Raw genomic sequence first — 60,313 nt, forward strand, 5'->3', positions numbered from 1 at the left:
TTATGTAATGTTCTAATTATTTATAAAAGTAGTAATGCCATATATTATTCACATAACTTATTTATATTATTAACTACTGTGCACCATGGTAAATTTAACACCATAAGCTAAGATATTAAAACCAAATTAAAGATGTTTTTTAATTAACATACTCTCTCTCTTTCTCTCTAATAATTAAAAAAATTTAATTTAAAAATATCCATTCATTCATGACTAATAATTGACAATGTGAATATAATACATCAATCTTATGTGTATATAGAAAATCAATTATTAAATTAACTATTCGTATATAATATATATTAAAATATAAAATTATTTTAAAATATTATTACTCTTTTAAATTTAGAAATTATCTGAACAAAATTGTACAAAATAACTTAGAGACATGATATTGTTATTATCTTTCTATTTTAAATTTTAATGTCCCAAATTCATCATTTTTAATGGTAAAAAGTGTATATGCAAAAATTTCCGTGTTTAAATTAGTAAGGAGTGCAAGAGACATTAAATTAGAAATTATATATAAGTGCACATATTTGGATAGTGCATATGTCACAAAGTTGTGATATTATGAGTTATTTATCTTCATAAAAAAATGAGTTGCTTTTTTTATAAATTATTTGATGTTTTATTATAATACCATCTTTTGAGTTACATTTAGAGTATATATATAATCAATGTTATAACTTTTTTTTAAAAGGATAATAATAGTTATAATGTAATCATTAAATTTATAAAATGAGTTGTTATTAGATATTATATCAATTGATGAGGAATTACTATTATCTTTGTAATATTTTGTATAAAAAAATTTTAAAATTCGAGATTACATATACTTAAACTTGGTTCTTAATAATAATAAATTTTAAAAAAAAAATCAGAATAAAAATATATATTAAAAATAAATTAAATATTATATATATTTCTATATAAAAATATAATAATTAATTTAGTAATTAAATATTAATATTTACCTATCATTTTTATCATCCATACATATGTAGGTACTGCCGTAGGGCTATGTATGTCACTAAAACGTGTTGAAACTTGAAAGAAAGCAACTTTCACTATCATATTTATTATGGAAGTAGGCTTAATTTTAATAAATTAATAATATAAAAATCTTTATGTCATCATCTAGCTGTATAAATCACTTCATCAAAATAATTAGTTGAATTTTATTAGAATAACCTTAAACGTCACATATACAAATAAAGAAGTTGCACTAAAATTATATTAAAACAAAAAATTATGTGATACATTTAAATTTATTCGACAATTAAATTCAATTAAATTAGTCAAAATTCAATAAAAATTAATTTAATTAGTGAGTCCGACTACGAGAACATTTTTATATTTCTCTTCTCCTCCTCTTTTTCTTTCTCTTTTTTTTTTTCGTATTTTTTTTCTTTTTTGCGTTCGTTCTTCTTCTTCGCGTATTTCTTTCTCATCGTTTTTTATTGCTATTGTTGTTGCTGCGTGTTTTTTTCTTTCTTTTTTGCGTTCTTTCTTTTTTTTTGTGTATTTTCTTTTCATCGTCTTTTATTGCTGTTGTTGTTGCTGTATTTTTTTCTTTTCCTCCTTATCTTTCTAGTAATTTTGTAATTTTGCAGCATCATGCATTTTTTATTTGATCTTTTTATTCTTATTAATAGAATAAAACTAGAAGAACAATGAAAAGGTAAAACACAAAAAGAAGATGATGAACAAGAAAAGAAAAAGAAGACGATGATAATGATAAAGAAGAAGAAGAAGGAGGAGAAAGAGTTTTGAGTTTGGTGCATTTTGGATTTGAATTTTGGTACATTCTGAATTTAATTTCGGTACATTCTGGTTTTAACTTGTTTTAAACTGAGTTTGTTTATGTGTTTTCATTATTAAGAAATTTTGGTGTATTCTGGATTGAACTATTGTACATATATAAAGAAGATATATAATAATAATGACAATAACGATAACGATAACGATGATGATAATAATGATGACGGAGGAGGAGGAGGAGGAGGAGATCGAAAAAATTCAAATGAAAAAAAGAAGAAAGAGGATGAGAAGAATGAAGAGATGGAGGTGGTGGTGTGGTGGTGGTGATGACGATAACGAATGAGAAAGATAAGAAAAAAAGAGGAGGAGGAGGCGGAGGAGAAAAAGATGATAATGAAGAAGAAGGAGGAGAAGGAGTTTTGAGTTATCATTTAGTAATTTCGTTCCATTTTGGAACTGAGTTTGTTTGTATACCGTCATCTGTTGGGAATAATACACCATTCCCCATTGAGAAAACACCTTTGACAGAGAAATAAAATAGACACAATCACAACACAAGAATTTAACGTGGAAACTCCAATTACCGGAGAAAAAACCACGGCCGTTGTCAAATGACAACCAGAGAATATCACTATGTGAAAATTGTTACAACACATAGACTTCTTTCTCTCACCGGCACCCCAGTACACCCACACTCTCTCAAAGCAAATATCTAACTACACCTCACAACACTCTCTAATAAAGAGTACAGAGGAAAAGAAAAATCAGATACAAGCTTAAAGTGTTTCTGACTGGTGCAAAAACAAATGGAGAACTTAGCCTCATATTTATAGCCTAGGCCACCCACTCCATTTGCTATCCTGAGCAATGTGGGACTAATTCAACCAAATCCTAACAATCTCCACCTTGATTGAAATAGTCACACATCTTCAGCTTCCATTGTCAACACCGACAATTCTTTGCTGCCATTGTCTATACCGACAATCATAGTTCAGAGAACTATCATACTCCACCATGAAAGTATACTCACTTGGAATTAGACCACTCCAAGCATTTCACCTTGGTACAGATCGAAACCTTGCTGAAATTCATGGTGCAACTTCCAAATTGGCTTTTCCTGGAAGTTCTTCAGCCATCGACCTAACTCCGCCACACACCTTGCATCTCAACGCCAACCAATGCCCGTGTGCAATTGTGGACCCGATTGCCACAATTCATCCTTATCCATGGCAGTGCGGTAATACCATGAGGATACTTCTTGTCTTCTAGAGAACATCATCTTCTCCCATAGAGAGAGCAACTAGAGATCTTCTCCTTCAACGCCTTGTGCAAACCTGATTGTATCAACACATCATTGACTTGTATTTGCCACAAGCCAAAATTGATTCTTCCATCAAATTTCTCTATTTCAAGCTTCACAGCACTTGAATATCCTGACATTGTTGCAACCGTATACTGGAATAGTATAACTCAACCGTGCACTAGGAAGGGTCCCCAGGAAAGAGAGGTGGGTCACAATGGACACACTTAAATACCAAGTCTTTCCTTAGCCAGAACCTTTCCAAACAGCACTCTCACAGTGTCACACTGCCTTCCAGCAACAACAACAGCAACCAAAGATCAACCTCAAGCCACAGGACAAAATTCTTTTCTGATGTGGAAGGTCAGACTAGGCTGCAACCACAGAGCATACTAAGAATAAATCCCACCGAACCGAAGCTCTTGATACCACTTGTTTGGAATAATACACCATTCCCCCTTGAGAAAACACCTTTGACAGAGAAATAAAATAGACACAATCACAACACAAGAATTTAACGTGGAAACTCCAATTACCGGAGAAAAAACCACGGCCGTTGTCAAATGACAACCAGAGAATATCACTATGTGAAAATTGTTACAACACATAGACTTCTTTCTCTCACCGGCACCCCAGTACACCCACACTCTCTCAAAGCAAATATCTAACTACACCTCACAACACTCTCTAATAAAGAGTACAGAGGAAAAGAAAAATCAGATACAAGCTTAAAGTGTTTCTGACTGGTGCAAAAACAAATGGAGAACTTAGCCTCATATTTATAGCCTAGGCCACCCACTCCATTTGCTATCCTGAGCAATGTGGGACTAATTCAACCAAATCCTAACATCATCATTAAGAAATTTTGGTGCATTCTAAATTTGAACTGTTATACATAGATGATGATGATAAATGTAACACCCTAACTTTTAGTAATTAGTACCTCATGATCGCACTAAAAGCTTAGGTGTTACTTACCTAATTCCTTTTATTATCTATTTAATATTGAGCCTTTACGCGTAAATCTATCGATGGTTTTACTAAAAATATAATTTTTCTAACAAGTACAAACAACACATATTCACATACTTAATATTAATAATACGTTGTAGTGTTATGTACAAAAGCAATTACAGAACCTACCCCTCTGAATAAATCTCTAACTAACAATGCGTGGGGAAAACAAATTCTAACAACTCAACTCGTAAACATATTCCTCTGTGCTCTCACCGCTTCGCAATAAGCCTTCACACCTGTAGCTGAAAGGGGTGGAGATAGGGGGTAAGAACTGGGGAGTTCTTAGTAGGATCGGGGTTAGGAGTAAAATTCATTCTATATATACCTGGTCAGCAATAACAGTCAACAAGGTACCATCTAATTCAACAATTAAAGAACACAGAATTCAAACACAAGCACACACAATCATAGAAAACACAATCACAAACAAGTATGCGCAAATAAGTATGATGCATGTCTATCCCTAGTGCAGGTAATGAGCTCATCTGTCGATTTCGACCCGCTCCCGACGTAACTCAGTAACCTTTGTTTGAGTTTGGTTTCCAGTGTCATAACCTCTGTAAGCAACCTCTAACTTACAGGTGCGACTCTCTTGAGCCGATGTATGCAAACATAACCTCTGTCTTACAGATGAGGCTCTCTCTAGCTAATGTATGTAGCGATAACCTCTATAAGCAACCTTTGTCTTACAGGTGCGACCATCCCCTGGATTGGCCGATGTATCTCTGGAAAGCGAATCTCGGTGGACTCACCACCATATCTTTGCTTGTTTTCAGCAGGTAAACAATCATCTCTGCTTCTCTCCTTTTCTTTTCGTTCTTTCTTTCTTTTTTTTTCTGTTCTCTGCTCTCCTGTGGCAGAGGTTCTTTAGATTCTTTTAATTTTTTGCTCTCTGCTCTCCTGTGGAGGATGTTCTTTAATATTTTTCTTTCATTTTCTTTCCTTTCTTCTTCTTTTCTTTCCTATTATTCCATAATATAAATTATCTTCGCATTATTCCCTCGCCTCTCCTTAAGTGTCTTATGAAAAAGAATTGTAAAGTTCTTTAATTAAGTCTACGTTCTCTAAAACTTTTAAGATTACTCTGCTTGCTTGCTTTCTCATTAATATTACATATTATAATATTCTTACAAAATAACATCTTTGATAAATACTAATTTTAATAATAATTTATTTTAATATAAATGAATAATTTTAAAGAAGTATTTAAAATAATATTTATAATCTTCTTTTAAGACTTAATTTATAAAATCTTATTTTTAAACTTTTATTAATTACTTTCTAAATCACAAACTTTTTAATATTCTATTTTCAACCTCAATACTTTAAAAAATCATATTTGAAACCCTCACTTATTTTTATATTTATAAAAATAACCCTAAACTTTTATAAAATACCCATTTTTACTCCGTACTTTATTTATTACCCAAAATTCCCGGAAACTTATATAATTACAAATTGTATTTCGATTTTTATATATAAATACAATGTTACCCTTTAGAAATAAAGTTTAAACATTAATCTTCCTCTTATAACCAAAACCGAAACCTTCAGCCCTTCCCTTTCAAAATATTATTATTTGTATTTTAATCCGTCTTCGAGTCTTTCGATTACCGATTTTTCGTAACTTTTAATCTTTTCTCTCGGCCATCAAACCTCACGAACTTTATCTCAAAATACCACATCACAATAGTCCCCAAAACCATTAAAATAACCACAGCTGAGCTATTTGTCATAGCCAAACTAACAAATCACAAGCAACAACAATAATTCAACGTAAACTCATTCAAATTCAAACAATAATCAACCAAATCAAGATTCACTTATCAAATTCATATTTAATTATTATAAAGTTACCAAAATCCTTTCTCTGTGCATAAATCACAACAGAATTTTCAGAGAAATTTTTTGACCGAACTACTGAAGAGAAAAACGTCAGAAAAATCTGTGTTTCCTAAAACTCCAATTGGCCAAATTCAAGGAGAATGGAAGCTATGTCACCATTAATTTCTACCCAACAAAAGTAATACCAATACATAGAGGAGGAAGATATAAACACTTTTACTAGATTATATTTTTTATTGGAGTTACGAATCTCAAAAAATCGAAGTTGGAAGGATTGAGGTTCCATGGCTTTCTTTCTCTTTTCCTCACGGCATTCTCTTTCTTTTTCAAAGAAAAAGGTTCGGTCATGCAAGAGAAAGAATGATTAACGGTGGTTAATTAGTGTTAAAGTAACAGATGGAGGTTTATGTGTCAAGATTATATATATGTATATATGCATATGCGGCTTGTTTCATTTCTTTCTTTTATTCTTTAGTGGCTTCGGCCAAATAATAATAATAATAATAATAATAATAATAATAATAATAATAATAATAATAATAATAATAAAAAGGGAAATAGCGCATATAAACCAACTAGAGCTGGTTTTACATAATTCCATCAAAGATAAAAACGTTACAAGGTTCTACCAAGAGCACTTTTTTATATAGTTCGAATTAGAGCCACTCGAATTACATAATTCATAGTAATTCGAATAACTATAATTCAAATTATGCCTGCATCTACGCATGATAGTAATTCGAATCACACTGATTCGAATTACACACATACACTAACACACACTAATTCAAATCATCTTGATTTGAATTACACACACACTAACACATATTAGTTCAAATTAGCATCATCCGAACTAGCTCACAATTTCGTGCACATAGTAATTCAAAACAGGCTGTTTCGAATTACCCCCTGTTTTGGCTACCGTTGGTAATTCGAATCCTACTCATTCGAATTACATAGCCCTTGCCTATATAAAGAGTTCGAAGTAACCTCATTCGAACCACTATTCTAAATCCATGCCCCACTAAATTCCAGAGAAAAGGACCCCGTACGACTCCAACAAAGGCTTGAGCAGAATATTTAGTCGATGGGGGATAATTCGGACCGACTTTATCGTTTGGATGGAGTAGCCCATATAGCTGGTGTTATCAATGAAGAGGTTATTGCGAACTTGTTCTTTTAAAATAGGAGTGAATCAGTTATTTTTTTTTTATATTTTTACGTTTGGTGTGTTAGAATGGTAGTCATTATGTATCGTTGCTAAGTTAGATAGGATTGCAATAGAAGTGGTTTTGTTAGTGGTTTTGTTAGTGAATGATGTTAGTGATTTTTATATTCTGGTACATTCTGTATGCAGCCCCAGCGATATATTTCGAGTATGCGACGGTAGCAGGGTATGCGTCTGGACGAGAGGTACGTTTCGTACTTGCAGATGGCCGGCTTATACCATATTGCTAGACTGAATTGAATGAGAGATGGTTCAGACTGGATGAGTCCCTAGTCAGTGCATTCGTTGAGCGCTGGTGTCCGGAGACGCCATTCGGGAAGTGCACTATTACACTGCAGGACGTGGCGTACCAGTTAGGACTGCCGATCGATGGACATTATGTTAGCGGTTGCCTGACAGATTTTCAGACGTACATAGAGGGTGGTCGGCCAGCTTAGGTGTGGTTCCAGAAGTTGCTGGATGTGTTACCTCCTGCAAACCAAATTCAGAAGTTTGTAGTGAACTACAGCTGGTTCCAAGAGACATTTGGAGAGCTTCATGAGGGAACCGATGAGCCCACTGTTAGAAGGTATGCCTGGGCCTATATCATGATGCTGTTAGGGACTCAGCTATTTACGGATAAGTCCGGCAACCGCATTCACATTAGGTGGCTCCCATACGTAGCTAGGCTTGAGGACATGGGTGGGTACAGCTAAGGATCAACTGCTCTCTCGTGGTTATACCGGTGCATGTGCCGCGTGGCGAATAGACATATGGTGAAGTTAGCCGGACCGTTACAGCTACTTCAGTCATGGATCTTCTGGCGGTTTCTTGGATTTAGACCCACTGGATATGATACGTTCAGCTGGCCCTTGACCTCGAGGTACTATTAATTTATTCTATCGTCTGCTATTATTTTATTATACCTACGTTTATACTGTTATATTACTTGGTGTTATTTTCATTTCGTGATAACATGGGTGTGGGTTGCAGGTGGTCAGGTCACAATCCTACAGCGAGCGAGAAGGGACCTCGAATTGCAATGTGGAGGCTCAGGATAGACCTTTTACAGGCTGGGGATGTAAGTATTTGAACCACTCCTTTTTATTATAATCTCTTTTAGATTAGCAAGTGTGCATGGCTAAATGATGACGGTTTGTATTCACAGTTTATTTGGATGCCGTACAACTCTCCTGACATTCTTCAGGTTGTGCATCCGGAGATATTGGAGCCTCGGCATACGGCGTTATGGAGGTGTGTGACGGCGCTGATATATTTTGCCGTCATAGAGTGGCACCAGATAGATCGGGTGCTACCGCAGTTTGGTGGAGTACAGTCTCGACCCCAGCCTGCCCTCGACATCGACTTCTTGATGTCGAAGGACGGTAGATGTGGTGATAGTTGGTTTTCGTACAACTTGCAGTTCTGGCACCTTCATTGGGAGAGCCAGGCGGATCATGTGCTTCGGTTTGATATTGTGCCAGACCCAGGTCTGTCACATGATTTTCTGGATTGGTGGGTCCAGCATGGTAAGAGATTCATGTCACCTGAGCTGTATCTCGGTGACCCCAGAGTTGTGCCTATTTCGATCGAGGTGACACAGCGAGGTGTTGGACGAGTGCCTGACATGGATCAGGTGGATGATGTTCTGGATAGGCGTCGTGTTGAGCAGAGAGCTCGTGCTGGGACATGTAGGAGCCAGTGTGAGTGGAGGCGGCTCGATCAGGCCATGGCGGAGGGAGACGCCAGGGGGAGGGGTGGTGGCAAACGCAGGGGACGTAGTGAACAACGCAGGGTCCGTGGTGGACAGGACAACGACGGCCGTCATGACGAGGATGACGACGCATCATGATGGGGCTGGTGGGGGAGACGACGGAGGGAATGATGGTGGAGGGGGCGGTGGGATGCGGGGTGGACTAGAAGGCGGTACCCCTGGTAGAGGTGGTCGAGGAGCTCATGGTGGAGATTGGTATGGTTCTGGTGTTGGCGACGACTTGGGTGATGGTGGCGGAGGAGATGGAGGAGGGCCTTTTGGCGATTATTTTGTTGGTGTCCCCAGTAACTACCAGGCAGTTCATGATAGCCAGACATGGGTTAGTCCAGGGCAGCTTCTGTCAAACTTGTTGACTAGTGATGGTCTTGATGCAGACTTCGGAGGATCACACTTTTTGGAGGAGATCAGCGCCATCATGCAGGAGGATGATGCATCACGTCGGAGGACACATGCCTCTGCCTCCCTCCCCTTGCGAACGAATAGCTCTGCCAACCTCCCATAAGTGGCCTTCACTAGTGAGCACACCAGAAGGTTCCTGACCCCCTTCAGGATGGAATTAACGCACTCGGAGATATTCGTCGTCATGTGTCTGAATCTCCTACCCTCATCCCCATGCTGAGTCCACAACGAATAGTCAATCCTGTTAGCCCAGTCACACATGGCAGGGTCTTCAGACCGCAGAATATCAAACCAGTAATCAAATTCCACCTCAGTCTTGGCATACGCTGCATTCACAAGAAGCCTCCTTGCATCCTTACCCTTAAAGGTGAGGGCAAAATTTGCGGCCACATGTCAAATACAGAATGCACGGTATGCAGCAGGTGGTAGCCAACCTTCGTTGGGATCCTCAAGCGCAGCCTTGATACCGTTGTGCCTATCTGATATCACCAGGATACCCGGTTGTGGGGTCACGTGCTGGTGGAGATGGGATAGAAAAAACGACCAGGACTCCGCATTCTCACTCTCCACGAGTTCAAATGCAACAGGTAGGATGTTGGAGTTCCCGTCTTGTACAATCGCAACGAGCAATGTACCTCCATATTTACTGTATAAGTGGGTCCCGTCATTACTCACCAACAGCTTGCGATGCCGGAATGCCTCAATACATAGTGGGAACATCCAGAAAAGTCGGTGAAAATAGGCTTGCGAGCCGTCCACCTACTCCCCACTAGAACAGGACTCATCCTCAGCACTGCAACACTACCAAGCATCGTCAGCTGCACACCTAAGACCCATCGCGGCAGCTCGTTGTATGACTCATCCCAATCTCTGTAAATATGGGCAACGGCCTTCTGCTTTTCCAACCAAACCCTCCTATAAGTCGGCCGGAACCCAAAGTGTGCCTCCGTCGCATTCAGCAGTACCTTGATGCAGACGGATGCATCAGCTTTAACCATTGGCATGATGAAGGCCGAGATCACATGATAATCAAGACTCCTGTGATTGCTCGAGATTGACGTCGCGAGATAAGTATGAGGTCCATTGTACCGTTTTACCTCCCAAATACCCTTGCGCTGCCGGAAACTTAGCCTAATCAACTATGTGCACCCGTTTCCAAATTCGGTACTCTTCCCAACATACCTGCGATGATCGGACTCCACCAGTTTGTACTGTACCTCGCGTCGGATGATATACGTCTTCACGCTTAATACAGCCTCCTCTTTATCCTGAAATTACTGACCAACCTGAAACTATGTAAGACCTCCCGTACCCTAGGTATCTCTAGCACTAAATCCAGTGGGTTCCCCAGGAACCCTCTCCTGTCTCATGGCATCCAAGTCCAAAGATGAAAAGTGCAGATGGTACTGCTGAGTCCCAGAGCTAGAACCACCGCCAGTCCCAGCTGGATTACTCGTTGCAATGTCATCGCCACTATTATCAGCAATGAGGTCAGGCTCCACATCATCATCGTCATCATCATCGAACAATGCATCACCCATACTAGCCGGTGCCCCACATTGTAAAGAAATCGGCAACCTATCCACGATACCAACCTCTCCGCCACCACTGCAGTTGAGATCAACGGCGAACGACGGGAAGGCGACAGGCTCGTCCCGAGGTGCATTCCCAGGCATTGACGGATGTATGTGTGTGATTGTGGGGGTAAGCGCCCCCACTACAATTTGAAATATTTTTGAGTAGTATATGATAATAATATTTATTTGCCCCACTAAATTATTGAATTTGACCCCACAATCATTTTTTATTTAATTTTTAGTACTTCATAGTCAATTTAAGAATTTCATATTAGATGTTATTAGAATGATCAATTCTCAATTTAAATTAAATTTGTATTTTTCTTAAAAATCGACTCGAAAGAATATTATTTATCTTTTTTTTATGTTAGTTTTAATTTTTTTTGTAACAACTGCATTAATTGAAAGAGCTTTTACTATGAATCTCAATAAGAATTGGTTTCTAATTATATGAGAAATAAATTTCTAAATACGTATTTACTTGTATATATATAAGAATAATACTACACATCCAAGTCTTTTTATGAACTAAGTCTAACCAAGTTAAACAACAAGATTTAGAATAATGCTAGTCATAACTGATTTTTGTTATCTTAGACTAACTTGGTTGGATTTGGTTAACAAAAAAAATATGAATATGTTGTATCATTCTATATAAAAAGAGAGATATTTCGATTGTTATTGTTAAGAAAAAGATTACTTAAATTTTTTAAAATATAAAACCTAAATAATAAAATTCTAAATTACATATTATTATTTAAATTACTATTTTAGTGTTTTAATTTATAAATTAGATATTTTAAAAACTAATAATATTATATGTACATAGAAAATAACCATCTGTATATATATTGAAATAAAAAATATACATTAAAAATAAATTAAATAATATATGTATTTATATATAAATATGTAATAATTAATGAATAATTTGATAACTGATTTTTATGTACACATAATATTTTTATTATATATATATATATATATATATATATATATATATATATATATATATATATATTTTGCCCCCACTATCAAAATTTTCTGGATCCGTCACTGTTCATAGGCATAGATGAAGATGCACCAGCAGGTCTCGGGCTAGAACCGGCTACCGCGCCTAGAGTTTGGGTATTCCAGTTTGAATCTCCCGAGTTAGATACCACATCAACCAACTTTGTCAACAGCTCAGGTGTCCTGACCTCGGGAAACTACCGACGACAATAGAACAGGACCTGCAAATCCTCATCACTCCCTATGATGAAAGAATCGTACTTCACGTCATCTCTCAGCACTAAAATCGGTATGCGATAGAATAACTTATGAACCCGTTTCACGCCTTGCAACCTAAGTTTTTGTATTATAGAATTCAAGAAGTCATCGAATCTTGTCGCATGTCTCATAAAAATACTCAGAGAATTTTTATCAGTGAACTTCACACCAGAGCGTGTTTTTCTCTTAATGGACCCTCTATAATGCACCAACACTACAAAACTCTCCTCACTAGCCATTTTGTCTTACTCTAATGAGAGGAATTCACGTTCACACCATATTTATACACGTCTGGGGCTTCATTATTCGAAAGAGCCAATTTCAAATTATATATTAGCTAGATTCGAACTGCATATCGAATAGCTCACCATATAATTCGAATCAGTTCGGTTCGAACTACCTAGCATGTATAGTCCCTCATAATTCGAACAGCCTTGATTCGAATTACTCATGTTTTTAGTTCGAGTTAGATTGATTCGAATTACATAGAGACATGCTTTTGGTTGATCCATGTCTCATTTTTGGGTTTTGTTGAATCATGTAATTTCTCCTCCCAACTGGCTTAATACTGCGATTTGCCCTTAATTTAAATTTTGTCTAATCAAAATAATTTTTGATAAATAATTTAAATTTAATAAAATAAGTAATAATTAAATTAAACTTTAATAATCATAAAATTCTATTTAATTATTTTGGTTGAAAATAATTTTCTTAAAAACTACATCTTAATATAATATAATAACTTGTAAATAGTCAATTATTTAATTTTAAAAAATTCGGAGTCTTACAATGACAATAACAATAACGATAACGATGATGATAATAATGATATTGGAGGAGGAAGAGGAAAAGAAAGGAGGAAATCGAAAAAATTTAAATAAAAAAAAAAAAGAGGAGGAGGAGGAGATAGAGGTGGTGGCATGGTGGTGATGATAACAACGATAATGAAAGAGAAAAATAATGAAAAAGGAAGAGGAAGAGAAGAAGAAACACCAGCAATTAAGAATGGGAAAAAGAAAAAAAAATGCAAAGAAATTTAAAAAAAAATGAAATCCGCAAAAAAGGAAACCATCAAAAGATAGTTACATAGAATGACGTGTTTAATAACATGTAACTATCAATTAGGTTATATCAATTTGATTGGATTTGGTTGATAATTAACTTAGTTATAAAACATTATTCTAAAATAAATTTCTATTTAATAAATTTCACAAATTAAATTTAATTAGTATCTTTCAATTTGACAAACTAAAAATTAACTCGCGACGAATTTAAATGAATTAATCACTCGACTAGTTTAATTTAGTTTAACGATAACCGCGTGTAATAATATAATAATATGATTCTTAATTCTAATATTAAATATTTTACATAAGCTTATTTTCCTCAATAATAATAATAATAATAATAATAATAATAATAATTATTATTATTATTATTATTATTATTATTATTATTATTATTATTATTATTATCTGTAAAGATATGTCAGTGTGTATATCTTCAAAAATTGATGAGCAAATCATATAAAAATTAGTTAATTATATATCACGACACTACAGAAGGAGTTGGTGGGCCTGCGAGTGACAATAGAAGTTGTTCTGATCTGGCAGCCCAGCTGATGCCAGCCTGGCATTTTCCCAAATTATTGTTGCGGGTCCCTTTTTCTCCATTCCTCAATTTCAAGTTTTAGTATTAAATAAAAATATTTTTTTTTCTAATTATGTATAATAATTAAATAGTTTTTTTTTTTGTTGAACAATAATTAAATAGGCTTAATTTAGTAAGTTTTTTTTTCTTTTGAATTTTTATTGATTGATAGTGTAAGTAAAAAGAATACAATAAAGATACTTTTAAAATAGTGTTAACCTCTTTTATTTAACAAACAATAACAACATTATAAAAGAAAGTTTAATGTTCGATTATTCATGTAACCTTTATTTTAGCTACTCTGCTGGGTAGATATTTGTCTATATAGTATTGTTATTTTTCCAAAAAATGTACTTATTTATTTTTAATATTTTGATATTATTATATTTTAGTGCACACATAAAGGAAAATGAAATTTTAATTTAGGGCAGACAAAAATCATACGTTGATATTTTTTTTGAAAGTTTTAAATAGAAAACAAATAGGCCTATATATTTAATTTCCATTTAAACCAAAGATACAATCAAATGTTTACTATATTGAGCAACTTCATATGATAGAATCAAAATTATTTGACAGACAAAAGATTTTTCCATAGAAAATAAATGACGTCAATTTCATTTTATCATAGTGTATCTTTTCTATCCGTTTTTTCTTTCTTTTGTTTAACAATTAATAAAGAAGAAAAAAAACCTCAATCATGAATAAATCTAATGATGATATTTACAATAATTTGAAAAAATTACACCAGATACAATTTTAATAACAAATATATACATTTTACAATTTCAAAAAACAAATTTATCCTTTTTCAACAATTATACTTATAAGTTATTTTGACAATGATAAAATGTAAAAATATTTTATTAAAATTTATTTCAACATTTAAAGTGACTACCGTAATTAGAAACTATTGACAATATATATTCTTCTTCTTTCCTTTTTTTTTGTGGTATATATTCTTCTTGTTGTAAAGTATGAAAACTTTACTCTATCAAATAAAATGAGTTTAGTTTGTGGTACTAATGTTTTAAAGTATTTTTATATATTCAACAATTTTTTTTATATTATATGCACATTAAAATAAAGGGTATACGAGACTAAATTATTTTTATAGATGTGATAAAATCTAACCTAAAATAAAGAGTTTTTTATTATAAAAACGTACAAATTATATTCAAAAGAATATGAGATATGAAATGGGTCAATTGAGTACCAAAAGTAACAATATCTTAAACAATGGCATAATACAAGTTACAATATCTTAATTAAATTAATATGTTTTAGTTGCCACAAGTGATCAAAGTCTTACAAATAATTTTTAAATCAATCATGTGATATTTTAATAACGCAATAGCAACTAAGCAATTATTTTTCAATATTTTGTATGCAATTCAATTATATAATATTAATAGCCTAATTTATGTTTGAAAATTTAAATGAAAAATGTTTTAAAATGGTCTATTTTACTTGCTTTATATGAAAATGATAATTGCTTTTATATGACATATAATATAATTACCAAGACAAAATATGACGTGATTTATATATTATTTAATAGTAAAATTATATTGACCACTCTTAATTTAGGCAATATCACAAAAAAAATGTTTAATTACTCTGTTGGTCTCTATAGTTTCGCAAAATTTTCAATTAGGTTCCTATATTTTTTTTCTTTTAATTGGGTCTCTGCACTAATTATTTTTTCAATTAGGTCCCTCTTAATAGTAATTTGACTTAATTGTCTAGGGACTCAACTAAAAAAAGAACTTGGTACAAAGATTCAAATAAAAGGAAAAAAAAGTGTAAGGACTCAACTAAAAAAAAATTTGGTGCAGAGACCCAATTAAAAAGAAAAAAAGTATAGGGATTTAATTAAAAATTTCGCGAAACTATAGTGACCAATAGAGTAATTAAAAAAAAAACATATTCATTTATAAAAATATGCCTTAACTTATTTTATAAGATGTGATTGTGACACAACTTTTTGTTATAAACATGGCATTGAGCGCAATCCTTTCTAATAATACATGTGTAGATTAAGAGATGAAGGTTGAATTCAAAGGAGGATGGTGAGTTCTTTAATTGTCAAAAACTAATATACAATCATTATTATTATTTATTTATTTATATATGAAATACAATACTAGTATACAAGAGCAATGATTAGGTGAAGACAAGAAAAACTTGTCCGACCAGCCAGTTGCTCACACCTCACATGTGACTTAAGTAGACATTACGTAGTTAATTGCTTAATTAGTTCCCCCAATTAATCAAATCAAATCAACTCACAATCGCATAATAAGTTATTAAACCCCCTTGGCCCCTTCCCTCCCCAATGGCAATCAGTGTCGGCAAGCGGCAGGTCCTTAATTCTTTCTATTTTTTCCATGGCAAATGAAGTTAGTAGATAATTTGAATAGTAGCAATTATAATTTAATTTAGTTGGTAATATTATTATTATGATTAGAGTTTTCCTTGTTGGATGCGTAGAAATTTGATTAAATGAATAAGTGTGAGAGAGAATCAGAGCTGGCATTTCCTTTTTAGCTGTCGCTTTCTCTTACCACCCTCGTTTGTTTTCTTGTTTTGAGTACTTAACTCGCTCCATTATATACGATATACCGCTACCACTCTTTCTCTTGTTCTTCTTCTTCTTCTTCTTCCTCTTTCTTTCTTTCTCTTCTTCATGCAACTGTTCCTCAACTGCTTGCAGAGGTTTCTTGCAACTGCTTCTCAAGAACACCGGAGGAACACACACATGAAAGGTCTAGTAAGTACGTTGCTTCTCAAACTTATTTTACTTTTTATTGGTTTGATTTTTGAATCATCTATCTATCTATATATCTATCTGCCGTGTATGTATGTGTTTGTGGTTGAACAGTGACTGTGTTCCAAGTTTTTGTCTTACTGTTATTACTCTCATAATTACGAATCACGTCAATATCTTGCTGTTAAGATCATTGTTTTCTTCTAAGTGAAATCTGAGGGGAGACAAAAATTTATGAGATTGGTGACCACGCTAAGGTTGGTTGGTTGAGATATCCTTTTCTTGTCTCTGAAACCAAGCCTAGATAGATGAGATCTTTGTAGTTAGCATTAATTGCTTTACTGTTTTACACTGTTCTTTTCATGGTAGTTGCCATACTGGAAGATTCACTATTCTAGACTTTCCTAGCTTACATTCATTCATGTTGGTCCTCATCAGTCATCACCTTTTGTTTTTTCTTTTCCCTCCTTGCAATAATTATATCTTTGTGGAATAAGCTATTATAACGTTTCAGAAGCACTTTTCTGGTTACCTGGCTTTTGAGAATTATGAAGGGGGTTGGCATGTTTAATAATAACAACTGCATTCCTGTTCCAAGCGGAAGCTGAAATGGAATATTTTGTTTTGCTGTTGAAGATACTCTCTCTTTTCAAAAGTTGTGCAATGATTCAATACTGTTTGTGAATTTGTCAATTTGGTAGTGTGTTCTCTGTTTTAGGGGACATATTGCCCCTTCTAGTTCCAGCATTCTAGTGAAGTTAAGAGTGCACTTTAAAACTCTACTCTCCTTTTTTTTATGGCTCTCTTCTTTTTAGGTGGCTGTGCTTTTGCTTGTAGCATTGAGCACTGCACTGGAAAGCAATGGAGAAGAATATAGTCTTGGGCCATGTGAGCAGAAAGCATGGAACAATGCTAGGCCTCACAGTGTTTCCATCTTGGAATTTGGGGCAGTTGGAGATGGGAAAACTTTGAACACAGTTGCATTCCAAAATGCTATATTCTATCTCAAGTCATTCACTGATAAGGGTGGTGCTCAACTATATGTTCCTTCTGGCAAATGGCTAACTGGAAGTTTAAACCTTATTAGCCACCTCACTCTCTTCCTTGAAAGAGGAGCTACCATCATTGCATCTCAGGTACTTTTCTTTTCTTACTTGAATTTTAGTTCCTTTTTCTTGTTAATTTGTTTGATTGAAAAAGCTATGATTTATAACAAACATATTGAACCCTCAAACCGTCATAAAGAAAGTTAAACAAGGATGATAAATTCATGTGTGATCAATCTAATTGGCAGCTTAATGACCTATTTTCAATCACATAAAATGGTTTTTCTGTATCTCAAGCATAATACTATTTGTTGAGCACCAATTTTGCCCACTCTTAAAATTTTTGTATACATAATTTCACTCAGGACTTTGATCATTGGGATGTTTTGGATTCTCTCCCATCTTATGGTCGGGGAATTAATGTTCCAAGTGGGAGATATCGCAGCTTGATTTATGGACAGAATTTGACTGATGTGGTGATTACAGGTTATTATTGCATTAGCATCTTGTCTTTTGAAGTTTACACTCTTATAGGATTATTGGCAATGCAGTTCCTCCTTACTAAAACTTTGATACATGTTGATTAATTTCCCCAGGTGATAATGGAATTATTGATGGTCAGGGTTCTATCTGGTGGGAACTTTTCAAATCACATTCCTTAAATCACAGTCGACCGCATCTTGTAGAGTTTGTTGATTCTGTTGATGTCACAATTTCCAACTTGACATTTCTAAACTCTCCTGCATGGGACATTCATCCAGTATATTGCAGGTACAAATTGGACCATATTTATTCTCCCTGAATGAATCAAACTGTTAAGTTGTTTCGATCTTTCTCGTTTCTGTAATGCAGCAATGTCCAAATTCTGAACATAACAGCTACTGCACCTGCTGAATCTCCATTCACAAGTGGTATAGTTCCAGGTAAATTACTAAAATTAGAGTTGTTACCTACCTGATAAATGATATATTGTACAAGCAACACACCTTTGGGTAGCTAAAACCTTAGTTTTGCAAGAAATACAACTTTTATTTATGATTGTATATGTTTTTGTTTGGTTCATCAGTCCCTTCAACATTAGCCTTTGCTGCTTGCAGATTCTTCTCAGAAAGTTTGTATTGAAAGCAGCAACATTAGCACCGGTCATGATGCAATTGTGCTAAAGAGTGGATGGGATCGGTATGGTGTTGCCTTTGGAAAACCAACCTCAAGTGTCCACATCAGGGGTGCTTACCTACAATCATCATCGGGCGCCGGCCTAGCATTCGGGAGTGAGATGTCCGGAGGTATATCTGATGTAACTGCAGAGCAGCTTCATATACTCAACTCCCGCATTGGCATTGAACTGAAGACAACTAAGGGAAGAGGTGGCTATATGAAAGGCATCTTAATTTCTGATGCAGATTTGGTAAATATTGATTTGGGTATCAGCATGAGTGGAAACACTGGTCTCCATCCAGATGAAGAGTATGATCCAAGTGCACTTCCTGTTGTTGATGGCATTACTTTTAAGAACATGATTGGTTCAAATATCACTGTTGCTGGAAACTTTTCAGGATTAATTGATTCACCATTCACAACAATTTGTCTTTCAAACTTGAATTTCTCTGTCAGTTCTTCATGGTCTTGTTCTAATGTGATCGGTTTCTCCAGCGAGGTGTTTCCTGAGCCATGTCCTGAGCTTCATAACTCAGATTCAAAGTCTTCCTCTTGCTTTTCTTCTCTATACTCACCCTCTAGTTATATCTCGAGCTTATTCAATCAACATCCACAAGAATCATAGTCATTCATTTTCATTCAATCTGTACATGAGATACACAGTTCAAGTTCCTATCAAGATCTTTTCAATCTCCCTTACAATTTTCCAATAAAAGAGAATCACAGATGCAAATATGTTCCTTCTCTTAAAACTTTCTGTCAACATTCCATTGTTAGTGTCAAATCTAAACAGTGTATATTTATGTACAGCCTCAATTTCTTCATTGATGTAACAAAAATTTTGATGGTGATGTACAGCCCTAAGATGCATATTTCTTTGTTGAATGCTACCTTTTGATTTATTGTCCATGGCTGGACATTGTGATGGTAAAAATATTGCAATCCCTTTACTTGTTGGTAAGTGAGATCATTGCTTTGTTAACTTGCTTGATATTGCAATGCAAAACTGATCTTGTTGGTGAATGAATGATATTGTTTTATAGCTTCTAGGACATTGTATTTTTTTTTCTTGTCAAGTCAAACACAACCAACCAACCAACCTTAAACTAATATGCAAAATGGTTAAAAATTTGAGGATAACAATTATAGGAGTGTGTGATGTACAATTGAACACGGTTGAAAGGTTACTGTCCAAAATGTTATGTCAGTTCAGTGATCTTTCACTCTTTTTTTATATGCTTTTTTCTCCATTGCTAGACAGCTATATATTCTTAATTCTTAACTAAATCTAATGTATAGCGAGTGGCCACCACACCAATTTCCATCAATGGTAGTTCATTGTCCCACTCCACCCTGGAACTGGGGATCCCCAAGTAGCTAACTCACAAAAATTCAACCTTCTCAATGGGACCACCACTTAAACCAGCACTAAGCATGCAAAAACATAGTAGTGACCAATGATCATCATTGAATCTACAAGCCATCCGTTCTATCATCATTCACATTCACATCTGACATAGTACTATGATTTCTTCATGGCTTGCTTAATTGTAAGATTAAGAATTCTTGAGTACATTAAGCCAATAACCTCTCCACCAATTTATCTATAGTTAGATATAAAAGTGAGCTACTTATCACCCCAAAGAGTAAGCTATTTTGGACACCAACTTGAAAAACACATACTGTGACAATTAGTCTAATCGGAAGAACCTTTTATTTATTCAGCAGACATGAATGATTGATTCATGTCATGGGGGTTCGGCTATATTTTTATGTTGGTTGCCGAAGACCTAACACAACCCTCCTCCTTTATCCGGGCTTGGGACCGGCTATGTACCGCAAGTGTAACATAGGCGGAGTTACATGAATGATTGATTCACTGACCAATTTATGCCTGTAACCACTCTAATGCCCTACCCTCATAATATTATTCCATAATAACTAAACTAGCTTTTCCTAAGGAAAAGACATACATGCAGAGAATGTAGCAAAGGGCAACTAAACCACAAACATCATCTAATAATGAAGATTGAGATTGGAGCTAATGAAAAGAAGAGTATATATCCAAATATATCCTAAGAAATTTCGTTGAGGACGTTTTCATCTCCAAAATAAATTATTACATAAAAGTTTCTGAACTTTATAAAAAGTAAAACATATATATCCAAATAAAAACAACAGATCTGAACTTTATATATCTTATTTTTATAAAGTTTAAATACCTAATGTAATAAAATTTTCTTAGAGTTAAAAACATCCGACTTAAAATTTTTTAGAAACATTTGAATATATACTCAAAAGAAAAATCATTTTGAGTCACTTTATGGGTAGACAACGAAGATTTTAATACCATTATTAAATACTTAAAAAAAATATAGAAAAGTAAAAAATAACAATACAAATATTACCTGATGTGAAATTTTAGATACCCTGTAATACCCAACTCCTTAACAATATCGTGATTCATCCAATACCGTTTATGAATAAGTTGATATCTATTTTAAGAAAGTTGGTGTACTTAATTTTACTCTCTATATTTGGTCACCTCCTGGCTCCTGCTGTCATTTTGTATCTTAAGTATAACTGTTACAACTGGGTTCAATTCTTGCATTGTTTGAGTAAGGAAAGTATTTGCCATAAATTAAAAGACAGAGAGAATTTGGTTTTGCAATAAGATCACATGGTTTTGTCCCTTCCTAATCGATCATGTGGATAATAATTCAGGCGGGAATCATAATTACATGACACTGCTAACACTTCCCGTTTTCGAGCCAGCACCCCATATTGTCAATTGGCAAAGATGCCATTATGGTGCTAATATAGTGATATATACACTTTTTTTTTTTTTACCAAAGATATGAAGACTCGAACCCGCATCCTCTTAAATGAGTATGGAAAGATTATGCCATTTGAGCTATTACTCATTGGCATAGTGATATATACACTTAGAAGATATATTTGCTCTGAATTAATAATTATAGCTTTTAAGTCTTGTAAAAAATTCAAAAATTGAACACCCCTTAATACAGTATAATAATATATACTACACATTTAATTTTTTTTGTGAACTAAATTTAACAAGGATAGTTTAACATAATAAAAATCAGTTATAACTAACATTATTTTAAATTTTACTGTTTAATTTAATTAGACTTAATTTATAAAAAAAATTAAAGGTGTAATATTATTCAATATAATAATGCTAAAGACAAAAATTAAAATTTATTTTATTTAATATTTATTAATTTTATAAAAATTAATAAATATTAAATAAAATAAATTTTAACTATTTTCAACTAATTATTTTTATCGTCAAATATTTCCGCCTTGAAGAATAAAAATAGAAATATTCCGTGAGATGATTGAATAATTGTAAGCCCCTTAAAATATGTAATTGTAGATTGCTGAAGGTGATGATGATCAAAATAATTGATTATTTAATTCTAATTACAGAGTTGTTCTAAACTTATAATTACTATAAGATACGTGTCTTTTTCTTAGGACTATTAGAGGAGCTCCAACATAACCCGGATTTGCCCCTCCCTTCATCACTTTCTGCTATCATATCCATTAGCATTCCCTGAAAATCCTCCATCATGCATTTCTCACCCTAAAAAGTAAAAATAATTAGGAAAGAGTTCATAACTTGAGATATGCATATCATGAATTAAGGAAATTCATAACTGTTCGCAGTTGATACATGTAATTGCGATTATACTAAGTGTACACTAAAATTAGTTACCAAAATCAACTATAAATATAAAATACATGTTAGAATATAAATACAAGTTGAAAATAAATTAAATCACATGTATATTTATATATAACATTATAACTACATTTTTTTTTTTTACCAAAGATATGAAGACTCGAACCCGCAACCTCTTAAATGAGTATGGGGAGTTTATGCCATTTGAGCTATTACTCATTGGCTATCTATATAACTACATTGATGGTTGATTTTAGTAACAATAACATTTTTGCATGAATTGAGGGACTACCTGGTGTTTCACTTTCTGCATTGTCAAGACCATTTCTTGCATGAAATCAACAAATCCCTGTAATATGATAACCACAAATGATTAAAGTTAAACAAGGAAAAAAATGGTTCTCAACTCTCCAATGGAAGAAAAAGAGACACACATACATAACAAACCTCATCATCGTCTTCTCCAATAAAACCAAACATTCCCGCGTCATATATCATTCTCTTCCCTTTATTAGACAAAACTGGACTCGGAAGTAAAGAAAAGCGAAAAGTTACTAACAGAGAAATTGCAATGCATGTATAAAAATATTTTCATGTGAATATATAGTTGAGAACGTGAAATTGTTTGACACATTTGACTATAATTCGTTCTCGTAATAATAAAATAAAAGCACACCTGAATATGCCTCTTGAATATGCTGAAACTGTTTCTTTGCTTCCACCGCAAGCTTTGGTTCTTTGATCCACCGATCAGGGTGCCATTTCTGTTATACAAGACTCATAATTTAGAGCAATATATACTAACTTAATAACAGCAATTATGAAAATAAACCGAAATTCCTATGCATGAAATTGGAATACCGTACCAGGGCCATCTTACGATAAGCGCAACGAATTTCGTGATCGGTTGAGTGCTTGCGAACCCCAAGCACCGAATAATAACAACCATCACTCTTAGACTCCACCACACTAGACATCTTCCTTCCTCTGATCTTCAACAATTGAATAGCATGTATTGTATATACAGTTGGATCTGTTATTTCAGTTATTATTAGTCAGCAACGTGGCGGAAAAAATAACATGTTATTACTTAATATTACTGATATATATTAAGTCACGGTTTGTGTTTGTGATGAAAGTTAGGAAAGTTCCAGATGTTTCTGCAGGGTCTTCTACCACCACAACTTGCGTGACTTTCTTCTATTCCTTACTTTTCAGCCACATAAAATTCTATTTTATTTATTTATTTCTTAGGTTCTGTCCATGGAAAAGCCGAAGGAGAGAGAGAAAAAAAGTGGTGGTCGGTGTATGGTTACTCACTTATGTGGCTTGCATTCACCGATCTAAGGCTTACACATACATAGACAAGTCTGTTTTAATTTAGTTAACTACTTGTCACCGTAAGATTGTGCATGTATTCAGAAAGAAGCTCTGGAATAATGTTAGTTTTGCTTTTGCATTTTGCATAATTTTCTTTTTTATTATTTTATCTTAGATGTATAAAAACAAATTAATGAAATTTTTTTCTCATATCTCTTCACACGACACATTAAAGATTAATCTATCCCAGATTAAAATTTCAACTAAGGGTTTATCATTGGCATTATAACATCACAAACCTACATACTCAGAGATACAACATTTAAGAGTTCCATTCATTATTTAGCCTTAACAAAATTTCGAACTTAGATACAGGTCTTCTAAGTTCTAAGAGACACCAAGATATGCTATAGTTGCATCTTCCACTTTTTTTTTTTTTGAACGTCATCTTCCACTATTATTGGAAACATGATAGCTCCCAAATATTTTCAACTTTAATGTCAAAGCCCAATAATTTTTGGTCTTTGGGCTACATTGTAACATATTATAAAAGAAAACGCCAACACATAATACACTGCTGCCTTCCAGCCCAAAAAATAAAACCTTAAAAATAATACACTGGTGTGTGGTGTAGACTGTGGAGAATTAAGCCGTTTACTCCCAGACCAAAAACAAAAAAACCCGTTAACTCCATGTCCAAAAACGCATAACCATTCAGTCATTCAACTGGAGAGCAATTTTCTCTCAACTGGAGAGAGATTGTACATGCAGGAATTCTCTGTAAGAGAGATTACCTATCACAAAACACAAAATAGCCATTAGAAGTTAAAATCTTCTATTCATTAACACAAAACAACACATATCTATTCGGTAGAATCCACACACATAACAATACATCTTTATTTCGTAGCATCCTCACACAAAACCATCATTTTAGCACTACATTGAAGGTAAGAGCTTTGGCGGAGTTTATTGCAGCAAGGATGGCATTGTTTCTTAGTGACCCTATAGAAGGAAAAACAATAATAATCAGACAGGAGGAGCAACATGTTTTCAAGTCAGAATGCATCAAGTTGGAAAAATCATAGCAGATAAAGAGATTAATTTTAAGACAATCAATAATGTTCTAATGGGGATATGGAAAAATCTGAAAGGATTATCAATCTCTGAAGTGGGAAGAAACAAGGTGTTAATAAGCATTGAAGACAAAAGAAGAAGGCAACAGATCTTAAAAGGGGGCCATGGAGTGTAAGGGGCTATCTAATCTATCTAAAACTGTAGCCACAAAATGAGTCAATACATGAAGTTGATCACAGCTTTTTAGAATTTTGGGTACAGATTCATGGCCTGTCTTTGGAATACATGAATGTTAGAACAGCCAAATTTATAGATGAAAGAATGGGAATAGTGGAGGAAGTGGAGGACCCATTCAAAAACAATATTTTGGTAAGATCTTTTCTCAGAGTAAGAGTGGCCATGGAAGTTACAAAGGCACTACCTACTGGATTTTGGATGAGCAGGGACAATCTTCCTGATACTAGGATTCACTTCAAATACGAAAGACTGCAAGATGCATATTGCTTGAACTGTGGAGTCTTAGGACATGGGAGGAAGGAGTGCAACAAAGAAAGGGTGATGACCTCATGGAACTGGGATATGCCTAAATACACAGCAGGAATGGGGTCAATCAAGCAAAAGCAATTCATGTTGCAACGGAGAAGGAGGAGGAGCAGTGCAACAAAGAAAAAATAGAGAAAGGAGGGGAGGCGCGTGGAAGAACAGAATACAACATGCGTGGCAGAGCTACAGGAGTCTGCAGCTAGTGGAGTAGGTATTGATTAGGCAAAAAATACAGAGAAGAAGGGAGAAAAAAGATTCTGGAAGTTAGGAAAGTAGAGAAAAAGTAAGAATGGAAGTAGCAGAGCAGGTGGGAGAAATCCCAAAAAATCAGCTGACTAATGGAGAAAATCAAGGGAAAGAAAATCAGAAACTGATGGGGATATTGGATAAGGTTACACAACAAGAAAGAAGTAAAGAGGCCAACTGGAATATAGATAAAAATGGGCCTGGCCCAATAGAGAAGGTAGAACAAGACTTAGGAGGCATAAGAAGATTTCAAAAAGGAGAGCCCAACAAAAGGTGCCAAAGGAATGCAAATTATAAAGAAGAAAAAAGTTACTCATGCACCAACGGTCCAGGTAAAGATAATACAAGGCTGCCAACACATACTAGACATGGAAGTAGAGAACAGATGCAGTAGGAAAAAGCTACTGAAAAAGAAAGGACCAAGACAATAAAGGAGCTATTAAGGGAGAAATTTTGAAAGAGAAATGAAGCCAATACAGAACAGAGGATGATTGAGCATAGGAAAGTCATAGTAACGGGAACTAGGGAGGAGGCGCCAAGTGAAAGCTTATGGAATTTTAGAAAACAAAACATGGAGGAAGTGGGGAAGAAGAAAGCCAGGAAAACACAAGTCCATAGAGATGGTAAGGGAAGCTTTTACTTGGTGGAGCTGGCTAGTGAAGATGATGAAGAGCAAGAATAACAACATGATAGGAAAAGTCCAGAAAATTGGGAAACTGAATTGGCAAACAAGATGCAATGCAAACTTAATATTAAAAGAAAAAGGGATGCGATAGAAAGCCTCATAATGCTGGATTCAGATGAGACAGAGATGGAACAACAGACCATGATGATGAGAAGCAAAAGGGGCAGAGTTGAGAACAAGACCAAAGGGAGAAGCACAGAAAGACTGACTATCACAGGTGATCATAGTAACTTTTCTTTTGATATGGCTGAGGAGGCGGGCCGACACATGCCCCACCTCGAGCCATGAGTGTTTTAAGTTGGAAATGTCGCGGGGCTGCAGCACCTGCGACAGTCTCAGAGGCTCAGGACCTCTGTAGGAAACTTAAACCAGATATTTTGTTCTTGATAGAAACAAGGGCCAAGGAATGTAGAATTATGAAACTTAAAAGGAAGTTACATTTTGAGAAACACTTTTGCGTGGAACCCCAGGGCTTGTCCGGTGGTCTATGCCTTTTGTGGAATAAAAATCTTGATGTTGATGTTTATGCATGGTCTGATAATTATATAAAAGCTAAAATAAAAGATGATAATAACTATGAATGGAGTTGCTATTTTGTGTATGGGAATCCAAAATTTCAACATAGAAAGGCTCAATGGAAGGAGTTGTCAGCACATAACAGACCAACGAATGATCCATAAATATTCATAGAAGACTTCAATGATATTTTAGATCAAGAAGAGAAAGTAGGATTACACCCAAAGCCTCGAAGTCAAATAGAGAAATTTAGAAAGTTTATCAATTATAACGGGCTAACGGATCTTGACTTAAAAGGTGGTAGATTCACGTGGTTCAGCAACCCGAGGAATGGATTTGTCACTAGAGAGAGGTTAGACAGAGCCTTGGCAAATTGGGCTTGGCGCATGCTATATCAGAATGCTACACTTACTGCTCTACCGGCAATTAGCTCAGACCATTGTCCGATACTTCTATAGCTAAAGCCAAAGGGAAGAAGTTCCAAGCAGTTCAAGTATGAGGCTTATTGGGAAGACCATGAAGAATGCAAGGAAATTATCAAAAGAGTATGGAGTAAAAACGAAAATCAAGGAGGCAAATGGAAAGATCTCTCAGGAAAAATAAGGAACTGCAAAATTAAATTGAGCAAATGGAGCAAAGAAACCTTTAGGAAAGCAGATAGGGAGATAAAAAGGCTGAAGGAAGAGCTGATGCAGCTTCAGAAAAGAGACCTAACGGAGGATGTTCAATAACATATTATAACATTGAAGAAAGAAATTGAAGCCTTATAGAGAAGGGAGGAGAAGTACTGGGGCCAATGATCCAGAATCAAATGGTTGAGGTGGGGTGATAAAAATACCTCATTCTTTCACGCTTCAACAATACAAAGAAGGGATCGTAATAGAATTGAAAGATTAAAAAATCAAGAGGGACAATGGATCAGTGGCAATAAGGAGATAACATCTTTAATTGAAGAACATTTCACCAAGCTTTTCACAATAACGGGTGGAAGGAACTTTGAAGACAGCATAAGGAAGATCCCGAGGAGAGTTACCCAACAAATGAACGAGGAGCTACTACGGGGTATTAATGATGCAGAAATTAAAGAAGCAGCATTTTCGATGGGGAGCCTAAAAGCTCCAAGTCCAGATAGTTTAAATGGACTCTTTTTTCAAAAGCATTGGGATGTAATCCATAAGGAAGTAAGCGCAGTGGTGAAAGATGTTTTTGCATCTAGAACAATACCAAAGGAAATGGGAGAAATAACAGGTTGTGCTTATACCGAAAATCAAACAGCCTGAGAGTTTGAGCCAGCTGAGACCAATAAGTTGCTGCAACTTTGTCTATAAAATTATAACAAAGGTAATTGTAATCAGGCTGAGGAAGATACTAGACAAGATCATTTCTCCTATAAAAAGTGCTTTTGTTGGTGGAAGATACATTTAAGATAATATCTTGATCGTACAAGAAGTGTTCCACAGCCTTGGAAAAAAGGAAAAAGGAGGATCACGAAATCTAGCAGTCAAGTTAGATATGAATAAGGCGTACGATAGACTAGAGTGGAATTTTTTGGAAAAAGTATTACAAGCATTTGATTTTGATCAAAGATGGGTCAAGATCGCTATGGAATGTGTCAAAAGTGCTTCTTATAGGATTAAAGTAAATGGAAACTTCAGTAAGGTCATTAATCTATAGAGAGGCCTCAGACAGGGCGACCCACTGTCTCCCTACCTTTTCATATTAGCAGCTGAAGTATTTACCATTCTTATGGAGGAGGCATACAATAAGGGAGAGATTACAGGTTTCAAGGCAGCACCTACAACACCTACCATTACACATCTTTTGTTCGCAGATGATTGTATAGTCTTGGCTGAAGTAAGGGAGGATGAACTTTATCAAATTATACAGATTTTGAATCAATACACAAAAGCATCGGGACAGATGATAAACTTGGAGAAGTCGAGGATTATTTTTGGAAGCCAAGTTCCTATCCAAACGAGGGTAAATATTGAGGAGATATTAGAAATGCCTACATGGGAGGAACCAGGAAAATATCTTGGCTTACCGGCACAGTGGGGAAGATCCAAAAATAAGGCACTAACATGGATAGAGGAGAAGGTGATGAATAAGTTAGAAGGCTGGAAAGAAAAATTGCTAAATCAGGCGGGTAAAGAGATCTTAATTAAGTCTGTGATACAAGCAATTCCAGCATATATTATGAATGTTGTGATGTTGCCAAAGAATTTCTGTCAGAAGATCTGCACGATAATATCAAAATTCTAGTGGGCAAGCTCAGGGAAAGAAAAAGGGGTGCATTGGAGAAGTTGGACTAAAATCAGCATGAGCAAAGAGGATGGAAGCTTAGGGTTCAGGGACATGCAAAGCCAGAACCTGGCGTACCTAGCGAAACAAGCTTGGAGAGTAACTAGGAATCCTGATGCCATTTGGGTAAAAATACTGAAGGGTATATACTTTTCAGAAACAGATTTTTGGGAAGCCAAGGAGGGGAAAGGAAGATCTTGGACTTGGAAAAGCATAATACAAGGAAGAGATTTTTTAAGAAGGAAAGGAAGATGGAGCATCAGACAAGGTAAATCAATTAAAGTGACGGAAGATAATTGGATTATTGGGATAAGTAGAAATCAAGCAACCATGAACACAATAGTGGATAGAGTGAGTGATTTAATGGAGGAAGGTGGAGGATGGAATGAAAACAAAATTAGACAATTTTTTTCACAGAACATACGAGATATGATCATGAAAATACCAATAAGCTTTATTAATAAAGAAGATCGGATAATGTGGCCTTACAGATATGATGGAACGTATACAGTGAAGACAGGTTATTATGTGGCAAAGATGGAGAAAAGAGAACATGAAACAAGTTTAGCATCATCAAGTACAAATTTAAAGGAACTTTGGAAGGGAATCTGGGGAATGCGAGTCCCTAAAAAAATCAAAATGTTTGTATAGAGGGCTGCACATAATATAATTCCAGTAAATAATAATCTATGTAAGAAAAGAATCATAAGAAGCCCTATATGTCAAATTTGTGGAACTGAAGTAGAAACAACAGAGCATGCACTATTACTGTGTCCCTAGACAAGGGCTGTGTGGTTTGGTGCTCAAAGTCAATGCATTCCAACACCAGAAAATGTTACCTCATATGGAGTATGGCTATTAGAGAATATGAGGCAAATTAACAGGGAGGGCAAAGAAGTAAAAGAAACTAAGATAAACAAATTGGGATACCTAAGCTGGAAAATTTGGAAATCCAGAAATTATGCAATTTTTTGAAATATAAACACAGAACCAATGGCAACAATTACAAGGGCGAGAATTTTGGAAACGGAATTCGTGGAGGCAAATAAATTAGATGAACAGAAGCAGCCAATCACAGACAAGAGAAACAGTATTGAAAATAGAAATTCTTATAGAAGAAGGGTTACCTGGAGGCCGCCAACAGGAGACAGGCTCAAAGCGAATGTCGATGGAGCTTTTAGGAAGGAATCCGGAGAGGGCACAATAGCTGTTATAATCAGAGATAAAGTAAGAAATTTGGTAGCAGGATCAGCTGAAATTGTCAGAGCAACATCGAGTTTAATAGTGGAATCAATGACATTAAGGAGTGCTCTTATTCTAGCAAAAAATCTCCAATTAGGAAATATCCTATTTGAATCGGATAGTTTACCTCTCATCCAAGCAGTGAAAGCGAAGGAAACCGTCGGTGAGATAGATCTGATTCTAAGGGATATCTATGTCCTGGTGGAAGGTATATCGAATAGCGGTTTTACATGGACACATAGAGAGGGCAATCAACTAGCACATCAAGTGGAAAACCTTGCGATAAATGGCAAACTGAATCGAAATTGGACTTGGGACCAACCAGTGGAAATTAGAGAAATTGCAAGAAGAGAAACACAGAGGAATTTCAAAGAGACCATGACCAACCAGAACGGAAGAAGAGTGACGGCCATAGTAGAGTTTCAATGCACCAGCCACTAGGACATGGCAACAAGGTAACCAACTCTGACTTAGGGCGGGGACAACTTGCAATGTACACAGCTCTTCGTACCTGGGGATAACAAACTCACATACAGGACGGTTGTACTGGTGTGGTAGAGACATGGCCACCATTGTCATGAAAGCAATAGCTGTATAAGGGGCAGCGACAGTGAAATCTGAAATTGAAATTGAAATTGAAATCGGAGAAATGGGAGAGACAGCTTCTGCGACTGCGTCCACCGTCGACGACGATTTGCTTCTCAAGAACTTCTTTGCCGAAGTCAGCAAAGCCGAGAGGGACAACGAAGTCGCTAGGATTCTCTCTTATTTTAAGTTGAATCCATTTGAGTATCTAAAGCTTCCATTTGACTCATCACCTGATGATGTGAAAAAGCAGTACCGCAAGTTGTCTTTGATGGTTCACCCTTAAGCATCCACAAGCAAAGGAGGCTTTTGGAGCCCTAGCAAAAGCCCAACAATTATTACTAGACCAAAAAAAAAAAACTGATGGGAGATTGTTTATCGTTGTATTATTAGTAATGCTACATATCCAAGTCTTTTTATGAAGTCTAACCAAGTTAACCAATAAGACTTAGAATAATGTTAGTTATAGCTAATTTTTATTATGTTAAAACTCCGGGTCCTGATGGGTTTCAAGCTTTCTTCTTCAAAGAATATTGGGAGATCATTGGTCTTGATGTTTGGAAGATGGTTAAGCAGACATTCTCCGGTGTTACTCTTGATCCGAGAATGATGGAGACTTTACTGGTTCTTATTCCAAAGATTGAATCACCGGTATCTATGAAAGATTTCAGACCGATTAGTCTCTGCAATGTAGTTTACAAGATCATCACGAAGGTCCTTGTTAATAGGCTCCGTCCTCATCTTGCGGAGATTGTTGGCCCGCTTCAAGGAGGATTTATTCCGGGACGAGGAACGTAACTCTTGACAATATCATTATTGCTCAAGAAGTCCTCCACTTTATGAAGAAGACTAAATCAAAGAAAGGCACACTGGCCTTTAAGATTGATCTGGAGAAAGCTTATGACAGAGTTGACTGGAGATTTTTAACTCATACCCTTAAGAGCTTTGGTTTTCCTATTCCTACAATTAATTTGATTATGAATTGTGTCACTGTTTCCTCCTTATCTATTCTTTAGAATGGGAATCGTCTGAATGGCTTTACTCCTAGTCGAGGTCTTTGACAAGGAGACCCTATGTCACCCTATCTTTTTGTGTTGTGTATGGAGGCGATTGGCATGCTTTATTAGTCATCAGGTTGATTTGGGCTTGTGGGAGCCGGTTGCTATTTCTAGAGGGGGACCAAGAATATCCCACTTAATGTTTGCAGATGACTTGCTTCTATTCTGTAAAGCTACAAACAGACAAGTGCAAAATGTGATGTTGGTTTTAGAGACTTTTTGTAAAGCATATGGGATGAAGATTAATGTGGAGAAGTCTAAAGCGCTTTGCTCCAAGAATGTCTCTGCAACAAGAAAAGAGGTTTTCATTGGGGTATCCTCTATCAGATTTGTCCAGGACTTGGGCAAGTATCTTGGAGTTACCCTTAACCATTCTTAGGTGACCCGTTCAGCTTTCAATGGTGTCTTGGATAAGATTCGGAGTAGACTAGCAAGCTGGAAAGGGAGTTTACTCAATCGTGCTGGTAGACTCTGCTTGGTTAATTATGTTGCAGCCGCTATTCTCACATACCAGATGCATGTCTCTATTTTTTCCAAAGAAATCATTAGTAAATTAGAGTCTATGATGAGGAATTTTCTTTGGAAAGGACAAGTTGATGGAAGAAGATTGAATCTTATTAGTTAGAAGGTACTGGTTACTCCAAAAAAATATAGAAGTTTGGGGATTAGAGATCCTTATTGTGTAAATATTGTTCTTCTTGGGAAGCTAGTTTGGACTTTTTTCTAGCAGCCAAACAAGTTATGAGTCCAATTGTTGGATGCCAAATACCGATCATCTCTATTATGACTGTTTTAGTTGTCCTAAGAACAAGGACTCTCCCATGTGGAGGAGTCTTTGCAAGGCTTGGAAAGTGTTGAAGGATGGGTTTGCTTGGTGTATTGGGGATTTGAACCAGAATTTTTTTTTCTAGATGGAGGAGAGAAGGACGGTTATCTAATGAGATGTATTATGTTCACATTTCTGATTCGAATCTCTGGATACAGGATATTTGGTCGGTTGGTAGGTGGCATTTGGATACTCTTTATTCTCCTTTATCTCAAAATCTGAAAGGTAATATTCTCTCTTACAATCCAGATGTGCAAGCAGGTCCGGAAGTGGGTTGGTATTGGTTTGGGTCTGCTGCCAAAGTCTATGACTCATGCAATAGTTACTTGTGGTTGTATAAGCAGCTGTTTAATTGGGAGGAGCGGGAGAATTGGCTTTAGCGTCAGCTTGTTCCGGAAAAGTACAAGTTTTTGGCTTGGTTGTGTCTTAAGGAGGTTCTTCCTACTGCAAGTTTTCGCTTTAGAAGAGGGATGTCGTCATCGGATAGGTGCCCAAGATGTATTTCTAGTCAGGAATTGGTTTTACATTGTATTCGGGATTGTCCAAAAGCTCAGCTTGTATGGCATATGTTGGATATTTCTTGTCATCCTTTGGATTTGAAGAACTGGTTCTTGTATCATAGCAGAGAGCCTCCGTTCAAGTTCTTTTCGGGACTTTGGTGGATATGGCGAGCAAGGAATAATGACATCTTTAATCCTCATGAAACTTGGCCTCCAGAAAAAGTGATTTGTCTGGCATTAACTTCAGAAAAGGAGCTTAGGAATATTTTTGAATTACAATGTATGTCCTCTCCCTCTACTCTAAATGGTTTTTGAAATCCCTGTCCATTGGTACTTTTAAGATTAATTGTGATGCTAGTTATCTTGATTCGGGTGATAATATTGGTTTTGCTTGTATTATTAGAGATTGTAATGGGAGTTGGCAAAGGGGTGTTTGGGAATGATTGAGAGTAATAGTGTTCTTCAAGGGGAATTGTTTGCTATTTGGAAAGGATATCTCTTAGTTTGGGATATGGGTCAACGAGATGTTATTTGTGAGACGGATTGTGTGGAAGCATTTAATCTTGTTACTAATCACCAATATGGTTTTGGGTTTATTGATCCATTGGTGCTCAAAATAAGAGATATCATGCATTAAAATTGGCGTGTTGACTTTCGTTTGATTATGAGAGATGCAAACACGGTGGCAGATACTATGGCAAAGATGGCGATGAAGTTACAACTTTCTCAGTTTAAGAGTAGTCCCGTGGTGATGAAGTTACAACTTTCTCAGTTTAAGAGTAGTCTTAAACGGGACTGTTCCTCTATTTAAGCAGTTCCTTTGTTTTGTTTGTTTTGTCTTCCTTTGTTTAGTTTATTTTAGTCACAAAAAAAAAAAACTAATTTGATTGGAATTGTTTTAAGAAAAAAATTTATATGAATAACATTATTCTATTAAAAAATATATATATAACGTTTCTCATATTCTGGTGTGCAAATTAAAATTCTCTCCCAATTAGCTCTCTATGGTTTTCTTTACAAAAACTCGTCATAATAGAAAATGTATGTTTTACTTTTGTAAATTCATACTTATAGTATGGTAAAAATAGTTGTTGAGAAATATTGTGAATAAATTATTTTTGTAATTAAATTTAACTAAGTCTTTTTTCTTTTCTTTTTTTTTTTATGAATCTTGTTCTTTTTCAATTGGTTTTTATTACACCAATAAACTACTGGACCAACTTAGTTGAATTATTGTCACTGATATTTGTTATACACTTATACTAACACTTTATATAAATCTTTTTAAACACTGACAAATGACAAACAGAAAAATATAAAATAACCTTGAAGCAAAAACAAAGAGTGGGAGATAGAAAAAGATTGCAGTTTAATTACGAGGGGGAGGTGGAAGACAAAAACGGTGATGGGAAAACTGATTTCACAGAAAGTGACAGAAACCATTGCAGTGAGTTTTGTGTTTACAAATTACATCCCCTAAGCTGATTTCACAGAAAGTGACAGAAACCATTGCAGTGAGTTTTGTGTTTACAAATTACATCCCCTAAGCTGCTGTGTGAGATAAAACACAATACAAGCAACAAGCATTATTGCTCCCATTATATGCGTGTTTACAAAATACAAAAAAGTTACAAACACAAAATGTAAAAAATATATATATGGCAAAACCTCTCCTCGCTCTAAAAAATTGAAAAAATTGACAAATAAAATAGATATAACAGAAAAAAGAAAAGAAAAGAAAAGAAAAATCACTCTTTTTACGTTTTAAATTACCAGGTTTACTTTCTATTGCCAGCTTTACGTTTGACATCAACTGGAGCTGGATGCCTTCTATTTGAAACAGAAGCACCGATCCTGCTATAAAATTTGTCAAAACACAAGTCAGTTATTTTTCATTATCCACTGATGCTGAAAAATCATAATCATAACTAGAATGTCATTTTTGTATTACCTCATTTCTGGGCTCTTTGCTGACTTTGGGATAGATCTCTTAGTCTTTGATCCAACTGCATTGGTCATGGTCATGGTGGAGAGTTTAGAATGATTGAATTGCCAAAGCAGGTCAGGTTCAGAGGAATCACTGGTTGCAGCATCAAGCTCATCCATTTCATCAGAACCCGCCATCATGCTGAACTGGTTGCCTCCCATGAACATGTTGTACGATTGTTCGGAGTACATCTTAGAAGAGTCTTGCAGATATTTTTGGTAAAAGACATCGGATAAGTTCCCGTTGGCTCCCGGTGATTCCCAACATCCTAAGAGGTTGTCAGTTTTGTTTACGTCTTGCTTGTTTACCATGACTTTGTCCACCCATTCTCCAGAACCAGTTTCTTTATCGTCTTCTGCGTAGTTCTGCCCGGGACTACTTACTGGGGGCCAGGGTGGTGAAGTTGATGACATCTCATCAAAATCCAAGCTTTGAGTTTTGTGTCTAAATCTGGACTTACTTTGAAGCTGCAGGATGAATGGTTCAAGTTCCATGAGTTCAAGGAATATTAATAACCAACCAAAAAGCATAAATTAGCTATATTTAGAGAAACTCTATATTTTGAGAGCATACCCCTATATTGCCAACATCAACCATTGGTTGCCGGCATCCAGGGCGATCCCCAGCATCTGTGCCTCGCTGGCTTGCGTGATAAGGTGATAGATCACCAGCCCTTGTCCTGTATTTTTCAGAGCTACCAGAGAAAGAATGTTCCGATTCTCCTTCTTTTCTTGCCAATGCTGCCTTTAGGTTCGCAATCTGAAGTAAAACCCAATAGTTAGACTTCTATAAGTGGTAATGGAATTTGATCTTCTCTTTTGTAAGATTTTATTTTGTTATTAAGAAAAAGTGGTTAAATTTGAATAATAACCTGTTCTTTGAGCTCTTTGACATCTGCACTATCCTTGTTTACTCGAGCAGCACCGAGTTCAACTGTGGCAACCCTTTCGGCAAATTTAAGGGTACTGAGTGTTTCTCCAATAGCATCACTCTCTGGACTTATATGAACAAACATTAGTGTCTTGGCCTGTCCACCTGTAATTAAAACCCAAACAGACAGCATTATCAGTTTCATTCGAAAGAAAAGGTCTACCTGACTCAGCATTCAGCAAAGTTTACGAGAATACACATGCAATATAGTTACTACTACTCTACTAGTACTGACCCATAACATAAGCAAGACAGCTCTTAAAACCTTACCAAGTGAATCCTGGAGCAATTGTGTGAGTTTACTGTTTCTGTAAGGAACATGTGAGTTTTTCTGAGCAAGGGAAGCAATGACATCCCCAAGAGCAGAAAGGGATTTGTTGATATGCTGTGCTTCTTTTAGTCTGTCTCCTGTGGCCTCAGATTTGTCTACCCTTTCACTTCCTGCCAAGTCAACTAAATGCATGCATCCGCGAAGTATGGTTCCAGATGTCAAATCTCTTCCTTGAACATGAACAGTCAAGCAACTGCCAAATTGATAACCAAGTTAGCACTGCCTGCAAAACACCATCAGAATGAAACACTGGCCAAGAAGAGGATATACCTATGAGATCGGCTACTACGATCGTTAAGGGCTGTTGCTCCAACTGCGCGGTTCCTTTGCCCAAGGTTCATTAGCTCAATAACATCAAGTGTTGATGATACAGGGACAAGGCTTGCATCTGGCACACTGAGCCCTTTGTTGGAACTACTACGGATTTCTAATGTAATCAATGGTTAAGGGCAAGCAGTACAAATAAAAGGTTGTGTTCTTCATGAAAGCTTAAGCACTATGAAAAAATCCAAATTGCATGAGAGAGCATATTGGATTTAAAACCATTCATGTGCCTCTACCAAATAGCTTAAGTTTTTAAGAGAGATAATTTATGACAGGAATAACCATATAAGCACTTCCAAATGAGAATCAAATGACTGGTAAAAAGGATATCTTTTGTTTGTTCCATCACTAACAAGTAGATCCCTGACTTGCTCATTATATATCTCAATCATTTGAACAGAAACATCATAGTGGAAAGTATCCTTTCTTTGATCTGCTATGAGAAACAAATCACTTAGAGCCCTGTAGTTCACACCTTGGCTTTTCTCTGTGATCTCTTTTGGTCCAGTCTACGTATTAAAAAACCTAAATGAGAATAAGCTCGATAAATTAAATCTCAGTTTTTCCAAAGAAAACTTTAATTGAATTCTACCATAGTGTAAGTTTTTCCGGATCCTGTTTGGCCATATGCAAATATGCAAACATTGAAACCGTCAAGAACAGATCTAATGAGTGGCTGCATATCAAGGAAGACCTCCGCTGCAAAATGAGGGAAAAATTTTTCAATCACACTAACAAATAAATCCTGGAGAAAACTCAGACCTAAAACCAAACCAACCTTGGGATGCAGATGGTCCAAAGACCTTGTTGAAGTTAAAGGATTTGCGTCCCTTCCCATTCTTTGAAGGAATATGTACAGTGAGAGTTCCATCTTCTATACTTTCAACTGTGCTCAACTGGTTTGGTTGTCCAGGAAAGAAGGGTCTTACTCGACAATAAACTCGAATACTCCCTGATCAAACAAAATTATCCATCTTAATTCTATGCTAGGACTTAAAAAATAAAGAAACCTCTCATTAATCAGTATTCTTATTACCCTTGAGATCCTGGACTTGATTATATAGTTTGCGATTTTCTTCAAGAACTCTATGATATCCGGATGCAGCATGAGCTAAGCCACAAACGTGCATACCTATGGAATAATAGAAGTTAAAATAAGATAATGACATGTTAATGAGGGAAGCAACAATTGAGCAAAGAACTTGAAATTAATTAATCCCAACTCTGTAGTACCTAGATTAGAGAACTCCTCTTGAAATTTCATTTGGATAAACTGCATACCAGCTTTTGTTGTGTGGAGCATGTGCTTCAGTTCCTACAAAAACATAATGAACCAAAATATTTTATTAAATCAAGTATAAAATATATATATTATAATGACAAATACAGCCTAAGATTTTTTACTTGAATATCCCTCTGTTGTTGATCAGATAGCTCTTTCTGTCTCAGAAGTTGGCCTCTTGATTGCTCAGCAACACGGCTTTTCTGAATGAAATCCTCTTTCTTTGTTACCATATTAATCCTGTTGTCCACCTAACCAATTACAACAAAAATGCATTCTTAAGTTTCATAAGGTCCTGGAATGTTGCAAACACTAGGCATAACAAAATGTGATTGTGTTACCCTTTTATCTGGCATAACAAACTTCAATGCAGACCCATTGCTTTGAGAAACAGGATCTCTTGAAGTTATTTTTGGCTGTACCTGTTCACCTCCTCGGCTTGCAATCCGATGTTCGAACTCTTCTACAACCTTGCTTAAAACAGATTCAACCAACTGTTCCATACAGAGAAAAATATTACTTAGAAGCTTGTAGGCTCAAACGCACTCTCGATAGTACTGAAGCAGTGGAAGACTAGTGGTGGGACTGAGAATTGTTCTATCAGGATACATAGAAATTTCAAATGCATTTTACCAAAGTAGCCACTAACTTGATCATTTGTGGAACACCTACAATATATCAGCTTACCATTGGAACTTCTTCTGGCCTCTTATCTGATAGAATCGCATGAACAAGCGAACTCAATGATTGGGAACCAGACTGCAAATGTGTGATTATGATCATTCCATTAGTTATTCTTTCAGCTCAACTAGCCAAGCAATGCCACAAATAAAGCTTACCTACCATTTTACTATTAGATTCAGCTTCATTGTTAAGACCGGTTAGAGACTTTTCATTAATCGATGAGGTCCTCGACAAGGAATTAGTAAATGGCTCTGTGTTCATTCTCACAAAAGATTTCGTTGATGTAGCTGGTCTGAGATTTCCCCCGAATTTCCACACACCATTTGCCCCACTCTTTTTCCATTCACCATAGGATTTAAGGGCCAAGACGCAATTCACAATCCTGGATGATTTTCCTCCCTAAAACATAACCAGCGTTTCAGCAGAAAGACAAAGCAGTGCATAATCAAATTGGAAGGTCGTAATTAAATTAAATTCACCACTATGAGAATTCTATAAAGAAAAACAAAGTTGAAACAGAAAAAAGTATGTTATTTTACATACCTGTTCCAGATCAGATGCCTCAAAAGTAGGAAGTCCAATTTCCTGGACAGCAACCAGAAAATTCCTCACGTTTTCGAAGTACTGATATGCCGATAATGGTGCCCCATCCGGGATCAATGCAGAATCAACAGGACTCTCCACAACCTTAAAATGAAGAACACATTGTAGACATTAGTAAATACTAAACAAACAATAAGAGAAAAGTGAGTAAATTAAACTAGGATCTATCTAATTCACCTTGGGAACAGCTCCAGATTGAACCTTGTTAATAACATTACAAAGAATAATCCCACTTCTCAAACCAAGCCTAAACTCTTCTTCAGAGGGTTCAGCCGGTAAATCTTTGGCCGCAACAACTCCAACCATTTTTCTAAGCCACCCTGCTGCTTCATATCTTCTAGATGCTGCACATCAATGATTTTCTATTTGAGAATTCAGAATAACTCATACAAAATCCAGATATGCAACCGTCACAGAGATAAAGATGATAAATCAATACATTCACGCAAAGATGGATTGTGGATCAAAGGACTAAATTGTTCTGATGTTGAATTTACAGTGATCAGACATTGATAAACCTATCTCCCAGCAATGAAAAAAGAGCAATGCAGAATTCAGAGGTCATAGATTCATATTATGATCAGCGATTCCAAAATCTCAGAAAAATGAAGGGAAAATACCAGCTTCTTCTGCTTTCCTGGACTCCAAATCAAGATCTTTGAGTCGAGTGCCGTGCTGCTGCAGCACATCCTCCACCACGGACGCCACTGAGAAGGAGAATGCTGCCTCTGCCGCCATAACTGGAACACCACTACAATGCAATACGGAAGCTTGCTCTTTTGAGTCCCTCAGCAGAGGCAAAGTTCAACAACAATCCAGCTCACCAACATTGCAGAAGCAAGAAGAGAAAAGAGAATCTAAGGTGAGGAACAAGGGAGAGAGAGAAAGAAAGAGAGAGAGAAAGAGAGAGAAATAAAAGTGGTTTTAAAGAGTGGGTTGTGGTGTGCCTCTCTTTGATGGTGCTGTTGAGTGTTGTTGAGATTTTTTCATATTCCATAATTCCATTACCTTTTAGCTTTTTTTTTTTTTTCTTTTTCCTTTTTTCTTCTCTAGCGAATACAGAAGAGATGATTTGCAATTGCAGGGAATTCAAGTTTCGCTTTATACTCTCCTCCACTAACCACTATGCTGGTTTTTCGCTTTCTCTTTCCCACTCACTCCGAACCTATACACCCACACCCAAACCAAACCTGGGACCTCCCTCTTTCAAGTTATTTTATTTTTTAATTTTTGTTTTGGATTTGTTCCCTTCTCCCACCCCAAAACCCCAAGCTTTGAGTTCACTTCCAGTGATGGCGCGTGCGCTTGACTTTTATACATAGAAACAGTGCAAGCGAAGGGTGTTTGTGTTGGTTAACATGTTTACATTCTACTGTACCTTTATTTTGTCTTGTAGTTGTATAGCTACTGTTATAGTGTTATGGATTATGGTGTATCTCTACAACATTTATGGCCGTAACTGCAGGTAAACTGAAACTGGAACGATTGCAATTTCGTAATGTTGGATACTTATTTAATTTCACTCGCCGTGTAATTATTCTCTTAAATATCCTCTTCAATATTAAATAGATTCAAATGTAAATATAATTACTTTTTAGTCCTAAAGGGAAAATGATCTGTTTTTTCTTTATAATCACATGTTTTTTTAAGTAGATAATTAGTAATAATAAGTTGGAGAAATAAAAGAAAGAATGTCGTTTCGTATGTAATAAGAACAAAAAAGGAAGACATAAACTGCGTTAAAGAAGTTTTATATGGTAATAAATTATATTTAATTTTTTTTTACTGAATAAAATTCAGAAAATTTATCATTCCAGAATTAATTTTTTTTAAAAAATCTTGTACCTTATTCTAGTCTTACATCCCACACCTTTAATATTAGAAGAACAATTCTATATGACCAGTAAATATTATTATTATGGATTAGTAATAATTTATATTTATATTTATATAAATTTATATAAAAAAATATATACTTTGTATTTATGTTTATCAAAATTTATACACATAAATTAATACCATTTGTACTTATATTTTTTAAAATTTGTACATATAAATTAGTAAAATATATTTGTTGAAAATAATTTAGTGTCTGAGGATCAAAATTTTTTTGCTAGTTCCAAAAATTTCTCATATTAAAAAGAGAAAAGAAGAAGAAATAGTTGGACATCAATGTCACATACGGTTTTTTTTTTTAAGTTAGAAATGAGATTTAAATCCGAATATTCGGTTGAAAGGAAAGAAATAAAGAGGAAGGAAATAGAAAAGAAAGAAAGGAAAGGAAAGAAATTGAGTGAATTTTTATTTATTTTTTAGATGTATTTGGATGGAAGGAAAATAAGAAAAAAAGAAATGTTATAAAAATAATTTTATGTATTTGGATGTGAATTTTTTTTCCATCACTTTCTTTTCTCTTTAGTTTTTCTCCTCAATTAAACAATAAAAAATAATCATTTTTCTTTCCATTTTCTTTTTTCCTTTTTCTTTCCTTCTATTTTCCTTTCAAACAAACATAGATAAAGATAGAGAGACTATATCATTTAAATTTTAACTCGTTGGCTCACTACTACATACGTTTGCTGACCGTTTTCTTGTTTAAATAATTTGTTTCTTGATACAAGTCTGTAAGATAGGCCAATAAAAAGAGAACGTTAAATATATTTGGTAAAAGAAATTGGAGAATTTGTTATAGTGTTAGTTTAAATGTAAAGTAAAAAAAAGGGGCAAATGACTTGGTTAAACCAAGTATATTTGAAAATGTTCTGAATGTCCCAAACGAAAATTTGCAACGTCAAAGTTCCAAACCACATTTTTATATAAATCGAATCGAATAAATTCGATTTATCAAAACAGGTAGTAAATCGAATCTAATTAATTCGAATTAGCCAATTAACAAAATTCAATGGAAATCGAATCAAATAAATTCGATTTAGAAGTGAACGTAAATCGAATGAATTTAATTCGATTTATACATACAACTAGCGTTAGAGTAAATCGAATGTAATTGTTTCGATTTACAAAGGAGGGAGGTATATAAAAACCAGATGCTATACAAAATTTTGTGAGAGAGTGAGATTCAGAATGGCTAGTGATGAAAGTTTTGTACTTCTTGTGCAATATAGAGGTTCTATTAAGAAGAAAACGCGATCAGGGATTAAGTTCATTGACAAGGACCCGATGAGTATTTTTCTCAAACCTTCGACAAGTTTCGCTGAGTTTAAGAGTACTATACTCTAGAGACTAGGACTGCTTGGCGTGAAACGGGTGGAGAAGTTGTTCTATCGTATTCCGATCTCCGTGTTACGCAATGATGTTAAGTATGATTCATTCATTATTAATAGTGACGAAGATATGCAGGTGTTGTTTCATTGTCGCCGTCAGTTTCCTGAGGTGAGGACTCCGGAGTTGTTGGCGAAACTTGTGGATGTGGCATCTAGTTCTGGAGGCTCGAACAGGAATATGCACTCCACAGGATATGTAGCCAGCTCTAGTGCATTGCCTGTTGGATCATCGTCAGCAGTGCCGGTGCTTGCATCCGAGTCAGACTTAGTGGCTTCACCATCGTTTGCCGTCAATCTGAATCGAAGTTGTGATGCATTAGTTGGCGAGGCTGGACCGTTGGAAGACGGTGATTTTGCGGCACGCAGCTCTCCTCCGTGTGTTCCGGTAATCGAAGAGCTTGTAGCACCCGAAGGGGTTGAGGATGCATTGCAGGATGATGATGCTGATGATGTGGAGCCCGCAACGATTGATGCGGATGATAGCAAGGAGGAGACTCCACGGATGACTCCACCTGTCAGCGAGGGAGCATCTAGTTCAGGTAATAATCAGTACTCTCCCCCCCCCCCCACTTCTCTGCTCTGGACTTGGATGCCATAGTGCCTCAGGAAGATCCGTCTGTACCTGTTGGCTTCGGGGCGAGAGACTCGCAAAATCCAGGTGGCGTGTCGGAGTTTCAGGTCGGCCAGCAGTTTCAGGATAAGGAGGAAGTTGTGCTTAGCGTGAAGACCTACAGCATCCGCCGCAGGGTTGAGTACAAGGTCTTGGAGTCGGATCACCGCAAGTACTATGGCAAGTGCAAGGAGTTCGGGAGCGGGTGTGTATGGCTAATCCGGGTCAGCCTCCGGCAGCGCAAGAGAATTTGGGAGGTAAAACAGTACAATGATCCTCATACTTGTCTAGCCACATCGATCTCTAGTGACCACAGAAAGCTTGATTATCATGTCATATCGACTTTCATTATGCCCCTGATTAGAGCTGATGCTGCAACGTCGATTAAGGTACTGCAGAATGCCACGAAGGCACACTTCGGGTTCAGGCCGACGTATAGGAGGGTTTGGATGGCCAAACAGAAGGCTATGGCACAAATTTACGGAGACTGGGATGATTCGTATAATGAGTTGCCAGATGGGTATTGGGCTTGCAGATCACTATGCCGGGCAGTGTAGCTGTGCTGAGGACGAGTCCTGTTTGAGTGGGTGGGCAGTTGGATGATTCTACAGCTTTTTTCCATCGCTTGTTTTGGACATTCCCACCATGTGTTGAGGCATTTCGACATTGCAAGCCGTTGGTTACTGTGGATGGGACCCACCTCTACGGCAAATACGGTGGTACACTGCTTATCGCGATTGCACAGGACGGCAACTCCAACGTCATTCCTATTGCCTTTGCACTTGTGCAAGGTGTGAATGCGGAGTCATGATCATTCTTTCTATCCTACCTTAGGGCTCATGTGACGCCTCAACCGGGTATACTTGTCATATCAGATAGGCACAATGGGATAAAGGCTGCATTGGAGGCTCCTGATGGGGGATGGCTTCCCCCTACTGCATATAGGGCGTTTTGCATCCGTCACGTGGCGGCTAATTTTGCCCTGACTTTCAAGGGGAAGGATGCAAGGAGGTTGTTAGGCTGCGTTTGTTTCTGAGAACAGGATAGGACAAGACACTAAGAATAGAATAGGACAAGACACTGATGGACAGAGACACAAAATTGTGTTCTTGTATTCTATTTGGTGATAAACTAGAACAAATTATGAAAATCTAATTTATTCTCATTTTTTTCATTCAAAAAATTTGAGATGAAAAATATAATAATAAAAAAAATATAATTATGAAAAATTAACAAAAATAATGAAAAATAAGTTGTGTCCCTTGTTAGTGTCCCCGTGTCCTTCCTGACAGGATGGACACAAAATACACTAATTCAGTGTCTTTGGACACACTGTCTCTATCCATGTCTCTTCTGTCAAACATGTTTTTGTGTCTCAGTGTTCTGTCTCTGTAAACAAACGCGGCCTTAGTGAATGCTGCATATGCAAAGACGGAGGTCGAGTTTCAATACTGGTTTAACATCCTGAGAACGTTTGATCCAACGATGTGCGACTGGGCTAATCGAATTGAGTATGCACTTTGGACTCAGCATCGGGATGAAGGCCGCAGATTTGGGCACATGACTACGAACATATCTGAGTGTGTGAACTCGATCCTAAAGGGTGTTAGGAACCTCCCGGTGTGTGCATTGGTGAAAGCCACGTACGGGCGGTTGGCCGAGTTATTCATTCGCAAAGGAAAAGAGGCTGAGGCACAGTTAGGCACTGGGCAGCAGTTCAGTCAGCATCTACTTAGGGTGATCGAGGCCAACCTAAAGGCCTCAAGGTGTTTCACCGTGATGCAGTACGACAGGGACAACTCAGAGTTTACGGTGGCTGAGACCACTCCGACAGGGGGCTTTTCACTTGGGTCATACAGAGTATCGCTCAAGCTCGGCTGATAACCTCCCCATCTGAAAATCACAACATTTAGTTAACCATAATTATAGATGCTAAATAAATGGAAAAATAGTTCGCATGACTAATGGAGACTACCTCGAGGCCAACGGCTAATGAAAAACATCATATCCGTCCGGCCAGAATCTAGGGAACCTCCAAAAGATCCACGACTGGAGGAGCTGCAATGGACCAGCCAACTTGACGACATTTCTGTTCGCCACACGGTACATGCACCTGTATAGCCATGACAACGCAGCGGAACCCCAACTGTACTGACCCATGTCCTCCAACCTAGCCACATACGGCAACCATCGGATGTGGAGGCGGGTACCTGACTTGTCCCCAAACAGCTGTGTCGATAGGAGCATCATGATGTACGCACGGGTGTACCTCCTAACCGTCTCGTCATCTGCCCCCTGTGGAAGATCTGATGAGCGGATAATTTATACGCTTTTTGGCATTGTTTTTACATAGTTTTCAGTATGATTTAGTTAGTTTTTAGTATATTTTTATTAGTTTTTAATTAAAATTCACATTTCTAGAATTTACTATCTGTTTGTGTGTTTTTCTGTGATTTCAGGTATTTTCTGGCTGAAATTGAGGGACTTGAGCAAAAATCAAATTCAGAGGTTGAAGAAGGACTGCAGATGCTGTTGGATTCTGACCTCCCTGCACTCAAAGTGGATTTTCTGGAGTTACAGAACTCCAAATGGCACGCTCTTAATTGCGTTGGAAATTAAACATCCAGGGCTTTCCAGAAATATATAATAGTCCATACTTTGATTAAGTATAGATGACGTAAACTGGCGTTGAACACCAGTTCCATGCTGCATTCTGGAGTCAAACGCCAGAAACAGGTTGCAAAGTGGAGTTAAACGCCAGAAACAGGTTACAAACTGGCGTTCAACTCCAAGAAAGACCTCTACACGTGTAAAGCTCAATGCTCAGTCCAAGCACACACCAAGTGGGCCCCGAAAGTGAAATTCTGCATCATTTACTCATTTCTGTAAACCCTAGTAACTAGTTTAGTATAAATAGGACTTTTTACTATCTTTGTAAGGGGGTCTTTGATTAGTTTTATGCTATCTTAGACTTTCATGGGGACTGGCCATTCGGCCATGCCTGGACCATTATCACTTATGTATTTTCAAACGGTAGAGTTTCTACACACCATAGATTAAGGTGTGGAGCTCTGCTGTTCCTCATGAATTAATACAAAGTACTACTGTTTTTCTATTCAATTCAAGCTTATTCCTTCTCTAAGATATCCATTCGCACCCAAGAACATGATGAATGTGATGATTATGTGACGCTCATCATCATTCTCACCTATGAACGCATGCCTGACAAACACTCCCGTTCTACATGCAAACAAGCTAGAATGAGTATCTCTTAGATATCTAATACAGAGGACCAAGTTCGAGATATTAGAGTCTTCGTGGTATAAGTTAGAACCCATGGATGGCCATTCTTAAGATCCGGAAAGTCTAAACCTTGTCTGTGGTATTCCGAGTAGGATCTGGGAAGGGATGGCTGTGACGAGCTTCAAACTCGCGAGTGCTGGGCGTAGTGACAGACGCAAAAGGATAGTAAATCCTATTCCAGTATGATCGAGAACCGACAGATGATTAGTTATGCAGTGACAGCGCATTGGACCATTTTCACAGAGAGGATGGGATGTAGCCATTGACAACGGTGATGCCCTACATAAAGCTTGCCATGGAAAGGAGTAGGAATGATTGGATGAAGACAGCAAGAAAGCAGAGGTTCAGAGGAACGAAAACATCTCTATGCGCTTATCTGAAACTCTCACCAATGAATTACATAAGTATCTCTATCCTATTTTAATTATCTTTTAGTACACTATAATCTCTTAATACATTTGAATCCGCCTGACTGAGATTTACAAGGTGACCATAGCTTGCTTCAAGCCGACAATCTCCGCGGGATCGACCCTTACTCACGTAAGGTTTATTACTTGGACGACACAGTGCACTTGCTGGTCAGTTGTGCGAAGTTGTGACAAAGAATTAAGATTATGAACGTGCGTATAAAGTTTTCAGCGCCGTTACCAAGGAATGGAACCGTCACGATTTCTGCGCACCAAGTTTTTGGCGCCCTTGCCGGGGATTGTTCGAGTTTGGACAACTGACGGTTCATCTTGTTGCTCAGATTAGGTAATTTTATTTTAATTTTAAGCTTTTTATTTCTTATTTTCGAAAAAATACAAAAAAAAAAAAATTTTCTTCTTTTTCGTTTTTCCCAAAATAATTTTCGAAAAATCCAAAAAAAATTAATAAAATCATAAAATCAAAAATAATTTGATGTTTCTTGTTTGAGTCTTGAGTCAAATTTTAAGTTTGGTGTCAATTGCATCCTTTTAATTTTCTAACAATTATTTTCGAAAATTTCATGCATTGCATTCTTCGTGATCTTCAAGTTGTTCTTGGCCAGTCTTCTTGTTTGATCTTTATATTTTCTTGTTTTGTATCTTTTCTTATTTTTCATATGCATTCTTGCATTCGTAGTGTCTAAAAAATAAAAATTTTTAAGTTTGGTGTCTTGCATGTTTTCTTTTCTTGAAAATTTTTTAAAAATAAGTTCTTGGTGTTCATCTTGACATTCAAAGTGTTCTTGCTGTTCATCTTGACATTCATAGTGTTCTTGCATGCATCACATGTTTTGATCCAAAATTTTCATGCATTGAGTCTTTTTTATGTTTTTCTCTCTCATCCTTAAAATTAAAAAAAAATCAAAAAAATATCTTTCCCTTATTATCTCATAAATTTTCGAAAATTTGACTTGACTTTTTCAAAAAATTTTAAAATCTAGTTGTTTCTTATGAGTCAAATCAAATTTTCACTTTAAAAATTCCATCTTTTTCAAATCTTTTTCAAAAATCAAATCTTTTTCATTTTTCTTTCATAATTTTCAAAAATTTCAAATTAATTTCAAAATCTTTTCTAACTTCTTTTCTAACTTCCTATCTTTTCAAAATTTAATTTTCAAATCTTTTTCAATCAATCCTATCTTTTTGTTTCAATCACATCTTTTTAAATTTCAATCACATCTTTTTCAAAATTTGATTTCAAAATCTTTTTTTTAACTTCTTATCTTTTTCAAAATTTGATTTTCAAATCTTTTTCAATTAACCACTTATCTTTTTGTTTGATTCTTATCTTTTTCAAAACTACCTAACTAATTCTATCTCTAATTTTCGAAAATCACCTTCACCTTTTTCAAAATTCCTTTTTGAATTAACTAATTGTTTTAAATTTAATTTAATTTGATTTAATTTTCCTTGCTTAATTTTCGAATTTTTTATTTTAATTTTAATTTTTAATTTAAAAACAAAAAATACTTTTATTTTATTTTATCTAATTTTCGAATTCTTCTCCTTCATCTCCTTCTATTTATTTATTCATCTACTAACACTTCTCTTCCACCCAAAATTCGAACACCATCTTTCTCTCTTTGTTCGAGTTTTTCTCTTCTCCTTCTTACATTCTTCTCTTCTTATACTCACATAAATGAATCTCTATACTGTGACATAGAGGATTTCATATTTTCTTTTGTGTTCTCTTCTTTTTCATATGAGCAGGAAAAAGGATAAGAACATTCTTGTTGAAGCTAATCCTGAACCTGAAAGGACTCTGAAGAGAAAGCTAAGGGAAGCCAAAGCACAACTCTCTGGAGAAAATCTGACAGAAATTTTTGAAAAAGAAGAAAACATGGCCGAAAATAATAACAATGCAAGGAAGACGCTTGGTGACTTTACTGCACCAAATTCCAATTTACATGGAAGAAGCATCTCAATCCCTGCCATTGGAGCAAACAATTTTGAGCTTAAACCTCAATTAGTTTTTCTGATGCAACAGAATTGCAAGTTTCATGGACTTCCATCAGAAGATCCTTTTCAGTTCTTAACTGAATTCTTGCAGATCTGTGATACTGTTAAGACCAATGGGGTTGATCCCGAGGTCTACAGGCTTATGCTTTTCCCGTTTGCTGTAAGAGATAGAGCTAGAGTATGGTTGGACTCTCAACCTAAAGATAGCCTGAACTCTTGGGATAAGCTGGTCACGGCTTTCTTAGCCAAGTTCTTTCCTCCTCAAAAGCTTAGTAAGCTTAGAGTGGATGTTCAAACCTTCAGACAGAAGGAAGGTGAATCCCTCTATGAAGCTTGGGAGAGATACAAGGAACTGACCAAAAAGTGTCCTTCTGACATGCTTTCAGAATGGACCATCCTGGATATATTCTATGATGGTCTGTCTGAGCTATCAAAGATGTCATTGGACCATTCTGCAGGTGGATCCATTCACCTAAAGAAAACGCCTGCAGAAGCTCAAGAACTCATTGACATGGTTGCAAATAACCAATTCATGTACACTTCTGAAAGGAATCCTGTGAATAATGGGACGCCTATGAGGAAGGGAGTTCTTGAAATTGATACTCTGAATGCCATATTGGCTCAGAATAAAATATTGATTCAGCAAGTCAATATGATCTCTCAGAGTCTGAATGGATTGAAGGAATCATCCAACAGTACTAAAGAGGCATCTTCTGAAGAAGAAGCTTATGATCCTGAGAACCCTGCAATAGCAGAGGTGAATTACATGGGTGAACCCTATGGAAATACCTATAATCCCTCATGGAGGAATCATCCAAATTTCTCATGGAAGGATCAACAAAAGCCTCAACAAGGCTTTAACAATGGTGGAAGAAACAGGTTTAGCAATAGCAAGCCTTTTCCATCATCCACTCAGCAAAAGACAGAGAGTTTTGAGCAGGATCCATCTAGCTTAGCAAACATAGTCTCTGATCTATCTAAGGCCACTTTGAGTTTCATGAATGAAACAATGTCCTCCATTAGAAATTTAGAGGCACAAGTGGGCCAGCTGAGTAAAAGGGTCACTAAAACCCCTCCTAGTACTCTCCCAAGCAATACAAAAGAGAATCCAAAGAGAGAGTGCAAGGCCATTGAATTAATCATCATGGCCGAACCTACAAGGAAGGGAGAAGACGTGAATCCCAGTGAGGAAGACCTCCTGGGACGTCCAGTGATCAACAAGGAGTTTCCCTCTGAGGAACCAAAGGAATCTGAGACTTATCTAGAGACCATAGAGATTCCATTGAACCTCCTTCTACCCTTCATGAGCTCTGATGAGTATTCTTCTTCTGAAGAGAATGAGGATGCTACTGAAGAGCAAGTTGCCAAGTACCTTGGTGCAATCATGAAGCTGAATGCCAAATTATTTGGTAATGAGACTTGGGAAGATGAACCTCCCTTGCTCATCAATGAACTAAGTGATCTGGATCAACTGAGATTACCTCAGAAGAAACATGATCCTGGAAAGTTCTTAATACCTTGTACCATAGGCACCATGGCCTTTGAGAAGGCTCTATGTGACCTTGGATCAGGGATAAACCTCATGCCACTCTCTGTAATGGAGAAACTGGGAATCTTTGAGGTGCAAGCTGCCAGAATCTCATTAGAAATGGCAGACAACTCCAGAAAACAAGCTTATGGACAAGTAGAGGACGTGCTAGTAAAGGTTGAAGGCCTTAACATCCCTGTTGATTTCATAATCCTGGATACTGGGAAGGATGAGGATGAATCCATCATCCTTGGAAGATCCTTCCTAGCCACAGCAAGAGCTGTGATTGATGTGGACAAAGGAGAATTAGTCCTTCAACTGAATGAGGACAACCTTGTGTTTAAGACTCAAGGATCTCCTTCTGTAACCATGGAGAGGAAGCATGAAAAGCTTCTCTCACTACAGAGTTAACCAAGGCCCCCACAGTCAAACTCTAAGTTTGGTGTTGGGAGGTCCCAACAATGCTCTGAATATCTGTGAGGCTCCATGAGAGTTCACTGTCAAGCTATTGACATTAAAGAAGCGCTTATTGGGAGGTAACCCAATGTTATTTAATCATATCTATTTTATTTTCTTTTTGTTATTTTGTGTTTTATTAGGTTGATGATCATGTGAAGTCATAAAAACTACTGAAAAATAAAAAACAGAATGAAAAATAGCATTGAAAATAGCACACCCTGGAGGAAAGCAGTCTGGCGTTTAAACGCCAGAAACAGGCACCAAGCTGGCGTTTAACGCCAGAAACAAGCATTTACCTGGCGTTAAACGCCAGAAACAAGCTACATTTGGGCGTTTAACGCCAGAAACAGGCAGCAGTCTGGCGTTAAACGCCAGGATTGCACAGCAAGGGCGTTTTACACACCTAATTGGAGCAGGGATGTTAAGTCCTTGACCCCACTTGATCTGTGAACCCCACAGGATCCCCACATCTTCTTTTCTCCTCTTCACACCTTTTCATAACTCTTTTCCACAAATACCCTTCACCAATCACCCCTATTACTCCTCCAAAACCATCATACAACCCACCTACACCCACCCACTCAAATTCAAACCATCACTCCTTCCTTTTCACACTTCATAACCACCTAAAACCCCCTTGACCGAACCAGTCCCACACCTCCATCTCCTCCATTTTCTTCTTCTTCTACTCACTTCTTTCTTATTTTGCTCGGGGACGAGCAAACCTTCTAAGTTTGGTGTGGTAAAAGCATTGCTTTTTTTTTCCATAACCATTTATGGCACCTAAGGCTAGAGACATCCTCATTGAAGAGGATAAGCCCATCACTAAGAAAAGGATGGAGCAAACAAGAGATCATGGACCTCAACATGAGCATGAGGAGATTCCTCACCATGAAATCCTTGAGATGCCTCAAGGGATGCACTTCCCTCCACAAAACTATTGGGAACAAATCAACACTTCTCTAGGAGAATTAAGTTCCAACATGGGACAACTAAGGGTGGAGCACCAAGAGCACTCCATCATCCTCCATGAAATTAGAGAAGATCAAAGAGCTATGAGGGAGGAGCAAGAAAGACAAGGAAGAGACATAGAGGAGCTCAAGAGCATCATTGGTTCTTCAAGAAGAGGAAGACGCCACCCTCACTAAGGTGGACTCATTCCTTAATCTCCTTGTCTATTTATTTTCTGTTTTCGGCTTCCATGCTTCATGTTTAATTATGTTTGTGTCTTATTACATGATCACTAGTGTCTAAGTGTCTATGCCTTAAAGTTATGAATATGAATCCATCACCTCTCTTGAATGAAAAATGTTTTAATTACAAAAGAACAAGAAGTACATGGTTTCGAATTCATCCTTGAAACTAGTTCAATTATTTTGATGTGGTGGCAATACTTTTTATTTTCTGAATGTATGCTTGAACAATGCATATGTCTTTTGAAGTTGTTGTTTATGAATGTTAAATATGTTGGCTCTTGAAAGAATGATGAAAAGGAGAAATGTTATTTGATAATTTGAAAAATCATAAAAATGATTCTTGAAGCAAGAAAAAGCAGTGAATACAAAAGCTTGCAGAAAAAAAAAGAGAGAAAAAAAATGGCAAAAAAATAGAAAAAGAAAAAGCAAGCAGAAAAAGCCAAAAGCTCTTAAAACCAAAAGGCAAGAGCAAAAAGCCAATAGCCCTTAAAACCAAAAGGTAAGGGTAATAAAAAAGATCCAAGGTTTTGAGCATCAGTGGATAGGAGGGCCTAAAGGAATAAAATCCTGGCTTAAGCGGCTAAACCAAGCTGTCCCTAACCATGTGCTTGTGGCGTGAAGGTGCAAGTGAAAACTTGAGACTGAGCGGTTAAAGTCAAGGTCCAAAGAAAAAAAAGAGTGTGTTTAAGAACCCTGGACACCTCTAATTGGGGACTTTAGCAAAGCTGAGTCACAATCTGAAAAGGTTCACCCAGTTATGTGTCTGTGGCATTTATGTATCCGGTGGTAATACTGGAAAACAAAGTGCTTAGGGCCACGGCCAAGACTCATAAAGTAGCTGTGTTCAAGAATCAACATACTGAACTAGGAGAATCAATAACACTATCTAAATTCTAAGTTCCTATAGATGCCAATCATTCTGAACCTCAATGGATAAAACGAGATGCCAAAACTATTCAAGAGGCAAAAAGCTACAAGTCCCGCTCATTTGATTGGAGCTAAGTTTCATTGATATTTTGGAATCTATAGTATATTCTCTTCTTTTTATCCTATTTGATTTTCAGTTGCTTGGGGACAAGCAACAATTTAAGTTTGGTATTGTGATGAGCGGATAATTTATACGCTTTTTGGCATTGTTTTTACATAGTTTTCAGTATGATTTAGTTAGTTTTTAGTATATTTTTATTAGTTTTTAATTAAAATTCATATTTCTGGACTTTACTATGAGTTTGTGTGTTTTTCTGTGATTTCAGGTATTTTCTGGCTGAAATTGAGGGACTTGAGCAAAAATCAGATTCAGAGGTTGAAGAAGGACTGCAGATGCTGTTGGATTCTGACATCCCTGTACTCAAAGTGGATTTTCTGGAGCTAAAGAACTCTAAATGGTACACTCTTAATTGCGTTAGAAAGTAGACATCCAGGGCTTTCCAGCAATATATAATAGTCCATACTTTGATTAAGGATAGATGACGTAAACTGGCGTTCTGCATTCTGGAGTCAAACGCCAGAAACAGGTTGCAAAGTGGAGTTAAACGCCAGAAACAGGTTACAAACTGGTGTTCAAATCCAAGAAAGACCTCTACACGTGTAAAGCTCAATGCTCAGCCCAAACACACACCAAGTAAGCCCCGGAAGTGGAATTCTGCATCATTTACTCATTTCTGTAAACCCTAGTAACTAGTTTAGTATAAATAGGACTTTTTACTATCTTTGTAAGGGGGATCTTTGATTAGTTTTATGCTATCTTAGACTTTCATGGGGGTTGGCCATTCGGCCATGCCTGGACCATTATCACTTATGTATTTTCAAACGGTAGAGTTTCCACACACCATAGATTAAGGTGTGGAGCTCTGCTGTTCCTCATGAATTAATACAAAGTACTACTGTTTTTCTATTCAATTCAAGCTTATTCCTTCTCTAAGATATCCATTCACACCCAAGAACATGATGAATGTAATGATTATGTGACGCTCATCATCATTCTCACCTATGAATGCGTGCCTGACAAACACTCCCGTTCTACATGCAAACAAGCTAGAATGAGTATCTCTTAGATATCTAATACAGAGGACCAAGTTCGAGATATTAGAGTCTTCGTGGTATAAGTTAGAACCCATGGATGGCCATTCTTGAGATCCGGAAAGTCTAAACCTTGTCTGTGGTATTCCGAGTAGGATCTGGGAAGGGATGGCTGTGACGAGCTTCAAACTCGCGAGTGCTGGGCGTAGTGATAGACGCAAAAGGATAGTAAATCCTATTCCAGTATGACCGAGAACCGACAGATGATTAGCTATGCAGTGACAGCGCATTGGACCATTTTCACAGAGAGGATGGGATGTAGCCATTGACAACGGTGATGCCCTACATAAAGCTTGCCATGGAAAGGAGTAGGAATGATTGGATGAAGACAGCAGGAAAGCAGAGGTTCAGAGGAACGAAAGCATCTCTATGCGCTTATCTGAAACTCTCACCAATGAATTACATAAGTATCTCTATCCTATTTTAATTATCTTTTAGTACACTATAATCTCTTAATACATTTGAATCCGCCTGACTGAGATTTACAAGGTGACCATAGCTTGCTTCAAGCCGACAATCTCCGCGGGATCGACCCTTACTCACGTAAGGTTTATTACTTGGACGACCCAGTGCACTTGCTGGTCAGTTGTGCGAAGTTGTGACAAAGAATTAAGATTATGAACGTGCGTATAAAGTTTTCAGCGCCATTACCAAGGAATGGAACCGTCATGATTTCTGCGCACCAAGATCACTAAACGCTCCTCAAACCGTATGCACTTCACTGTGAACTTGTCGATGCAGTTCGCAGGAGGCAACACCCCGAGCAGCTCCTCAAACCACACCCATGGTGGTTGGCTGCCCGCTATAAATCGCGGAAAGTCTGTGAGGCAGCCGCTAACATACTGACCGTCGATCGGGAGACCAAGGTGGTATGCTACATCCTGTAGGGTTATAGTGCACTCTCCAAACGGCATGTGGAATGTATGCGTCTCAGGGCGCCATCTATCTACGAAGGCGCTGACCAACGGCTCGTCCAACCTAAACCAACTCTCGTTCAATCTTGCAAGATGGTACAAACTAGCCATCTACAAGTAAGGAACGATCTTATCATCAACCTCATATCATGCTGTCGTCTCATGCTACTGATGCATCGATGGGGCTGCATAACAATAGAACATAACTTCTCACATTTGTCAAAGAAAAACCTCTCAATGAATCCCAACCAATCCTTTATAGATAGAAACGCTAACCACTACATTAATCACGATCCAATTTTTTGTATTAACAAAACAGTTACTAATATGAGATAAAAACATGTTATTTTTATCAACAATCATCAAAAACAGCAGTTAACCCTGTTCATTACTCTACACCTAACCCTATTCTATAGTTAATGACTCACTAAGACTGACATGAACTGAATTCAAATATCTGTTTCCGGATTTATTTTAAAAATCGCACACTAACAGTTCTAACTGACGACTAATTTATTTAAAAAAATTAAATATTAAAAAACACTAACCTCAAGGTGGACGACTCCAGTGATATGCGCGACTCCATCAAGTCGATATAGACGATTCGGGTCGTCCTCCATGCATGCAGAGTTGGTCCAAACCGGGTTGCTTTCCAGAGAATCTGGGAACTAGGTGGTGGGGTTGGGAGTGGGGTATGAGTTTCTGAGTTCGAATCAAGTAACTTCGATTTGTTTAAATAGCGAAGAAGCATGTAAATCGAATCAACTTGATTCGAACTATACTCGTTCCAATTGCATGTAAATTGAAGCAAGTGAGTTCGATTTACAAAAGTCCTAAATCGAAACAAGTGGTTTCGATTTACGTTGGTTTTGATTCCGATGGGTAAATCGAATTCAGTTAATTCGATTTATGCGGTTTCTGAAATCGAATTCAGTCAATTCGATTTATAGGGTTACTTAAATCGAATTGATTTGATTCGATTTGCATTCAAATTGTTCTCTAACGTAATTCGAATCATTTAAATTCGATTTACTTTGTGTTTGGCTAAATCGAATTGAGTAAATTCGATTTATATAGAAATCAACATTGAGACTTTGACGTTGCAAATTTCCATTTGGGACATTCAGGACATTTTCAAATGTACTTGGTTTAACCAAGTCATTTGCCCTAAAAAAAATATTAGTTACCTAATATTTTTCATATCTAAGAAGCTAAAAATATAAAATTCCTAATATATTTATTATATAAAAATTTAAATTGTGCTATTTAAATTGATTTAACATATTTGTCAACAAAATACGACTGTGAAACTAATATGAAATTATGAATTTTAACCTTGCTCTAGTTTAGCTCATAAATTGAAGATGATCGATACTAGCTATTAGTACATACTAGCATTTACAATGTGATTTTGGTGATTATCTTAAAGTGGCCAACCATCAATCTTAATGACCATGCTTTGAGTTTAGATTATTATGTTTATGTTATCCGTTTTTATTGTTTCATTGAGACTCATGAACCAATTGAACCTGTCCTCATCCACCCCACCAACTCTATGAAGAACCGACTTTGGCACATGAAAGAAAGGCTTATATGGCCAATGCCACATTCCCACACACGAGTTATTTTCTTCTCTTTTATTCCAAGTTTCCAATTTAAGTATTTCAATTTAAAAGTGGAGGATTTTAATGTTTCATGTAAAATAAACAATGCGCTTTGGCTAGGCATCACCCTAGCTATAATACTAGGTAGGTTATATATTAGTTGTCCAAGTAACCTTTTATTCTTAAACAAATTATATAAGTGTATAATTTAAGGATCATGACATGATGAGAGTCACTAATATCATGCCATACCATTTAAATGATCCTCTCTCTGTAGAATGTGCTATTGCTACCTTCTAATTAGAAAGAAAAGTAAAAAAATAATAAAATAATCGAAGAGGAGAGAAAAGAAAAGAAAAGAAAAGAAAAGAAAAGAAGTTCCATCTCTTTGCCTAACTTAGCGGAACAAAAACCTCTCCCTTTTGGGGTTCGAAAAAATTATTCTTAGAACCTAAAATAAAAGAAAAGTATGCTATAGAGAAGTAGAAGGTGGTTGGATTTGTCTGCTTCGTTAATGCTCATCCACACATTACAATAGCGCGTTTGGTTTGGTCGAGCCCAACTTAGCTTTGTATCATTTTGCTCACTTGATTCAAATTATAGAGGGAACTTAGTAGGTCCATCTAGCGCTGGAATTTCAAGTTGATAATGGGTTTTCTCTAGTGTTAATTTAGAATAATATGATTGTTATGATGGTTTTGCAAGCTTAATGCTGGTACTTATGGTCTTTTTGGTTAAGACTTAAGACTCAAATGATCAAAAGTGCCCTCTCTGTTTAGGCACCTTTTGGCGTTGGGTATTTAATCCCAAAGAGCAAATTAAACAATGAGCTTGCCCCTGTTAATTAAGGTTTTGAGGGCCACATCATGCATCCATCTTTTTTATAATAATGCATGATTATTTTTTAAGAAAATAAAAGCTTTATTTATGTATTTTTAAAGGATACTTTATATATATATTTGGTATTAGCCATTATATATTTCTATATAAATATATCTTGTTTAACTAATTTTTAATGTATATTTTGTATTCAAATTTTATATATATTATATATGATACACATACATAATTGATGTACATATTATCGGTTGTTAAAAAAATTATATCAAAATAAAATTTATATTGCTTAATTATCTATAATAGGTTTATATTTTCTTAATACAAATATTAGGTGAATAATATTTGCATTTGATATAATATTAACTCACTCTTTTTTTTTTTTTTTTTTTACTGAAACGCTAGTATTTAGCATTCCATTTTCTCAAAATTATTATGGATTGTAATTAGATGATAGTGTATGCACAAAATATTTTCACATGTGTGTATGTACCTTTTGATATATCACTAAAATATTCACTTTCCAAATAGTTATGGTTAGTAATATTAACAAAAAGTATTAATTATGTATTATTTTGTGGTTAGGAGGTATAATATTTTATTTTATTTTATTTTAATTGAACTAGAAGGCACAATTGATGTGTGTAATTCTCATAATAAGATGCATGTTGACCCAATGGATGAAAATGCGGTTTAGTTTCAAAGTGAAGGAAGCACATAAACTAATATATAGACTGTAGACACGTACCAACATTGGCTTAAGCAGGTTAGAAAGGTTGAAAAGCAAGCATTCACTGAGTTTCACATCGTATATTGTAATCAAATAATCCCATTTAGCAGTAACTTATTAGAAAGGAATGGGCCATGCAACCACACTATTTGGTAAACCTTCTCTTTCGGTTAGTGAAATGGTTGTTGGAAAACAGTTACCCTCCACAGCCTTCAAATTACTATTTTAATGATGAAATTAAAACAACCATATATAGCAAAGTGCAGTGTAACAACTGATCATCAATTGTTTATGTCCTTCTCCTCCAAGTCAATTAAATCTATTGCACACGCTTTACTCGTCACTTAAGCCGTAGATGATTTACGAAGGAAAATGTGTTTTGTATGGACTTTTTGTTGGAAATGTAGCAAAAATATTTTAAACCATTTTTTTTCTGTAATAATACGATTATTGTTCCCAAATATATATACCTTAAATGGATAATGTGTAAATTGACTTAGTGAAAGAGGTTGGAGGTGGCCAATGAACTATAACTCAAATGACATAGTCTCTTCATACTCATTTAGAGGTGAGGTTGTGGGTTCGAATCTTTCTATTTTTAGTAAAAAAAAAAAAGGTTGGAGGTGGCAAATGTGGCAATAAATAAGCATAAAGTGCATTCATTTCGATGTTTAGGTCAGTAAAAGGCATAATCTCTTCATATTCATTTAAAGGTTGCGAGTTCAAATTTTATTATTTTTAATAAAAAAAAAAGATAAATAAGTATAAAGTGCATTCATTTCGATGTTTAGGTCAGTAAAAATTTAAACAGTAGGTTTAAGCGAAAATTGAGTGATGAAATACCTAAAGTAACGAAGTATTTATAGAATATAGTCTCCAAATCGATTCATGTTAGAACCTCTTTATTGGATCACTAGTAATTAGAATATTATAAATTAGGATGTGAAAAGTTATATTATTATTGTTTCATGTTAGCTGAGGTAATTATTTTTTTGTTTATATAAATATTTAATAATTTAATAATCATATAAATATATTTTTTTCACTTAATCATGATCGACTTCTTTAGACTTTTCCAAAAAAGCTCTTGAAAAGTTTGGATTGTTATTTGATAAAATGAAGAAAAAGATTGCACTTAATAAGTAGAATATAAAAGTGGTGTTTGGTAAATTTGTTCATAAAATTTAAAATAGTTATAGCAAACAGAACATCAATGAGATGAAACCAAAATTAGACTCCTATTGTGAAATATAAGAATACGAAAATAGAAATAGAAAAAGAAGTCCAGAAAAAATGAGGTAATGATTAAGCTATTAATTATAGTAATCTAACATTATTTAATTTTTATAGACAAAAGGTATTTATATACAAGCTAAGACTACATTAAGCAATAAGGTTTTTTTGGTGACTACATTAACAATAAGTTGTATCTAGCTAATTAATAAATTTTAACCAATTTTAAAATGAAAAAGGATAAAAACATTCACATTAGACAAAAATATTTTAATCTCACAATGCAATATTCTTTAAACACACACTAGCTGTGTTATCAGTTTACTTTTTTATATTTAATAATAATTTCATAATGAGAAAATAGTATAGTTTAATAGTTTGTAAATTGAAGCAGCATGGTGGACGGACGTGGAGGCACGCACAAAACTTAGAAAAAGCATGACATGAGCGTAACGTTCAAAATTTTCAAATTGGAAGTTCGGAACCAAAGCAAGTAGGTTCGGGAAGGCCCACGAGAGCGTCCATGTAATGGCCCACTTAGCCCATTCAAACCAATTATTTGTCCACGTCACGCGCCGGCTGCCGGCA

At 36.0% G+C, this 60,313-nt stretch overlaps 5 protein-coding genes and 1 non-coding gene across 9 annotated transcripts; 2 read left to right on the plus strand and 4 right to left on the minus strand.

Moving 5' to 3' along the window:
- Positions 1–9,699: 9,699 nt before the first annotated feature.
- Positions 9,700–10,304, minus strand: LOC148554567 (uncharacterized). The gene is made up of 2 exons (XM_088490373.1): positions 9,986–10,304; positions 9,700–9,914 (listed from the first exon to the last, which is right to left on the minus strand). The coding sequence occupies exons 1-2, from the start codon at positions 10,302–10,304 to the stop codon at positions 9,700–9,702; spliced, it is 534 nt and encodes a 177-aa protein (XP_088346499.1).
- Positions 10,305–16,163: 5,859 nt separating this feature from the next.
- Positions 16,164–19,710, plus strand: LOC107645668 (putative polygalacturonase). Its single transcript, XM_016349740.3, has 6 exons — positions 16,164–16,575; positions 17,388–17,708; positions 17,984–18,104; positions 18,215–18,389; positions 18,471–18,541; positions 18,716–19,710. Exons 1-6 carry the CDS (start codon positions 16,492–16,494, stop codon positions 19,399–19,401), a joined length of 1,458 nt encoding a protein of 485 aa, XP_016205226.2. The 5' UTR covers positions 16,164–16,491; the 3' UTR covers positions 19,402–19,710.
- Positions 19,711–22,138: 2,428 nt separating this feature from the next.
- Positions 22,139–23,564, minus strand: LOC107647962 (uncharacterized). Of its 2 annotated transcripts, none has more exons than XM_016352001.3 (5): positions 23,352–23,564; positions 23,162–23,249; positions 22,933–23,006; positions 22,778–22,834; positions 22,139–22,386 (listed from the first exon to the last, which is right to left on the minus strand). In XM_016352001.3, exons 1-5 carry the CDS (start codon positions 23,460–23,462, stop codon positions 22,252–22,254), a joined length of 465 nt encoding a protein of 154 aa, XP_016207487.1. In that variant the 5' UTR covers positions 23,463–23,564; the 3' UTR covers positions 22,139–22,251. The 2 variants fall into 2 exon arrangements, with proteins under 2 accessions (XP_016207487.1, XP_016207486.1); XM_016352000.3 differs by having other exon boundaries at positions 22,924–23,006.
- Positions 23,565–34,869: 11,305 nt separating this feature from the next.
- On the minus strand, positions 34,870–40,707 carry LOC107645669 (P-loop nucleoside triphosphate hydrolases superfamily protein with CH (Calponin Homology) domain-containing protein). 3 transcript variants are annotated; one of them, XM_088491393.1, is made up of 19 exons: positions 40,146–40,362; positions 39,965–40,043; positions 39,703–39,869; positions 39,466–39,609; positions 39,082–39,321; positions 38,926–38,997; positions 38,580–38,732; positions 38,361–38,489; positions 38,190–38,271; positions 37,993–38,088; positions 37,735–37,908; positions 37,549–37,655; positions 37,287–37,465; positions 36,903–37,064; positions 36,572–36,825; positions 36,243–36,406; positions 35,945–36,130; positions 35,336–35,838; positions 34,870–35,241 (listed from the first exon to the last, which is right to left on the minus strand). In XM_088491393.1, the coding sequence occupies exons 1-19, from the start codon at positions 40,212–40,214 to the stop codon at positions 35,163–35,165; spliced, it is 3,039 nt and encodes a 1,012-aa protein (XP_088347519.1). In that variant the 5' UTR covers positions 40,215–40,362; the 3' UTR covers positions 34,870–35,162. The 3 variants fall into 3 exon arrangements, with proteins under 3 accessions (XP_088347519.1, XP_016205228.1, XP_016205227.1); XM_016349742.3 differs by lacking the exon at positions 39,965–40,043 and having other exon boundaries at positions 34,870–35,238; positions 40,146–40,707; XM_016349741.3 differs by lacking the exon at positions 39,965–40,043 and having other exon boundaries at positions 40,146–40,707.
- A 1,899-nt stretch (positions 40,708–42,606) lies between these two features.
- LOC107646363 (uncharacterized) lies at positions 42,607–44,452 on the plus strand. Its single transcript, XM_016350552.1, has 5 exons — positions 42,607–42,627; positions 42,763–43,345; positions 43,405–43,621; positions 43,781–43,936; positions 44,251–44,452. Exons 1-5 carry the CDS (start codon positions 42,607–42,609, stop codon positions 44,450–44,452), a joined length of 1,179 nt encoding a protein of 392 aa, XP_016206038.1.
- Positions 44,453–49,419: 4,967 nt separating this feature from the next.
- On the minus strand, positions 49,420–49,527 carry LOC148554568 (small nucleolar RNA R71). The gene has a single exon (XR_015886528.1). It is a non-coding gene; the product is annotated as a small nucleolar RNA R71 (small nucleolar RNA).
- Positions 49,528–60,313: the final 10,786 nt, after the last annotated feature.

The sequence above is a fragment of the Arachis ipaensis genome, chromosome B6, assembly GCF_059453495.1.
Source record: "Arachis ipaensis isolate K30076 ecotype BB chromosome B6, ASM5945349v1, whole genome shotgun sequence".
Taxonomy (NCBI): Eukaryota; Viridiplantae; Streptophyta; class Magnoliopsida; order Fabales; family Fabaceae; genus Arachis; species Arachis ipaensis.

What these genes read in the sequence shown, in the direction of transcription:
- LOC107645669 (XM_088491393.1), bottom strand. Translation starts at nt 40,214, where the DNA reads ATGTGCTGCAGCAGCACGGCACTCGACTCAAAGATCTTGATTTGGAGT. An exon ending in TCAAGTCCAGGATCTCAAGG is followed by an intron (nt 37,909 to 37,992) that starts GTAATAAGAATA and finishes TTGTTTGATCAG; the next exon opens with GGAGTATTCGAGTTTATTGT. An exon ending in TGGACCATCTGCATCCCAAG is followed by an intron (nt 37,656 to 37,734) that starts GTTGGTTTGGTT and finishes CTCATTTTGCAG; the next exon opens with CGGAGGTCTTCCTTGATATG.
- LOC107645668 (XM_016349740.3), top strand. Translation starts at nt 16,492, where the DNA reads ATGCAACTGTTCCTCAACTGCTTGCAGAGGTTTCTTGCAACTGCTTCT. An exon ending in CTACCATCATTGCATCTCAG is followed by an intron (nt 17,709 to 17,983) that starts GTACTTTTCTTT and finishes AATTTCACTCAG; the next exon opens with GACTTTGATCATTGGGATGT. An exon ending in CACAAGTGGTATAGTTCCAG is followed by an intron (nt 18,542 to 18,715) that starts GTAAATTACTAA and finishes TGCTGCTTGCAG; the next exon opens with ATTCTTCTCAGAAAGTTTGT.
- LOC148554567 (XM_088490373.1), bottom strand. Translation starts at nt 10,304, where the DNA reads ATGGTTAAAGCTGATGCATCCGTCTGCATCAAGGTACTGCTGAATGCG. An exon ending in GCATTCCGGCATCGCAAGCT is followed by an intron (nt 9,915 to 9,985) that starts GTTGGTGAGTAA and finishes CGATTGTACAAG; the next exon opens with ACGGGAACTCCAACATCCTA.
- LOC107646363 (XM_016350552.1), top strand. Translation starts at nt 42,607, where the DNA reads ATGGCTAGTGATGAAAGTTTT. An exon ending in CGAGGGAGCATCTAGTTCAG is followed by an intron (nt 43,346 to 43,404) that starts GTAATAATCAGT and finishes TGGATGCCATAG; the next exon opens with TGCCTCAGGAAGATCCGTCT. An exon ending in TATAATGAGTTGCCAGATGG is followed by an intron (nt 43,937 to 44,250) that starts GTATTGGGCTTG and finishes ATCCTACCTTAG; the next exon opens with GGCTCATGTGACGCCTCAAC.
- LOC107647962 (XM_016352000.3), bottom strand. Translation starts at nt 23,462, where the DNA reads ATGTCTAGTGTGGTGGAGTCTAAGAGTGATGGTTGTTATTATTCGGTG. An exon ending in CTTATCGTAAGATGGCCCTG is followed by an intron (nt 23,250 to 23,351) that starts GTACGGTATTCC and finishes CTTGTATAACAG; the next exon opens with AAATGGCACCCTGATCGGTG. An exon ending in ACGATGATGAGGTTTGTTAT is followed by an intron (nt 22,835 to 22,923) that starts GTATGTGTGTCT and finishes ATCATATTACAG; the next exon opens with GGATTTGTTGATTTCATGCA.